Genomic DNA, 71078 nt, shown 5'->3' on the forward strand with positions numbered 1-71078 from the left:
GGATTTCAGGGGTGGAGTAGGAAGCAGGAATATGGAGGAATTTTCCTTCCATGCCTTTGATAACCAATGAACTGATGACCATTCAGCCTGCTTATCTTCCTAGCAAGAAACCAAGGCCCCAAGACAGGTGTGACCTGCCCACATCACACAGAGGTCAAAGCCCAGCTTCCGTTGGAACCTGCATGTCCCGACTCCAGCTCCCTATCTCACACTAGCTCCCGGGCAACAGAGGTCAAGGCCCTGCAGACAAGGATTCCGGAAGTCAAGTCCTGGGAACCAGCCCCCCCATCACAATTGCCCTCAACCTGCCAGTAAGTGGAGTAGGCCCACCCAGATGGAAAAGTTTCCAAGAAGGGATCTCTAAGCCCCTCTGCAATGCCCCCAAACCTTCCACCCCTTGGTTCATCCTGGTTTTTTTTCCCTCCCATTGAAAGTGCAGTCACCGTAGCCCAAGCCACTTGGTCCAGGGCTGCCCTGTCTAATTCACTAGCTGTTAGCCACACGTGGCTATTGGGCATTTGAAGTGTGGTCAGTGCAAACCAGCATGTGCTGTAAGTGTAAGATATCGACTGGCTTTCAGAAACTTAGTACAAAATAACGCCAAGGACTGCAATACTTTTTATATTGATTCATGTTGAAATGATAAAGTTTTGGGTGTCTTGGTTTCAATAAAATATACTATTAAAATGAACTTGATCTGTTTCTTTATCCTTCTTTATTATCACTTCTAGACTATATTAAATATGTAAACTCCATGCTCCCAATGCAGGGGGCCTGGGTTTGACCTCTGGTTATGGAACTATATCCCATATGCCGCAATTTAAAAAAAAAAAGATCCTGTATAATCAACTAAGGGCTTCTCTGGTGGCTCTGTGGTAAAGAACCCAACTGCCAATGCAAGAGATGTGGGTTCGATCCCTGGGTTGGGAAGATCCGTTGGAGAAGGAAATGGCAACCCACTCCAGTATTCTTGCCTAGAAAATTCCATGGATAGAGAAGACTGGCGGGCTACAGTCCATGGGATCACAAAAGAATCATTCACAACTTAGCGACTAAACAACAACACGATCAGCTAAAGATCTCAAATGCTGCAACAAAGATGGAAGATGCTGTGTGCCTCAGCTAAGACCTGGCACAGCCGAATAAATGAATAAATAAATATTTTAAAACCTAAATATGTAGCCCATATTTGCAACTTGTTCTGCGTTTCTACTGGACGGCGCTGATCCAGAGGGTGCCCTTTGGCTTCCCTAGGAGGCTGCAGGCTCCTGAAGGCAGAGCTGATTGGGTAGTTCTTCCTCTACACAACACACCCCCTCCCAGCCTGGCATCCCAGGCCTGGCATATGCTGATGCACAGATTGGGTCCCCAGTTCTCCAGAGCGAACACCCCTCCATATGGGCTCCTCTGAGTTCCCTTAGATCCAGAGAATCTCAGAGATGGGGTATGAGGGCAGTCAAGGCAGGCTTCCTGGTGGAGGTGAAGGGGGCTTCAGGGCAGGATGAGGCAAGCCAGGTACCCCAGGCACACAATGTAAGGGGGCACTCACTCTCAGGGTGGGGCAGGAGTGACCCCAGGAACCCTGCTTGCCACTCGCCCTGCTCCCAGCTCTGTCAGGCTCCAACACGGTCCCTCCAGGAGGACCTGAGTGGGATTGCCACAGAGGTCTGCAGCTGAACTTCCTGCAGCCCCTCGGTGGTCCTAATAGCCCCCGTCTCCCAGGGGCAAAACCTCACTCAACAGCCACTTCTCTGGCCTCAAAGAAGCTGGACCAAGCCCAGGCTCCTCAGTAGCCAGGGCCTCCTTGCCCTGCCTCCAGTGCCTTCAGGAGACAAGCTGCATTAATGGCAATAATTTTGCAGCTTTGAAAGGGAAGCACCCAAAACCTGGAGGCCTGGGGCTGGAGGAGCCCTCTGAGGAGAGGGCCAGACGGCAGACGTCCCTCAGAGGCCTCCGTCCTGCTGCAGGCCATGGGGCCAACGTGTCCCGACACCGACAGGCCTCCTCGCACAAGCCAGACCTCACAGAGTGAGGAGGGGAAGAGGGGGCTCGACAGGAGGGTCGGGGGCTCATCCATCAAGAACCGTCAAACAGCGGGGCCACAGGCCTGCCTGAGCATTTGGCTTTTTTAAAGGGGCCTTCTGCAGCTCCCCCCCTCAACTCCCCCCAAACCTTAGCCTCCTGGAATCAAGCACATTCCACTGGTGGGGGATTAAGTGGTCGGCAACCCAGGCTGGGCTGCCCCCACCCCCCTCCTGCCTGCTCACCCACAGAGCAGGGACCCATCTCCTGCCCCCCCCACCCCACCTCCCCAGCCAGAGCTGCGGTTAAGGGGCCCAGGGCAAGATCAAAATTGGTGGGGCCTTGTTGTCTGCCCCTGCTTTTAAGAAAATAGCACACAAATTGAGAGGCGATCTTGACTCTCTTTTCTTTTTTTAAATCAGGAGAGTTGACTGCCACTGGGTGGGGTGGGGGGAAGTGTCTCCAAAGCTTTGTTTAGGCCAAGGGAGTTGAGAACCGTCCCTCAGATGAGCGCAAAGGACCCCCAGCCTAACACCTGTACCTGGGTCTCTTTCCTGACGCTCCAGGGGTCAGCTGGCTTCAGATGTACTGAGTGCTCAAGGCCAGAGCCTGCCTGCCAGGTGAGACAAGAGCGTGGACTTCCCTTCTCTCCTTTCTTCCCAAGGTAGCCCCCGACTGGGGGTCTGTAGTCCTGACTACAGCAGGGCCAAGAAACACCACCCTCCTAGCCTTGGCAGTTGCTCATTGAAGCATCAGAAAGGCCTAGGTTCTAATCCTGACCCAGCCCCCCTCCTGCTGCTTGAATTCTCTGAGCCCCATTTCCTTAATTACTGTGCTCCTAGTGCACTACTGGTATAGTGGAAAGTCATCTGGCCTTGCTACCAGAGAGATGTGGATTGGGCCAGTGGCTAGCTGTACATCCTTGGATAAGTCACTTGACTACTCTGACCTTCATTTTCCTTAAGAGAGTTTTGCAAGAATTCATTGAATTCACACATTTGAAAGTAACTGGGGCACAGGGTGAGGGTGGAAGGGAGGTTCAAGAGGGAAGGGGTATACATATCAGTTCAGTTCAGTTCAGTCGCTCAGTCGTGTCCGACTCTTTGCGACCCCATGGACTGCAGCACACCAGGCCTCCCTGTCCATCACCAACTCCCGGAGTTTACTCAAACTCACATCCATTGAGTCGGTGATACCATCCAACCATCTCATCCTCTGTTGTCCCCTTCTCCTGCCCTCAATCTTTCCCAGCATCAGGGTCTTTTCAAATGAGTCAGCTCTTCACACCAAATGGGCAAAGCATTGGAGTTTCAGCTTCAACATCAGTCCTTCCAATGAACACCCAGGTCTGATCTCCTTTAGGATGGACTGGTTGGATCTCCTTGCAGTCCAAGGGACTCTCAAGAGTCTTCTCCAACACCACAGTTCAGAAGCATCAATTCTTCAGCACTCAGCTTTCTTTATAGTCCACCTCTCACATCCATACATGAATACTGGAAAAATCATAGCCTTGACTAGATGGACCTTTGTTGACAAAGTAATGTCTCTCTTTTTTAATATGCTGTCTAGGTTGGTCATAATTTTTCTTCCAAGGAGTAAGTGTCTTTTAATTTCATGGCTGCAGTCACCATCTGCAGTGATTTTGAAGCCCCCAAAAGTAAAGTTGGCCACAGTTTTCACTGCTTCCCCATCTATTTGCCATGAAGTGACGGGACCAGATGCCATGATCTTTGTTTTCTGAATGTTGAACTTTAAGCCAACTTTTTCACTCTCCTCTTTCACTTTCCTCAAAGAGGCTCTTTAGTTCTTCTTCACTTTCTGCCATAAGGGTGGTGTCATCTGCATATATTAAGTTATTGATATTTCTCCGGGCAATCTTGATTCCAGCTTGTACTTCTTCCAGCCCAGCATTTCTCATGATGTACTCTGCATATAAGTTAAATAAGCATGGTGACAATATACAGCCTTGATGTACTCCTTTTCCTATTTGGAACCAGTCTGTTGTTCCATGTCCAGTTCTAACTGTTGCTTCCTGACCTGCATACAGATTTCTCAAGTGGCAGGTCAGGTGGTCTGGTATTCCCATCTCTTTCAGAATTTTCCACAATTCATTGTGACCCACATAGTCAAAGGCTTTGGCATAGTCAATAAAACAGAAATAGATGTTTTTCTGGAACTCTCTTGCTTTTTCGATGATCCAACGGATGTTGGCAATTCGATCTCTGGTTCCTCTGCCTTTTCTAAAACCAGCTTGAATATCTGGAAGTTCATGGTTCACATATTGTTGAAGCCTGGCTTGGAGAATTTTTGAGCATTATTTTACTAGCGTGTGAGATGAGTGCAATTGTGCAGTAATTTGAGCATTCTTTGGCATTGCCTTTCTTTGGGATTGGAATGAAAACTGACCTTTTCCAGTCCTGTGGCCACTGCTGAGTTTTCCACATTTGCTGACGTATTGAGTGCAGCACTTTCACAGCATCATCTTTTAGGATTTGAAATAGCTCAACTGGAATTCCATCACCTCCACTAGCTTTGTTCATAGTGATGCTTCCTAAGGCCCACTTGACTTCACATTCCAGGGTGTCTGGCTCTAGGTGAGTGATCACACCATCGTGATTATCTGGGTCATGAAGATCTTTTTTGTATAGTTCTTCTGTGTATTCTTGCCACCTCTTCTTAATATCTTCTGCTTCTGTTAGGTCAGTATGTTTTTCAGTATGAAAAGGATATACATATACATGTATGTATGTATATGCTGATTCACTTTGTCGAATGGCAGAAACTGACACAACATTGTAAAAGAATTATACTCCAATAAAAAAGAATAACATATTATATATATATGTGTGTGTGTGTGTGTGTGTGTATGAAGCAATTACCTGGCACGATACATAGTGAGTTTTGCCATCAGGTGGAATTCATCCTTCTGCTTCCTACCCTCCAACTTCCCTTGGTACCTTTACAGCATAGCTCTGATCACCCCAACCACAGTGCAGCTGTGGCATAGTTCTACGCTGGGCTCCCAGGCGGTGGGCTCCAGGCAGGACCATGTGACAGTACCTAATACACAGGCAATGTTCAGGCAATGCTATTCTTTTTATCGCTTTGAGAGGTAGCATTGCATATTAGCTTAGAGCATAACTCCGCAGCTCAAGTTCAAATCTGGGCTCTGCCACTTACTAGCTGGGCAACCTCAGGCCAGTTGCTTAACTTCCCTGTGCCTCAGCCTCCTCATGTGTATAGTGGGCATAATGATACCACTTTCCTCATAGTGTTGTTGTGGAGGTTTTTTATTTTTCAAGATTTTTTTTTTTCTAATGTGGACCATTTTTTAAGTCTTTATTGAATTTGTTACAATATTGCTTCTGTTTTATGTTTTGCTTTTTTGGCTGTAAGTCATGTGGGATCTTGAGGTCCCCCAGCCAGGGACTGCCCCTCCTATATGAGAAGGCAAAGTCTTAACCACTGGACCACTGGGGAAGTCCCTGTTGTGGGGCTTAAATAGGTAATAATTATAAAAGGCATGTGATAGATGCTACAGGGGTATTCTGTCAAATGAAATTTATTGACCACCTTCCCTGCCCAGAGATGCTCACCAGGTATCTGCTGACCCCAGTTCAGGCCTTTTTGCAGAACCTGTCCTGTTCAGGGAAGTCCCTTCTGTCCCTGTGTCTATTTTCTTACAGGATGGAGAGGGAGTAGAGCTCCAGAAGGGGCCGGGTGAAGGCCTTGGCTTGGCCCCGGGTCCTGGCCTCTCACCCCACCCATCAGGGCTGGGCAGAAGCCAGGACCTGCGGCTCCTTCGCTGGGCTGGCGTTATCCCGAGCAGGGGCTGGGCGGGGCTGGAAAAGCTGCTTCTTGCAGTTCAGGAAGAGACCGACAGGCAGGGAAGGCGTTCGTACCCGCCCAGTGGTCAGCACAAAGGTGGCTGCAGGAGGGGCTTCCTCTCCAGGAGGAAGGGAGAAGGTCAGCGGTCTGCATCCGGCCCTGCCCGTTCCTCCCAGCTGCTGTGGAAAGATGTCCTAGCCACCTCGTCATTGCTGGGCGGGGTCTTCCCTTCACACAGGGGCAGGCCCCTTGGAGGACCCTGGTCTGCAGGGTTGGGCGCACACCGGCTCACACACACACACACACACACACACGCATAGTCCTGGGGCTGTGGGATGAAGCAACCAGTTGTTGACTTGGCCGTCTGCTTGACGTTCCCAGGCTGCAAGGCCCCACAACCCGGATGCAAAGTGGGCTGTTGGGAGTATTGGCTCAGCTGTCTGTGCTCATTGCCCAAGAGGTCAAGGTCATGGGTCAATCCTTAGATAGGACCATGGGTTTCCTTCTCTTTGCCACAGATGTCACCTTGCACCAGAGTCTGCTCTCTCACACAAGTGCAACAGGTCCAAGAGGGACCCCCTCAAGACTCAGCAGAAGGAGAAAACTGTCTTCTTGCTACTCCCTACTCTGGCTGGGTGGGTGGTTGTGAGGGGTGGTTATTCCAAGAATCCTCTTCGCAGGAGATGCTGGGATGCAGGCTATCAAGGAAGATCATCTCACTAGGACCTCTGCGGCTTCGCCCTTTATCCAAGTGGTCATGGAGGCTTTGGGACACCTGGAGACACCTGGAGGCCAGCTCCCAGATCCCAGAGCTGATTCCTTCGTGGATGGGATGGGCGGCTCCTGCCCTGCATGTTGAGAGGGGACTCCAAGGAAACACAAGTGCCTCACCTCCATGGGAGAAGCAAAGTTCTGGGCAAAGGGCTCTTTCTGAGATCTTTGCTATGAAGATCACCATTTTCCCGGCTGCCCCAGGCACAGCTCAGGGCTACATTTATGTGGAGGCTTTGTGCCAGTCTCCTGAGTTTGAGACACCATGCTTCTTCAGTGCCCTCTGAACTTGATTGAGGATAAAATGTGAACTAGAAGAGCAGATGCTAGAATCAAAATATGGTGAGAGATGGTGAGTTCTATCCATCCGTCTGTCCATCCATCCTTCTATCTGCTGAGCACCTACAATAAGCCAGACTTGGCCTTGGGTGCTGGCGATCCAGAAGTGAAGAAGCCACGATCCTTACTTTCAAATTGTTTTCCAGTGAGGAAGACAACATTGATTAGGGTAGAAGTACCTAGAAGTCCTGCCCAAAATGGCTCAAATAACAAGGAAAACTTATCTCACATGGGAAGAAGGCCAGAGGGAGGAGGCTCTGGGATTGGTCACGTTAGGGACTCGATGATGTCATTGAGAACTTGAATTTAAAAAATTTTTTCCACCTGACTACCCTCCAAGAGCCTGTCAGTTCATCTTGCAGTGTCAAAGTGGCTGCCACACACCCAGGAACTGCAGGCCAATACTGTAAACAACTGAAGCGTAAGAGGAACAGCTTCCTGAGTCCCTTTTTACAAGAGAGGAGACATTTCCCACAAGCCCCAGCAGAAATTGCCTTCAACTCTCATTGGCTGCCATTTCATCACCTGCCCAAGCACAAGTTAATCTCAAAAAAGAGATGACCACACCTGGCTTAGGCGAACCAAGATTTACTCCTGAGTTAGAGACCCCCTTCCTTAGGGAGGATGGCTATCTCACCAGAACTCAGGTTCTCTTTATCAAGAAGAAGGGGGAGCTGGCTACCCATAGTACCTGTTGGCAACCAGACAAAAAAATCCTAGCACTCTGTGATTCTTCCTCTAGCCCAGCAGCAGCTTGAGAAACCCATCTCTGCCTTTCTCAGCCCCCTGGTCTGTTTGTTTTTTCCTCTAGACCGACTGCTTGGCCACAAACTGCTCTTTGTTTGTTGTTAAAACTTGGCCATGTGAAAACTTCCTGTCACAGCGTTCTCTCTATCTCAGCCTTACAACACACACACACACACACACACACACACACACACACACACTATCTAGGTGTCCACTGGGTTACTCTAAATCCTACATCTATATGAGGAACATGCCTATTCTGGTGCATTGCCCCCTGCCCAGTGTAGACAGCACCATCCATTTCTGACAAGGTTTGCACAAGCAGGCATCTCTGAGCCACACTTCTTCATAAACAATTCACAGCCAAAGACTGGGCTTGATCCAAAGCAAAGGAAAAATGACATCTAACCTCATGTGTTCCATGTGATCCCTTCAGTGGGGAAGCTGCTTAGCCAGGTGGGTCCATAGCAGGCACCGGAAGGAATCTCAGTGGTAAAAGCCCTGTTCCATCTAGCCCAGAGATGGTTCATGGCAGCAGGACGTTGCAAAGAAAACCCAAAGCTATGTTGCAAATGACTTGTTGCAAAAACCCTTTTACCTCACTGCCATAAGCATAAAGAGATCCCATCCTAGTGTAGTCCATGGGATGCTACTGTTGCCTTCTGGTTCCTCCTTATAAGAAATCTAAGAGAACCTTCCCATGGTAGTCAAGCACACTAAATACAAAATCAAGCTCTTGATGCAAACCTACTGGCTGTGTGACAGGGGCCATGCCTACCTCGAGACAGGCCCCCTCCTCACTGCCCTTCCCTGCCTTAGCTCCAGCCACTCTGGCCTTCATGCTCTTCTTGAAATGTGCCAGGCTTGTTCCCTCTACCTCAAATGCCCTCTTCCTATCAGCTCAGAGCCAGCTTTTCAGAGAAACCTTCCTTGAGCACCTAGATAATAAGGAAGTCCTTCTACCTTTCTTTGTCTTACTTTAATTGCATTATAGCTAATCAGAAAATACGTTCTTTCTAGGCTTTCTTCTTTCTTATCTGCTTCTCCCCACTAGAATAAAAACCTCATGAGGGCCAGACCCTTGACTCTCTCGGTCCCTGGAATACAGAGCTTGACCTGCGGATAGTGGTCAACAGTGAATGAATTAATGATATCTCCTGCTGGGATCACTTTTCTGAGATGAAATAAACCAAAACAAACCAAACCAAAAACAACAACAAAAATGAATAAATTTAAATCTCTTTCCAAAGTGCTGGAGAGAGATTAGCTACAACTGTAGTTTCCCCCACCCTGCAACACTGATCATGCAGAAGTGAGCTGACAGAGAGAAGGTGGAAGACTGACTCATCCTTGCTTCTCCTTCTCCTCTAAGGGTGATGGCACTTCAGGGGGCTTGAGAAATGGAAAATGAGGGGAAGACAGTGTGATGGAAGCATCTCTAATGGTAATGATGCCTACACACTCAGGCACTGTGCTCTGTGTGTAACATATAGATCGGTGTGCCCATTTTACAGATGAGAACTCTGAGTCTCATGAAGGTCAAAAGACTTATTCAAGGTCCCTGAACACGAAGAAGGTGGAGTTGAGGCTGTGTGCATACTCAGTTGCTCAGTCATGTCCAGCTCTTTGCAATCTCATGGATTGTAGCCTGGCCAGGCTCCTCTGTCCCCTGGATTTTCCAGGCAAGAATACTGGAGTGGGTTGGTATTTTCTCCTCCAGGGGATCTTCCCAACCCAGGGATTGAAAGGAGTTGAAGTTATACATTAGCAATCACTCCCATTTCCTCCTCCCCCTGATCCTAGGCAACCACTGCTCTATTTTCTGCCTCTATAGATTTTTTTCTATCCTAGCCATTTCATATAAATGGAATCATACAATAGGTGGTATTTTGTGACATGACCTGTATTCTTGTACTCAGCAGGATGTTTTCAAGGCTCACCATGTTCCAGCACACATTGGTACTTCTTTTTCTGATGGCTTAATAATATCCATCATATGGATGGACCATGTTCGTGTATCCATTCACCAGTTGGTGGACTCTGAGTTGCTTCCAGGTCCCCACTATTATGAATAATGCTGCTAAGAATATTCTTGTACACGTTTCTGCATAGACATATGTTTCAGTTCTCTTGGGTAAATACCCAGGAGTGTAATTGCTGAGTCATATGGTAACTCTGGGTTTAACGTTTTGAGGAATCATCAAAGTATTTTCTAAAGCAGCTGCACCATTTTATGTTCCCACCAGCGGTGGAGGAGGGTTACAATGCTTAAGGGATGCAGGATGCTGTTATTATTACTGTTAAACTGTACAGTTGGTTACAGCATTCTGAATTTTAAGTTTCCACAAGGCAAAAAACCCCAGCATGACTTTTGTTTGGTTTTTTAGTTTTTGTTATTTTTTTAACTTTTTATTTTATATTAGAGTATAGCTGGTTAACAATGTGGTGATAGTTTAAGGTGGGCAGCAAAGGGACTCAGCCATGCATATACATGCATCCATACTCCCCTCCCATCCCGGCTGCCACATTACATGCAGCAGAGTTTCCTGTGCTGTACGGTAGGTCCTTGTTGGTTACCCAGTTTAAATACAGCAGTGTGTACATGAACGTGACTTTTTAAATTTTTGTTTCAGTTGTCTCTTCCCTTCACGGCCTCCTTACCTTCCTCTTTGCCCTAATCTCTAACTCTCCTCCAGTCCTGTTATCCCCAGGGTTCTCACCTTTGCCCTGCTCACACATCATGAGATGGCTGAAGGCCCTGGTGGGCTGGAGATGAGACCAGCCTTCATGAAAACAGCCATGGGCGCGGACCACGGCCAGAGTGGGAGGACCTGAGCAACCCACTCCCCGCAGAACCCTTGAACTCAGCAGTGGAAACCCTTGGCATAGCAGGCCAAGGCACCCCATGGGAATTTTTAAAGTGTACAACTTTTAAATCAGTATCACTAAGATTCCAGTTAAGAGCTTGAAACTTTTCTTTTCTTTTTTTTTTTTTTTAGTGAAGTCGCTCAGTCGTGTCCGACTCTTAGCGACCCCATGGACTGCAGCCTATTGGGCTCCTCTGTCCTTGGGATTTTCCAGGCAAGAGTACTGGAGTGGGGTGCCATTGCCTTCTCCAGAGCTTGAAACTTTTAGTGTGTACATTTCTAACATTTTGAAGGTGGCATTAGTGGTAAAGAACCCATCTGCCAATGCAGGAGATGTGGGTTCGCTCTCTGGGTCAGGAAGATCCCCTGCAGAAGGAAATCGCAACCCACTCCAGTATTCTTGCCTGAGAAATCCCATGGACAGAGGAGCCTGGCAGGCTACAGTCCATGGGGTCACAGAGTCAAACACAACTGAAGCGACTTAGCATGCACACATTTGTTGGCTGGGGGAGGGTGGGGAGGTGGTAAAAGTCCTTTCCCACATTTTGTCTGGGGTTATCTCAGGGAGGTCACCGTACTGTCCAAGGCTGAACAGTGTGGAGAAGTGTTGATCTTTGGGTGGGTGGGATGAAGAAGGTGTGGCTTAGGAAGGTCCTGGCCCCAGTGACCAGTTCTCTGATGATGTTCTGCTCCGTCTCTGGCGCATTAATGCAGCCTCTTCCAGGAAGTCCTTAGATCCTACTCTCCAAGCTACCTTCTGTAAAAAGAGGAGAACACGTTAGTGGAGACCATGCTCACCCTCCTGCTGAGCAGGCCCCCACTCAAGGGTGAACACTGGGTATGTAGGATCCACCTGTCTTTTCCCCTCTGGAAAGTTCACAGTGAGAATCCAGCACCCGGTGGGCGAGGAGCCCTTTGGTTCAGGCAGTGGAAGAAGTGACCCGAGAGGTTCCAGGCTATTACATTGCTGAGCAGTCAGTAAAGGGAAATACTCCTCTGAGCCTAGCTGAGGAAAGGGCTTCCCTGGTGGCCCAGATGGTAAAGAATCTGCTTGCCATGCAGGAGACCCGGGTTCAATCCCTGGGTCGGGAAGATTCCCTGAAGAAGGGAATGGCAACCCACCCCAGTATTCTTGCCTGGAGAACTGAATCTCATGGACAGAGGGGCCTGGTGGGCTTGCAAAGTCAGTGCTGAGTGGCTAAGCACACATCTGAGAAAAGCCATTTCACTAAATGCCAGCTCGAGCTTACTACAAATTTCCTCAATCCTACATGTGTCCAAGGATGGGTGACACGTAACTCAACATGCTGGCTCATGGTGACTCTAGTTTATGGCAGCCCTGGGTGGGCCCTTCTGGGGTTCCAGATGCCCTGTGGGGCTAGGTGGCTCCAGGTGTCAACAGCACCAGGCAAAGGGAGCCCTGGGTTTCTAGGTGAAGTTGGCCTTGGCTAATGGTAACCTCCGATTCTAGGCATCACTGGCCTGTTTATGACCCTGGGAAGCAATGGCTCTAGCCACTGGGAGTCCTAGGCAATCTGGGTGCTGGTGACCCTGTGGCGTTAGTGACAGAGGCCTCCTGGCTCTAGATGCTGGCCCTCTCTGGCCCTAAGTGACTGACAAGTCTGTGGACCTCAGCCCGTGCAGGTCAGAGAGAAGGGGTAGGGAACTTAGCCAGAATCACCCCCTGCTCCTGGAGGGCAGCTCCTGAGCCTGCATGGTTAAGTCCTGGGCTGCAGGGCTGAGTGGAGCGTCTTAGTGGAGTGATTTGGAAGCATTTCATCAGGGACCGACCCTGCGCACAAGTTAGTTATTACAAGTCACGGCCGGGGCGGGGCCAGGGGTGGGGTGGGGGGCATCCCGGCCAGCAGCCTCTGCACTGACCGGTGGCTGAACCCAGGCTGGGCTCCCTGCCCTGGAAGCAGGGCCATGCCTGGGGACGAATGGCCCCGCGTCCTCCTGGCCTGGCCCCGTGGGAGCCTGAGGCGACCTCCCAGTGGGCTCTGCCGAGGTCCCGGAAGGGGCTGCGGCTGAGGAAGAAGGGACCCAGCAGGTCGGGGCAGGTCTGCTCCGCCGAGGCCGGGCCCTCTCCCGGGTGGCTGGGGCGCCCCCCTGAGCGAGCACGTCCAGCGTGCGGGCCCCTGCCCGGGAGGCCCGGCTAATGACCCCGCGCATTCCGGCCTGCATGGACCCGAGAATTGGCTGAGGGCAGGCCCATTAGCTGGAATTCTCCCAACTGCTCACACATCAGAGTGGAAAAGGGGGGGTAGAAGTGAAAAGTTGAAAAAGAGCTAATTATCGCTTTTATCAGAGCGGGTGGGTTGATGGGTCCTGCCCGAGGGCAGCTGGGGCTGCATTAAAGATTAAACGACAGGTAGGGGGGGAGCGGGGCTCCTCATTCCACAGGAGGGAGGCCGGCGGGCCGCCCCGTGGAGACCTGGTGGCAGGCGGCGGCCTTAGATCTGTCAGCCGAGCCCCCGGTCCCAGCGCCCACCGTGGCCGCATTCCACCAGGGGACCCCCGCGGCGCCCAGCGCTTCCGCCCCGGCCTCTGTGGGGAGGGCAGCTGCGGTCCCTCCAGGGACGCGGGGTCGGGGCAAGTCTAATTATCCAATTGGTAGGTTTCCTGGCACCTGTCTTAAGGGGACTTAAATGATTCCTGCACATCACCCAGTGACCTTAAGTGTGGAACCTCCAAGGACTCAGGGTCAGGGAGTCTGATCCTCCTTGTTATTACAGAGAGGGAGCCCAGGGCCCAGAGAAGAAAAGGGACTAGCAGTCAGGTTACCTTGTGGTTAGTTCCATGTGGTTCTAAGTCCCTCAAGGATGAGGGCTGCATGTTTTTTTAAAGAAAATATTTATTCGTTTGGCTGCACTGGGTCTTACTTGTGGCAGGCAGGATCTTTCCTTGCAGCACATGGATTCTCTAGATGTGTCCTGAAGGCTTAGTTGCTCCACCGTATGTGGGATATTAGTTCCTGGACCAGGAATTGAACCTGCGTACCTTGCATTGCAAGGCAGATTCTTAACCACTGGACCATCAGGGAAGTTTCAGGGCTGCATCTCTAATTCTCTTAATACCTAAAGTATGGGGGTTAAGGGAACTGGGGTGATTAGCTCAGAGTAATTAAGGCCAGCGTGACTTCATTACGCCATTGAACCCCACAGTGTCTGGGACATGCTGGGTGTTCAGTGAGCATTTGTTGCTTGTGTGGATGATAAAAAGTTTGTACCTGGGGCTGCCCTGGTGGCTCATTGGTAAAGAATCCAGCTGCCAATGTAGGAGACATGGGTTTGATTCCTGTTGTGGGAAAATCCCATATGCCGTGGAGCGACTAAGCCCATGCACCACAACTATTAAGCCTGTGCTCTAGAGCCCAGGAGCTGCAACTACTGAAGCCCATGCAACCTAGAGCCCATGCTCTGCAACAAGAGAAGCCACCGTAGTGAGAAGCCCACACACGACAGCTAGAGAGTAGTTCCAGCTTGCTGCAACTAGCGAAAAGCCTGAGCAGCAACGAAGACCCAGCACAGCCAATAAATAATTTTTTAAAAAAAACGTTTGTACTTAAGAAGTGGATGATCATTTGGAACGTTCTCCAAATCTTTGGGGCTAACTCACTGGCCATGAAGAGTGGATGTAGGTGAGAACCATGGTCTGGAGTCACCAGAACAAACCAAGGTACCAGTGGGGAGTGAGTAGGGGGATGCCACAGGCAGACTGACTGTAGGCGGTTGGTGTCAAGGCAGTCAGCCGTGCCAATCCTGCTGTGCTAGTCTTCACTGTGTGTGTTGGCAAAGATGCCCACTAAGCCACCTCCACCCCCACAGAGACCCTGGAAGCATGATATCCCCTATCTGGCCCCACTGGGGATCCACAGCTCCATTTGGCCAACTGGGCTCTGAGAATCTACCCTTGCCTCTTGCTTCTTTCTCTGCTCCTAGCCTCTAGAAGCCAGAGCCTCTCCAGTTTGGTTTCTTCAGCCTTCTAACCTCAACTTCAAATTTGATATGGTTCTTACCTCTCCCCATGGGGAGTGAATCCTACCAATGACATGTAGGTAAAAACTTGTCCAAGTCAAAGAGACCCTGGCCTTCCCAGCATTTCCCATACACTGTTCCACTGATGTGATTTAGACCAGGCTAGGAGATTCCCTATTAATGCCACATGGGAGGAATGAAAGACTATGAGCAAGAATAGATAGAAAGGATCTGGGGTTCATAAAGGACCACAAGCTGAAACTACACTGGTCACATGGGTCTTCTGAGAGTCAAGCCAACAGGATGCTGGATTGCTAGGAAAGGTTTGAAGGTAGCAACCTGCTCTTCACTCTCAGGTGCTTCTTCAAAAAGCTCAGCTAGTCCTCCTAGCCCATATAACATCTTCAACAGGCCACTTACCACAGTGCTAAGTAATCTTTTGATTAATTGTGTGAATATTTGATTATCTACCTCCTCCACTAAATTGCAAACTCCATGACTCCCAGGATTGTGTCTTTTTATTTGCCCCTGAACCCCACCTAGCACCTGGCTTGGCACATTGCAAGACGGAATATATATGTGCTGAAGGAGAGGGGAGGAGAGAGGGAGGGATGGGGAAGAACTTTTTCAGAACTTTCTCCTTCCAAGAAAAGAAGCTTGCAGTCCAGTGTGGGGGAGCGAGAGAGAGGTGGACGCACATTTGCCCACAATGCAGTGTGGTTGGTGCAAATGGAAAAGAAAATACAGCCTGATGGTGGGAGCTCAGAGGAGAGAGTGATTCACTCTGGGAGCGGTGGAAGTTTTCTATAACTGAGTCTTTAAGGTGGAGCAGGATGAGTCAGGTGGACAAAGGGAGGAGGGTCATTCTCTGCAGGACTGGATGGGAAAGGCACAGAGGTGGGGAAATGAACCACATTCAGGAAGAGGTGAGGTGACTCAGCTGAATGGGGCATGGGACACTTCAAGCGGGGCCTGAAGACCTGGACTGGGAGGGCGGGAGAGGTTGAGGAACTCACCTCGAGAGAAACAGCCAAGGATTTCAAGCAGGGGTGTGACATGACCAGCTACCAAGAAGTGTAAATGTAGGGACTCTGAGACTCTGAGGACCGAAATTAACTTTCACTAAACACAGAGACCACTTTGGGACTTCCCTGGTGGTCCAGTGGTTAAGACTCTACTCTTCCAATATAGGGGCCGTGGGTTTGATCACTGGTCAGGGAACTAAGATCCCTCAGGCTAAGTGGTGGAGCCGAATTTAATAAGTAAAGAAAAACAGAGATCATTTTTTTTAGAGCCAAGAAAGCTCTGGGGTCCCTGAGGCCCCTGCAGAGGGTGATCCTTTGGCTTATGTGAATAGAGCTCAAAGAAGGGCTGGAACCTGGCAGCAGGGTGAGATGGGGCCATGTGAGGATGTTTCAGAGGGAAAGCTGTTGGGCCAGGTGGAAAGGGAGACATTTCCTGGCAATGTCCCCCTGGCGTCCTCTACGGGCAAACTGACATTGTTTTGACTGAACTGACGGACTGGGACAGGAGAAGATTTGAGGCGCCCAGACAAAATCCTGCCCCTGCTTGGGTACTCGTGGAAAACATCTCAGCTCTTGGGCAGTACAGCTGGGAACTCTGCAGAGGGTGGGGAGATCAGGGTGCAGTGTCCCTACCCTCCATACCTGGACACCGAAGACCTTGGATTGAGTTCTGGGTCAGTCACCTTCCACCTGTGATCTCAGCAAGGTGGTCTTCACCTCTCTGAGCCTTGGGCTCCTCATCTGCAAATGGGGATGACAAGTCCCTGCTCACTCTGTGAGCTATTGGAGGGTCTCCTGTCTCTCTTATCTTCATACTCTGTGGTGGAGACCAAGTGACTTGAACTCCCATCCTTCTTTCCCCTTCTAGCTGTGTGACGCTGAACAGGTCACTTTCCATCTCTATGCCTCGGTTTCCTTACCTATACAGCAGTGACAGGGATGTCTACACCAGGGGGCAGTTGCGGGAATTAAGACGCTGCCTGCAGAGGCCCAGCACACCGCTAATACTGAAAGTGCTCATCAAGGGGTCATTTGTCTTCTTTCCCGCCTCAAGATCAGCCCTCTCCTCAGGCTCAGCCCCCTCCCATTCCTCTACTCCCACTTTTATCTCTTTCTGAGAGCTTCTCCCAGATTCCCCAGGGCTCCCCAAGGCAGGGAGGTTCCCAGAGGTTGGGCCTGAGGAAGGCAGGCTTGTGGGTGAGGTCTGAGGAGTTCTGAGCAGAGAAGCCTTTTCATACTGTTCATGGGGCTCTCAAGGCAAGAATACTGAAGTGGTTTGCCATTCCCTTCTCCAAATCACTGCAGATGGTGACTACAGCCATGAAATTAATAGACGCTTGCTCCTTGGAAGAAAAGCTATGACCAACCTAGACAGCATATTAAAAAACAGAGACATTACTTCGCCAACAAAGGTCTGTCTAGTCAAAGCTATGGTTTTTCCAGTAGTCATGTCTGGATGTGAGATTTGGACTATAAAGAAAGCTGAGCACCGAAGAATCATTGCTTTTGAACTGTGGTGTTGGAGAAGACTCTTGAGAGTTCCTTGGACTGCAAGGAGATCAAAGTCAATCCTAAAGGAAATCAGTCCTGAATACTCATTGGAAGGACTGATGCTGAAGCTGAAGCTCCAATACTTTGGCCACCTGATGAGAAGAACTGACTCCTTGGAAAAGACTCTGATGCTGGGAAAGAAAGAAGGCGGGAGGAGAAGGGGATGACAGAGGATGAGATAGTTGGATGGTATCACTGACTCAATGGACATGAGTTTGAGCAAGCTCCAGGAGATGGTGAAGGACGGGGAGGCCTGGTGTGCGGCAGTCCATGGGGTCACAAAGAGTCGGACACGACTGAGTGACTGAACTGAACTGAGCAGAGAAGCCACACCTGTGGCTGAAGGAGCTGGACCCCAACACAAGTCCTAGGACTGGTGGCTCTGCCAGGAGCCCTCCAGGCACAGAATTCCACGACTCTGAGACTCTTCTCACACTGAGAGACAAAGACACAGTCCTCAATGTGGTTCCATCTGTCATGGGACACTGGGTTGGGAGTCTACACCAGGCCAAGGAGGCTGAGATCCTAAGACCTTCAGTTCCCTGGAGTCTGGAGCACAGCCCAAGAGGGACCACTCCTCCCTGTGCCCCGCCCCCTCCCAAATCCAGCCGCAACCTCCGACGGGCAGGAATCCTGGAAAGCCGGCCTGGGGAACTCACAGACTCGCATTCTTCCTCCCAAAGCTTCCTCCAGCTGGGCAGCCCTTGCCCCTCGTGGAGCATTTTGGGCAGAGCTGGGAAACCACAAAAATGTTAAGCTGAGATGAAGGAACGTAATGGGCTCTAATCTGAATTGACAGTAGCGTGATTAGCCAGCCCAGGGCTGCAGGAGCCAGGACAGCAAGGAGGGAAGGGGAAGAGAGGAGGAGGAGGAATGGAAGACGGAGACAGAGAGCAGACACAAGCAGGGCCTCAGGGAGGGAGACTCTGGCGGGGCTGGCTGACGCGGTGCGAGAGGGGCTGCCCAGGAATCTGGAGATCAGAGTCTTACAACAGCAGCAATGATAATAATAATAGTAGTAGCAGCTAATGCTTCTTTGGAGCTGCAACAACCCAGACTCTGTTCTAAGCTCTCGTATTAATGAATGTCATCCTCATGATGTAGGTAAGGAGTTACTATTACTACCCCGTTGTACAGATGCTGGAGAAATTATGCCCCAGTAAGGTCCATCAATAAAGAACACCCATCCTAACTACAAGGCTGGGGTCTGGCTGCTCACAGAGGCCATCTTCTTCTGTCTAAGGGTCAGAAGTCAAAGACCTACCTCAGGGGTCAGTGAGATGCAGCTACCATGTACTAGGCTATGTGGGGGCCCCCTGTGCAGGGTCTGGAATGGAAGAAAGGATATGTGCTCATAACCACCACCCAGGCATGAATAATGGGGGCCGAGGGAGTACAGGGAGCGGGGGGAGCAGGAACACAGAGGTCAGAGGTCTTCGTGAGCCCTTAGGGGTTGAAGGTCAGAGGTTCATGTAGTCAACCAGGAGCTGGAGGCCATGGCCAGTGACATCTGCTGAAGCCATGATAAAATGGTAGGTTGAGATGTGACTCCCACTTGGGACATCCCTGGGAGTCCAGTGGTTAAGACTCTGTGCTTCCACTACAGAGGACACGGGTTCGATCCCTGGTCAGGGAACTCAGATCCCGCATGCCCTGGTGGTGCAACCAAATAAATAAATAAAAGATCTAACTCCCACCTTTTACTGAGGAGAGAGGGGACATGGTAACCAGCATGGCTTCCCTAGGGTCAAGGCGCTTCCTCTCTGGCCCCCAGCCAGTGGAGACATGCTGACCCCCCTCCTGAGGGAAGCACTTCCTGTTGGGCTAATGCTATCTCACCCTTCGGGGCCTGATTCTGAAGGGAGCACCCCTGAGTGAGCAGGGCACCCCTACCTCATCCTGCATCTTGATGGGGTCACCTCCTGACCACCCAACCTCCCTGGAAATCACATGTTCACAATTTTATTGATGTCGTCATGGGTTCTACATCCGGGACACAGAGAAGGTTTCGGTTATGCTTACTGAGCTCTCCTGAGATGGAGGAAATGGTGTCCTTCCTGTTGCAGGGGAGACCTAAGCAGGCAAGCAGAGAACATTTGAGGTAGTGGGGGCTCTGCTTTGGGGCCAGCAAGTGGCTAAGAGGCCACCTGGGGGGGTGGGTGTCAACGTCTGATCATGTGACCTCATGAAGGTTCCTTAACCCTTGTACACCTCAGTGTCCTCATCTGTAAAATGGGGACAGTGATTGTAGTACCTCGCTCCTGGGAGGGTGTTTGTGAGGATGAGGAGTTCATTCATGTGTCGTTCATGCTCACAATACTGGTTTGAATTGCTATGCTTTGTACTGCCTTGGGCCTGTGGCTAGGAGGGGACAGAGTCCTTTCTCTTCCCAGCTTGGGGAGGTCTCCTGGTCTGTGACATGAGGTGAAACAACCTGGGCAACCGTCCCCTCATCAGACAGCTCGGATTGGTTTTGGTGCTGTGTCTGAGGAGGAGCAGATTCTAGAAGAGCCATGGCCTCCCCACAAACACGGCACCCTGAACTCAGGCCTTCTCTGTGCTTTCCTGCCCCTGGGACTGATCCTCGTAAACCAAACCAGGCTCAAGCAGTGCCTAATTCCCGTTGCCAGGAGACCCTCAGACAGCCGGGAGTGTATCAGAGTCAATGGCAGCATGAGGGCCCCTTCTCCCTAGCCCCTGCCAATGGCAGCAATCATAATTGGGGAATAATAACAGCAGTGGTGGGTTTCCCTTGTGGTCCAGTGATTAGGAATCTGCCTGCCAACACAAGGGACACCAGTTCGATCCCTGGTCTGGGAAGATCCCAAATGCTTCAGGGTGACTGTGCTCTAGAGCCTGAGAGCCACAACTACTAAAGCCCAAGCGCCTGTGCTCTGCAACAAGCTGCAATGAGAAGCCCTCCTGCAGCAACTAGAGGGTTGCCTCCGCTTGCCACAACTAGAGAAAAGCCCGTGTAGCAACGAAGACCCAGCACAGCAATAAATAAGTAAATAAAATCAAATAAAAGCAGTGGCTACAACACATTAAACACAACCTGTGTGCCAAGCACTTTCTAGAGACACCCTGTAACGCTCCCGATGACCCTGCAAGGTTGGTTTTATCACCCTATGCCGTAACGTTTCTGCTGACACCTGCATCCCCCATCCCCCAAACCCTCATTTGGCCAAGACCCCACGAAGCTTCAGGCTGAAGCTGGGTCATCACTCTTCTCCAGAGTCTCGTCTCAATTCCCCTCAGCAGGTCTGCTCACATCACCGACACGGTTCCCATCAGCAGCCTGTACTTACCCCTTGTTAACCTTCATCACACTTAATTTTTATTCCATTTTAAATTTTACTCATTTAGGGGGTAAGCAATGCATTCACATGACTCAGAATCCAAAAGCCACAGCAAGGGATGCAGAGGAAAAGTCCTCCTGCTCTCCTACCCCTGTTTCCCCACCACTGGGTTCAGCCGCCTGGGGCCCCGGGCTGTCAGCTTCATCACACCGAATAGTGATGACTTGTTTATCTCTCTTCCGTGCTTTAGGAACTGGGCTTGCCTTGTTAACTGCTTCATCCCCAGGGCCTGGCACAGTGCCTGGCATATAGTAGAAGTTCTATGTGTGTAATCTCTCTGTCTCTCTTCAAGAGATACCAACAGAGAGATTTTTGTTTCTGTTTTGTCTTCATGAATGAGACTTCGAGAAGAAAGTTAACTTGGCTGTTTGGCTCTAACTCCTAGGCAGTGCTTACCCAGACTCTGTTTATCTGGCTTTTTTTTTCCCCCTGGCCATGCCAGGATTTTAGTTCTCTGACCGGGGATTGAACCCAGGCCCTCAGCAGTGAGAATGTGGAGTCCTAACCAGTGGACCTTGAGGGAATCCCCTGCTTATCTGATTTATAAAGACGACCTATCCCTTCTTGGATATTTGACCATCCTCTGTGAAAAGATTTCATATTTTTAAGTTTAATTTTTAAATTGGAACAGAACTAGAACCGCTCAATAAATTTCACAAAACAAAGAACCATGTTTCAGGAAACAGCAGGTTATCACACTTCAGAATTCCCCCTGATCCTGCCCAATGCTGGCCCCAGAGTCAACCCCAGGATGTTATTGCTGCAGCTGCTGCTGCTCACTGTGGGCCTCAGCCTCCTCATCTGTAAAATGGGAAAGGGCCCGTTAGGTCTGACGTTCTATGGATTGTTGATATCGTCTCTATTTTTACCCCTTATGGCTGATGCTGCTTTGTGCCAGCATTAAATGAAATGGTAGCTGTTAAAGCCTTTTTGAAATATTTATTTGGTTATTTATTCTGGGAGGCTGCGCTGGGTCTTCGTTGTTATGTGAGTCCTTTCTCTAATTGTGGCGAGCAGGGGCTACTCTTTGTTGCAGTGCGGGGGCTTCTCCGTACTGTGGCTTCTCTCGTTGCAGAGCATAGGCTCTAGGGCGCGCAGGTTCAGTAGTTGCAGCTCATGGGCTCTAGACTGAGGTCTCAGCAGTTGTGGTGCACAGGCTTAGCTGCCCCAAGCCATATGGGATCCTCCCCGGATGAGGGATCGAACCCACGTTCCCTGCATTAGCAGGTGGACTCGTGTCCACTGTACCACCAGGGAAGTCCTGTGAAAGCCTTTTGATTAAAACAAATATTTGATACCAAGACAACAAAGGCATGACACGGGTCAGGACCAGCCGATCTGCCCATGTCCCTAGCTCTGGCCCAGGTCAAGGGTCAAGCACACACAGCCACCAGTCCTCCAAAGAGCTGGAAGGAGAAACAGGAAGGAGAAATTGATCCTGGGGAAGCAGGTAGAACGGAGCCTGAGGACCACCTGGGGGAGGATGGGTTGGCCCCAGCACCATGCTTACCACGGGACCGGCAGGTGGCTTTCCATCTGGATCAGCTCATGCCCTGCCTGGGGACTCGGCGAGCAGCCCTCGTCTTGTTCAGGCTTCTCTGAATGGCCTTGTTCCTGGTGGTTGAGGCAGCCAGGAAGCCCAGGGGTTGGGGAGGGGAGGCAAGAGGGAACGAGGGGAAGGAAAAGGAGGAGAGAAAAAGGCAGGGAGCTTGGCTAGTGAAGAGCCAATGTATCAAGGAGGCACATGGTGCCGGGAAGCCGGCTACTGCAGAGGGAAAGGGAAATGGGGGAGCAGCACAGAGTGCAAGATTCAAACCTTCATTTGTTCATCTTTTCATTCACTCATCCAATAAAATGAAGGACGCCCATGCTGTGATAATTGCTATTCAAGATACAAGTGTAGGCAAAATGCTAAGAAAATGTAAAAAAAAAGGAGCAAATTACTGTTGGGTGGGTGGCAGGAGTGGGGAAGTTAGGAAGCAGCCACATTTCACTGAAGATATTTAGGTCAAGCCATGAAGCAAGCAAAGGAAAAAACCAGCTCCCAAGTCCTCCCCAGCTCTGTGGCCCATTTCTTCCCAGACCTCTAAATCCCAGGCGGGTAGTGGCCCTCACTGGGTTTGAGCCTAAGCACTTGCCGTGTGACCTAACCTCTAAGGGATCTAACCTCTCTGAGCCTCCGTTTTCTCAGCTGTAATGTAGGGATGACACCTACTTGGAGGGTTGTCATGAGACTTAAATATGACGGTGCATGAGAGTCACTCTGAAGGTGCCTGGCCTCTCTATAGAACACACTCAAAATGACCTGCTGCTGATGTATAGTGAGTATCCTCAGCCACATCAGCTTCATTCTCCCATATCTGGGCCTCTGTCTTCGGGCAGAGAGGAAAGCAGAAGCTGTTCCCATCATCCCCCATCCCGGGCCCCCCCACCCCTCCACCAGCCCTTGGGGAAATATGAGAAGCAGAGCTTGAGGATCTAATGTGTGCCCCCCCACGCCCCTTAATCCTTCCTGAACTTGGGGGGTTGGGTGCAGGGTGGGGGCGGCACTGCCGTAACACCTGCGCGGCTCTGACATCTCCTGCCTCTGGGCAGAGAAAGCAATTTCAGAAATGACATGTTGCCAACAAGCAGAAATCAGCTTCTGAATTAAAAAGTGTCGGCGTCAGGTGACCCTGGGCTTGGAGGGCTGGCTGCGCGAAGACAGCTGAGATTAGGGCCTGTCAGCCAGGGGAGGGGCTGTGCGGGAAGGGGTGCGGGGACCCCAGGGGCTACTGGTGCCGCCCTGGGCTTGTTCGGACAGGGGGGCAGGAATTCGGACCCTGGGTCGGTTCTCCTGCGGCTGTGACCAGCTACAGCCTCGCAAGTGTCCACTCTCCTCTGTGGTGGGGGCAGGGTGGGAGCGTCCAGGCTCAGCTCCCCTGGGACCCGCTCCAGCGTAAACATACTAATGGGCCCGAGAGAGCCAGAGAGGAATGTGGGCCCCACAGCCCCTGGGGACTCGAGCACGGCGGATGGGAGTAGAGGGGATAAGACACCCAAGAGGCAGAGAGCCTCTGCTCTGCAGGTATGCAGGGAGGAGAGAGAGGGAGAGGGACGGAGAGGAACATGAAAGACGGGAGGCCCGAGGGAGAGGGAGGAAGATGCCCCCGGGCACGCTGGATCCTGGCAATTCCCTGATGCCACCTTCTCCCTGGTGCCCAGGCCTTTGCACAAGTCATGCCCTACACTGTGGGAGAATATACATGATAAAGCTATTTCATTTCCAGCCTTGCTATTTACTGTAAGGCTTTGAGCATGACGGGGAGCATCTCTGAGCTTTGGTTTCCTCCTCTATAAAATGAGCTCATGGGGACTTCCCTGGTGGTCCAATGGTTAAGAATATGCCTTCCAATACAGGGGACTCAGGTTCGATCGCTGGTCAGAGAACTAAGATCACATCTGCCTTGCAGCAACCAAGCCTGCATGGCAGAACTAGTGAGCACATGCAATGCAACTAGAGAGACTGTGGGCTGCAATAGAAGGTCACAACTAAGACCCACGTGCCGCAACTAAGACCCAACACAATCCAATACATAAAAATAAAATGAGATCACTGTTGTATGCAGCCCTAGGGTTGCCATATCAGTTAAATGAGATAATCTGCGGAGATGACACTAGAGTTTCGGTGCAGTCAGGCACCTCTCACAGTGCTTAATCCCCAGGGATCTTTTTCCTTGTCTGTCTCCTTATCTGCAGCTCCCTGACGGCTGGGAGTGAGTCTTGGCACCACAGCGCCTCAGTACATGCCTGATACACTGTAGGCAGCCAGTGTTCGCTGAGCAAGCGATTCCATGAAGGGACCAGGTGTGAGGTGTGTAAGTAAAGAGAAGGGTCCAGGTAGGCAGGGGGCCCCGCTGCCACTCTCCCTCCAGAATGTCCCCACTCTGATCATAGGTCATCCCTCTGACCTTTCTAGAGCAAGGCGTAGGCGTGATATGCTTGCTGGCCAGATGGTGACCCTATTTCCCCAATGGAAATCGGACCTAGGGGATCATTCCTGTCTTTAAGAGTCAGGGGGCAGAGTCATCGACCTTGGGCCCATCTGAGGGGGTCACCTCCTCGACGTGGGGTCACCACAGTCATGTTGCACAGCTCTGGGGACCAAGCAAGGATGGAATGGGGTTGGCAGGGGTGAGAGGCTCTCAGGGGCAGCAAAGAGGGAGGCTGAGGCACTCCAGAGCCTCTAAGGTGGGAAGCAGGTTGGGGAAGTTGGAGCAAGGCTATCTTGTGATTTCAGGAGAGAAAATCTCCCTCCCTGACTCCCCACCAGCACTGCTGTAAACATCTTCCCCGCTTGCTACAGGAATTCCACCAGGAGAAGGCATGGCTTCTCACCGTGTGCTCAAAGATAAGTCATCAGAGAAGAAACCCAGGCCTGGAGAAGATTACAGAAGGCAATGGGTATGTGCTCAGGCATGTCAAAGGCCTGAATTTGAACCCCAGCGCTGCCACTCACACAGCGACTGTTTTGAGCTCCCCAACCTCAGTTTCCTCATCTGTAAAATGCAGGTAGCACTTCCCACCATGCAGAGTGGAGAAGCCCTACTTTATGAAGAATGCCAACTGAAAAATACATAAGGGATGATGGAATTTTAAAAAAAATCTCCACTTGCAATTGATTTGGGCAAGGATCATCACCAATGAATGCTGAACTATTGGGTAAAATGTTGCTGGGAAACAAGATGTTCTCAGAATCTTCAAGTATCAGCTCCCACAGATGAGTCATGAACCACAAAGGGAAAAGGTAACTTTATATGGGAGCGAGCTGGAGGAAACCAACTTAACCAAGTGATGAAATTGAGCATCTCAGGTAGTGCTGACAGCACTCACAGAGAAGGGTGCACACCACTAAGCTGACCTCTTGCCAAAACGTTTAACCAGAATCTAGTTGTAAGGAAACAATCAGACAGATCTCAGTTGAGAGGCATTCTTCAAGACACCCAGCCTGAACTCTTCAAAATATCAATATTGTGAGAGCAAAGAAGGCAAGGAGACTATCCTAGAAGAGAGGGAGCTAGAGAGACATGACAACAAAATTCAATGCCCAATTCTTGAGAGGATCTTGGATCAGGGAAAGAAAGCTATGAAGGATATTTTGAGGGCCAACTGGAGAAATTTGAATGGGGAGTGTGTATTAGACAATATTGTGTCAATGTTAAAATTCTCTCTGATGTGATTATGGCCTTGTGGTTCTTTTGGAGAATGTGTGATAAAGTATTTAAATGCCTTGGTGTCTACAGTGTCCTCACATATGGATCAACAAAATAAATATACATATATTTATATATTTACTTATACATGTATTTAACTAGAGAGAGAGAAAATATGGCTAAATGCTTTTAAAAGGGGATCTGGCACAGATGAAGTACCCACCTGGTGATTGACTCTGCAAGTCCTGATCCCCAGGGAAAGTAGTGGCCCTGAGCAGCTAAGGGTGGAGGGGCCCAAGGGCCTGTTTGGGAGCTGGTTTGGGGACTAGAGAAGTGAAAGGCTCGGATATGAGTGGGAAGAGGCTGAAGGCAGTATAGGGTAGAAAGAAGATAGGGTTTATAGGCTAAGACCTGGGTCTGCAGTGAGTCACTTAACCATTTTGTGCCTCAGGTTCCCTCTCTGTAAAAAGGGAAGAAAGGCTCCTGCCTCATGAGGCTCAAGTGAGGAAACAGGTGAGAAATCCTTCGGTGGGCTGGAGCCTGCTGCTGTGGGTGTGAACACGTCTGTCACTACTCTGGGCCCAAGAACACAAGGAAGCAGGAACACATTAAGACAGGCAGAGGGGTGGACCTCACCCTGCCTCCCTCCCTGGGGACCCCGTGTGGATCCCAGAAGGCTGAAGAGCCAAGGCAGGCAGGGTCAAGCCTTCTCTGCCACCCTTTGTTCTGAAAGGGGTCTCCTCTCCCATCAGACCTCCAGGAGCAGCTGGTGGAAGACATGCATTTGCACATCCCAAAGCATGCTGGGAAGGCAGTGGCCAGGAGGGACTCGAGGCTGATGTGTAAGTGACTGAAACCATTGCACGGCTGTGTGTCTCATGCCTCCTAGGGGACCACAAGTCCCTGAAGGCTCCTGCTCTGCTTTAACTTGCACCCCCCTGGGGTGCCCCAGGGGGTCACCCTGCATGGCTGGCCACAGGCTGTGGGCACTAGAAATACTTGTCATCTCCAGGAGGGCACCTGGGCTCTGGCCTGGTCCTACTTGGTGTAGAATCTTTGGTGGGTCACCTCCTTCCTCTGGGCCTCAGCTGACCCAGGATCTATAATGGGATGATCCATCTCTGTGCTCCCTCCTTCCAAGAGGAGGCAACAATGCAGAGGCAAGAAGTCATACCTTGCACACATAGGTGTGTCTGAGTCCTTCTGCTGTTTACCTGAATCTATCACAACATTGTTAATCGGCTATGCCTCAATACAAAGTCAAAGTTTTTTAAAAAAGAACTCATCCTTTGGCGTTCATGCACTCTGTGTTCTAATCCTGACACCATTGCTTGTCATTCGGAGCCTTCACCCCTCACAGCCTCTGTTACCTTGACCATGAGATGGGGGCGGTCATCGCTATAAAGTGAGACAAAATAGGTACCAAGAGCTGACATGAGGTTTATTGATTTATTGTCTCTCTCTCCCATTAGAGGGGCAGCCCCATAAGGCAGGGACTTCGTCTCCTTCCCTGCTACACCCCAGCACCCCGGCTGGTGCCTGGCGCTCAATGGGAGCTCCCTAAACCACCATTGACTGCCTGGATGAACAGAGCGGGTGGTTGACACGTGACGGCTCCCGCTGTGGTTCTCAAATGTGCTGAGACATAAAGCATTCGAAGTTCATGATTGTTGAGAAAGGAAATTCGGGGAAGCAAGAAGTAATCTTCAGGGCTGGTCTGTCTGTCTGTCTGTTGGCCAGCAGAGGACACCAGAGAAGCTGGGTTTATCCGAACCAGGGACAGACATTATGTGCCCACAAGAGCCAGCAACATGCATGAGTGAGGTGTGTGTGCTGAGGTGTACTTGGCAAACTAGGGAGCCCCCATGTATCCTGTCTAATAGGGCTCCCTCTCTCCAGTTGACCATGGCCAGGGTGGGAACGAAGGACCAGCAGGCCAGTGTAGCTGGTTTTACAAAGAAGCCAGAAATCCAAAGGAAAACAAATCATTTTTAAAGGAAAAAACACAGGGGCTTCCCTGGCGGTCCAGTGGTTAAGACTCTGTGCTTCCAATGCAGGGGGCAAGAGTTCGATCCCTGATGGGGGAAACTAAGATCCCACAGGTGGTGCAGTGTGGCCAAAAAAAAGAAAAGAAAAACACAAACGAGAGCAAATAAAACCCATCTTTGGGCCGGGAGGGGCCCCCAAATACAGCCAAACCCTCTCAGGTGGTATGGGCAAAGGGAGGAACTGGAGTAGCCTCCACGGGGTCCTCAATTCTCTAGGCCCCTCAGGCAGTCCCAAACCCTGAGACACAGAAAATGCTGACATGCTGTCCAGATCAAGAGGCAGGGTCAGACACAGCCTGGGGGAGCAGTCACTTCCTTGGGTTCTTGGGCTCCGGGTGTATCCAGACTTTGGGGCTCCCAGGTCCAGGATAGATCAGCTGCCATCACTTGGCCCATGTCGATGCTCAGAAAATATTCAGTGAAAGGACCTCTTCAATGTGACTTCAAGCACAGCCCTCCATCTCTCGGCGGCATCTATAAAATGGGTCATGATGTTGCCGCACCTATCTCACACAGATAAAGGGGAATCGAGGGAAACTAGAGGGACCAAAGTGATTCCGAAGATCAAAAGTGCTTTACAAATGCCAAGTGTGATCATCCTTGTTATCATTATTATCATGAGCAGGACACTTTTTCCAGAGCAGAAGAAGGGGCCTGGGACCCGGAAGAGCTGAGAATTTACAACGACTTCACAAGGAGGATCCGGATGAAGCCCGTCGGAGTTCATGCTCAGAGAAGATGCTGCTCACCAGCTCCAGGACAGAGCCAGCCAAGGGACATGGAGTCTGCCAGACCTCTTCTCTGGCCACTGGTGTCCAGTTCAGTGGGGACCCCAATCAGGCCAGCTGTATTTCCCCAGATATACACAGGCTTCCAGCAGAATACACAACCCCCACAGATGCTGCCCATAAAATATAGAAACTATATAAATAACATAAATATTCTCTTATATATATCTTAGCTATATAAATTATTTTCTTTTGCCCTAAAAACTATATATATATATGCGAGGTAGACAAAAAATACCCTGTGACTGTTTCCCTTAATGCTATAGAATGAGGGGTCAGTGGTCACTGGTCCCAGGGGCCCCAGTCGGGCTGAGATGGACCTTTGGGGGCAATTAGAAGACATGGGGTGGGAGCAGGGAAGGAGGAGAGGGGAAATGGCTGGACAGTGAGGACCTGAGAGGCTGAGGGGCCCTGAACCGCATCCTAGGCCTGGTCAGTGTTACTGGCCGGTCGTGGCCTCAGTCCCTCAGAGTCTACCTTTTATCTTCCTGCCACCCCTGCACTGCTGGCCGTGGACCTGGGATGCGAATGGCATGTCAGAGGATCAGGTCCCCTCTTCCTGCTGCCTCATGCCTCGGGCTGAGCCATGGTAGTGGCAGAGCTGGGGTCTCAGAGGAGAAGGATGGATCGGGCAGGCAGAGAGAAAGTCTTCATGCGATGGGGGCGTGGAGGGAACTGGGGAGACAGCACTTTTTCCTTCTTCTCTTCCTGCTAAGATGTGGGCCCACTGCTCGGGTCAGCAAAGTCACTCTCGGGAGAGGTCTAAGGTCAGTAGGGCTTCTCATCAGAGCCTCTGCAGCCAAAGATCCTTCCAGCATCCCTCAGGAGGCTGCGTGATCCACCGAAGACAGGGCAGGGTCTCCTTGCCCTCGGAGATCACAGGGAGCCCCCGGGGGCTGCTTCCTGGGGCTTGCACAGACGGTTTCTCAGCACTTGGCTGATTCTGAAGTTTCCTGTCCCGGCAAAGGGTCAGCAACTCTGGGTTCAGGGAGAGAGGAAGCTGACAGAGGGCGTGGCAGGGCCAGCAGAGCAGCCAAGGGCGTCCCGAAGGAGGTCACTTCCTCCCGGCTGGCATCGGGCCCTGCTATGGGAAAGCACACGGCTTCCAGCGAAGTGACCCCTGCAAAGTCTGCATCCTGATCCAGAGAGGCGTGTGCCGCTGAATGAGAGTCCTCAGCCTGGCAGGTCCCAGGGGTGTGCCTGCGTGTTGGAGTGGGGAGGCCTGTGTGTACCCGTGGGTAGTACCAGCTCCTTTCGTGTCCCTCCCAGGGCCTTAGTAGGTAGCCCTGGAAATGTCCACAGTATCAGAAGGAATTAGCAGCCACTTCTCTTCCTCAGCAAAGAGCCAAGGTGGGGGGCCCTTAGTAAATGAAAGGGGCCCCCAAAGAGCCCAGCTTAGCAAACACTTCCCATGTTTATAACTCCTGCCCAAGCAAAAACCTTAATTAGATGAGTAGCTGTAGAAGTAGAAATGTAACTGAATCAAAACTCATACACCAACTCTCGTATATCATGAATGCCAGCTATGCAGGGCCTCACCGCACACGGTGACCCCGGCCACAGGGAGCTGACCCAAGTGGGCTCCTGGTGGGTGCTAGGAGACTGAGGGGTCTCTGTCCCCCTGGGCGACCTCGGTGTACTATCTGAGCCTCACCCTGGGGACTGGCTCTTCTACTGGGCTCGCGTCCACTGGTGTTTTTACTGAGCAGCGCTGGTTGGGCGTGGATCACTCAGCTCTCAAGGTGAGAATGAGGGCTGGTGGAGGCATATTTTAAAAACAAAATCACAAGGATCCAGGGCACATATCTGACTCCTGCTTTCCTTTCTCCAGACCAACGGCTCCGACCACCTGGCCTTTCCTCCCATCTCTAGCACAGCAAAGCTCCAGGGTGGGGAAATGAAGGTGCATGACTCCTGGGGTGGAGTATCACCTGGGTGGGGCCTGAGGACTGGCCTGACCCATCCCAGCCAGACTCCAGCCTTAGCTTCCAGCTGACCCTGCCTCCCTGGGCCTTCTTGGCCCAGAAGTTCACCTCCCAACCTCTGGCTGTCTTTAGGCCACTAATCCCAGGATTCGTGACGGGGAGATGTACTCTCTCCCCTCTCTAAAACCTCAGTCCTGCCCTCCTCTGGGTCTCCCTTCGTTCCCTCCATATCCTTTCCACTCTGCCCTCCTGGCTCCAAGTCCTCAACCAGGCGGGGGACCCTCAGGTTCAGGGGTGGGGCTCTCCTTGCTGAGAGCTGAGAGAGGGGAAGACTGATGGGAGCCAACGGGGAGAGGCGTGTGAGTGTGCCGGCACGCACGTGGGTGATCACACGCATGCCACGTGCTCCGGCCCGGGCTGGCGGGAGCGGGGTTGCAGCGGGGAGCGGCTGGACGGCTGGGTGGCCTGGAGGCGGCCCGGTGCCCCGGCAGGTCCTGGCAGCGCCTGGCTGGCGCCCTGGGCGGCGGGCCTAGTGCTTACAGGTGTACACAAGCTCCTCCCGCACACACTGCTGGCATTCCACGTAGCAGCACCACTGCACCCGGCAATGGCAGGAGAAGGCCGCCAGGCGGCTCTGGGTGTCGTAGCCCCGCCCGCAGCACAGGCTGCTGCAGCTGGCCTCGCGGGAGCACAGCCTGCCCCCGGTGCCAGGCGAGTACTTGCTGGGCCGGCAGAAACTGGGGGAGTCCTCCATGTAGACCAGGTCCCCAGGCCGCGGCGCCGGGCCCCTGGTGGGGCTGCCTGGGCTGGCCGGTGCCCACAGCTCCAGGCGGCCCAAGGCCTCGTTGGTGGCACTGGACACCTTGACGGCCGAGTCGTAGCGCAGCTTTAGCACCTGGCCCGTCTCGCGGAACGGGGACAGCTGCTTCCAGCAGGTGCGCACAGCGCAGGAGCCTGACACGCCGTGGCACTTACACGTGGTCCGGAGGCCACTCTTCACGGCCTGTGAGGAGAGGCAGGAGGGAGGTGTGGTCAGGGGCCCCCCGGGCCGCAGCCCCCAGAGCACCGACTGTGGCCGGGGAGCCGCAGGAGGATGGGAGAGAGACAGGGGAGGTCCACATGAGGCGGGCAGCTAAAACTCAAGCTGGTCCATGTGGCACATTAGCGCAAACTAGCTCTGGGCGCCCCTTCTTCTGGGCAGAGACGGTCCTCACACCTTGGTGAGAGCAGCGCGGGCTGGATCTCACCCCCAGCACCTCCCCTGGCCTGAAGTTCCTGCGGAGCAGACAGCACAACTGAACACAGCAGCCCTGGTTTACACCAACTCAGTGATGAGAACACAGGACACTGAACTCAGTCTCTTAAAGAAATGGAGCCCGAGCTTCTCCCAGCTTCCTGGTCCCAACAGACCTGGATAGTTTTTGCCCTCCAGTCTTTCCACTGCTGTGTGACCTCAGCTAAGTCCCTTCCCCTTTCTGGGCCTTTTCTGTCTTCCCATCTGTAAAATGGAGGAGGGCCAGGGGTTGTACCAGATCACTTTTCAAATAGCATTGGCTCCTAGGCCTCCAGGAAGGCCAGTGCTTGGAATGGAGACCCTTCTCCAAACACGTTCCTGCCTCACCAAGCCAGGCTCCCACCTGCTGCCCATCAACCTATGACGCCCAGGACTCTTCCCCACTGCCTGGTACCTGACAATGGTCCAGAGTAGATGCCCAAGGAACACCGGCTGAAAGGATGAGGTTCATCCTGGACCACCTCTGTGTGTGTCCTGGGGGGGCAGGGTGGGTACTGGCCTCCTAGAGACCCGGCTCCCCGGCTCTGCACCCAGCAATGCGCTCACCTTGATGCCCACGTGGGTGTTGTGGGCGTCTACCCGCGCCCGCAGGTCTTTGCTTCCTCTCTTGGGCCCTAGGAAGTTGTTTAGGAACTTGGTGCTGTACTTGAGGTTGTCGCCACACACGCCCCACTGCCAGGCCTGCCGGCTCTCGAGACCCGGGGAGTCATCACAGGTGCACCGCTCCATGCGGCCAGCGCTGCAGGCCCGGGCCAGAGTGTGCGTGAGGGCGGCCGCGGACACCGCATAGAGGAAGGCCGTCTCCTTGAAACCTGGGCCGGGGGGTGGGATCAGAAGGGAGGAGGAGAGTGGGCTCAGGGGCTGTGAGCTGCTCTCTGAGGATAGACGGGCTGGAGGGAGGGGCTGCTGTGGCGAACAGGACAAGGGGCGTGTGACCCCGAGGACACAGTTCAGGGCAGTCGCCCTGTCTCCCGCCCCTTAAACTCAGGCTGCAAGTTGCTGTCTAAATGGAGCGTCCTGTTCCCTGTAGGGTGTGTACCCAGGTTCTCAGGGTGGCAGGATGGGGGCTGCATCTCTTACTGAACAGATGAGAACACAGATGCAGAGAAAAGTGGCTTAGGCACCTGGTGAGTGCCAAAGTTGGGCTAAACCACTGATCTTGACTCCAAGGTGATGCGCGAGCAAGTTTGACTAACCTGTTTCTGAGCCGGGTTCATAAGAGCAACGTGGACTGGGGACAGGGGCCTGGGGAGTGGGAAAGGCAGCCCTCCTCCTCTTAGTCCTCCCCCCACCCTCCTCCTCCCAGTTCTCCTCCCCGGTCTCCTTCTCCTCACCCTCCTCCCCAGCCCTCCTCCCTACCTCTCTTGAGCAGCCCTGTCCTCCCCTCCAGGCTGCAGTTCCAGCGCTCATGCCGGAACTGAAATTGGCACTCGAGCAGGCTGAGGTGTGCGGCGTCCTGCAGGGTCTCGGCCAGGCCTGGCTCCCGCCGGCAGAGCTGCTTCTGCCGGCGGGACAACTTCAGGAGGTCGCACTGCTTCAGGTGGGCCCCACCCTGTGCCGGAGCAGCGGTGCCCAGCCCGGGGAAGGGCGTCAGGACCTCCCGCCCAGTCAGGCTAAAGGAGGCAAGAGAAGGGAGACCAGTGACCCTTGGGGGCTGTGATGGGGGGTGAAAGATGACAATCCCTAAGGACGGGGGGCAGGTGAGGGGAAGGGGGCCTTCTTGGGGGCTGCATTATTTGGCCTTCTGGGAGGGAGACTGACCCCATTTTACAGAGTAGGAAACCAAGGTGCTTATAACAAGGGTGAGTGCAAGATCTCAAACTCAAGTTTCCTGGAAGCCAAAGTCTCTGCTGTTCTTATCCACCTTATTTACCAAACTTGCTGAGTCAGAAAAATCATATGGCATGCTTATTTAAAATACAGATACCCAGGACTTCTCTGGTGATTGAGTGGGTAAGCCTCCATGCTTCCAACACAGGGGGTATGGGTTCAATCCCTGGTTAGGTAACTATGATCCCATATGCCACATAATGTGGCCAAAAAATAAAAAATTTTTAATTAAAAAAATTTTTTTCTTTTAAACTCAAAAAAAAAAAAACAAAAAACCCACAGATGCTTAGGATCTATACTTAACAGTTCTGCTTCTCTTGGTCTGGAATAGGACCTGGGAATCTGTACATTTACCACTTTCCCTGGGCAGCATTGAGAATCAGGGCAGTTTGGGAAATAGTGCGTGTAGTTATTAGCTGCTTCCAGGAAGGGAGAGCCATGTTGCTAAGAGGGGGTGGCAGAGGGATGTAGACACTGAGAAGGTGTCCGGCCAATGGCCCTGGCATCCCTCTCCCCCTTACATTAGGTAGCTGCCCAAGTAACACCATGCCAACCTAGCTTGTCTCCATAATCCCCATAAATCTTTAACCATCTGGCCACTCCATGTCTGCTACCAAGAGATAGATACTTGGGGAATACCCGAATGAATGGAAGATTGGGAAGATGGAGAGATGAAGGAAGAAGGATGGGTGGATGGATTGACAGGTGGATGCAGATGAAGAAGCTGCATTTCCATCAGGCTATCAGCCCCTGACTTATTCCGCTGTATCTGAAGTCCAGGGGTGCTTGAGTCAGGCTGCCACGTTCTAGTGGCTTGCCTGTCATTTCCTAGCTGTCTCATCCAGAAGCACTGATTTTTCTCCTCTGGGAAGTGGAAAGAGTGATCCTCTCCACCTCCTGTGCTGCTGGGAGGGTTGTATGAAAAGTTACTAACCACAGAGTCTGGGACTTGCTGTTTCACTTCCCCCCTAGCTGGAGTTTCTCAACTCTTTCCTCTTGCAAGATGCTTTACTCTCTAACCTGGCCAGATTCTTCCCATTGTCCAGATAAGGAAACAAAAGTTTTAGGTTTTACAAAGAGGTGATGACTAGCCCTCGTTTTACAGCAGATCAGCAGCAAGGTGAGGACTACTAATAGAGATCACCTTCCCTCCCCCCAGAAGCGATCCGTGAGATGTTTCTCCCAGTTCAAGTTATCTGCTGTTTCCTGGACCCTGGTGGCCCTCGATGTGGGTGGAACATATACATCAATCTGGCAACCAGAATGCAGCCCCTTTAAAAAGATCAAAGGTGGAAGCAGGTGCCGGCTCTTAAGCTCCTGCTTGGATGTGACACTTGGCACTTGTGCTCAAGCACCACCAGCCAAGGCAAGCCCTGTGGCCAAGCCTTGAGTGGTCAGAGAAGCCCACATCCCACAGAGCCAAGGGCATGGCTCTCCTGTTTGGAGCCACCTGCCCCTGCCAGGACATCTGGCTGGATGCCACACCCTGCCTGTCTGCCCCAGGGAGGGTGTGGGTCCTGGACAGGCCCCAAGTGCCCCCAGAGAGTACCCGTAGATTCCAAATCCATCAGGTGCAGTCAACCCAGTGTGGAGCATATCTCTGAAACCCCTGAGCAGAGACAGATGCTATCAGGCTCCTCCCGGCCCAGCCTGGCCCTGGGCTCCCCTCCTAGACAGGGTGAGAGCAGGGACCCGTTAATCATTAATCTGGGGGCAAATGGGTAAATTTCCAGTCCACCAGGTCTACACCCAAACCCCTCCCTGCAATCTGGCAGGAAACCCTCCTTAGAGCTCGATCCTTGGCAGGTCCAGAGCAGAACTTGATGTCAACTCCAGCCCAGGAGGCCCCACCCTGACCGGCCTCCGGTGTGGAGGGCAGCTCGGGGGCTGCAGGAGCAAACGGCGCAGCAGCCATCTAGCCCCCAAATGTCTTCCTCCCCACACCAGCGGTGGGTGTGAAGGACAATTTCTGCTCAGGCAGTTCTTGTGTTTCAGAAATTGGGACCTCCCTTGTAGTAGTGATTGACAGGTGAGAGGACAAGCAAGGAATGCTGGGAACTTTTGGCCAACAGGGCTGCACATCCTTCAAGACTTGTCTCAAATGACATTTGCAGAACAATGGCTATTATTTTTATATCATTAGACCTATAGTATATAATATATAACTTATATTGTACTACACAATATTATCTACCATGGTTTTGGTTTTTTTTGGCTGTGCTGCATGGCTTGTGGGATTTTAATTCCCAGTCAGGGATTGAAGCTGGTCCTGGCAGTGAAAATGCTGAGTCCTTATCCCTGGACCACCAGGGAATTCCCGTATCTACCATATTTTGAGTGCTTATTACTAAGTCCCTTAAATTACTCTTGCAGACACCTGTTGGGTTGGCTGCCTACCTGGTCTTTCTACCTCCATGGTTACCCTGTCAGCCATTTTATACCATGTGACCTTGCTGCTCTGGCCTGTTGATTGGACCACTGAGGATCACATGACCCAAGCTGGGCCAATCCATTCTTTCTCTGGAAATTTGGAATTTGACTTAGAGCACACAGTTGCTTTTTCTCTCTTTCTTTGGGTGACTGGGCTTGTAACTCAGAAGATAAAAAGAGAAAGCTGATCCAAAGAGAGAGAAAAAGTGAATCAAACACAGAGAGAGAAGCAGAAGTGAGAATGGGAGGGAGAATTTCGGGACCTTTTCAGTCCCTGGCCCCAGAGTCTTCCTGTGGTCATTTCTGTTCTTGCTTGAGACACTCCTGTCTGGAGAACAACATCAAGGCTGGGAGTCAATTTGTCTAATTAAGCGTGTCGTCCCTGATCACCACCTCCTGACAACTGTGGAGTACCACACTCCCTGGGCTGTCCTTCTGAGCTCGGCTCAACAAACACCTTTTCCCCCATCAACAGTTCCTTGTTTTTTTTAATTTCATGTAATTGACCCTGTGATTGATGGCCCCAGGAGTCCAGTATAAAGTCGGTTAATTTTATTAGCAGTAATGACACTTAGTAGCGATTAATGGTCAGGAAAGGCAGTCAACCGTACAGGAGCCTCAGGCCACACTGGGCTCTGGTCTGCCCAGGGTTGCTCTCAAAAAGGCCCCCCTCACAGCCTCAGGGACCCCCTCAAGGGCCTAGAAAGACAGTTGAGAGACATACCACCCAGTTTCCCTTTTACTGGGTTAGCCAAAAAGTTAGTTCAAGTTTTACTGTAAGATGTTATGGAAAAACCCGAATGGCCTTTTTGGCCAACCCAACACTTGTTTTCTATGTTGTAGTCTGGGATCATTTTTCCTTTTTAGAAAAGTGCTGTGACATTAAACTTGGAAAATACCTCAACTGGTTTCCTTAAACAGTGCTAGTAAATGCTGTAACACATGCCCTATAGATGCCAAGGCATCTGCTAGAGATGGTTTCTTCTTGGACCTCAGGAGAATTATAGGTGTTGCAGGTTCCAGTCTGTTCCAGGGTCCATGGGCATGATCAGTTCTCCTTTAAGAAACCATCCTTTCTGGCACCCCAGGCCTGAGAACCCCACCCACCAGGCCTTTATGCAAAAATCTCCATCCCCCACGTGTTAGTTGAGCTCCTTGAGGTTCAGATGAACAATCAGAGATGAAGTAAGCATCAAGACAAAACCTGTGGTTGTAATGAAGACACTGCCCCCTGGTCAGGTCAGATGCTATCAACCAAGCAAGTGACCAGTGCTCAGAACTGAAGCACAGAGGATGGATAATCTGTGAGACTTGCCAATTGCCCTTCCAGACTGAGGAACAAGAGTGCCTTCAGGCCCCTTCCTGACTCAAATGCTCCTGAGCCACACAGGACAACTCCGCCTTCATTGGTTGTACCTGCTTTGGCCCAGCTGGTCTGTCTCCCCCATTCCTTTTTCCTGTTGGGCTCTCTCAGCCTGACTTTCAGCCTCTCACATCCCATTAGGAAAGAAATGACCCCATGTGACCAGCTCCATTCTCCTCTCCTCTTTGTCCCCAGCCTGTGCCCCTCTGCCCTCTGCACCCTCAGCCAATGACCCTTGGTGCTCAGGATGATAAGACCAGAAGTCCCCACTCACACACAATGAGATGCCATTGGCTTTGGCCCCAGAGACTCTCCAGTCACTTCCCAGGCTACCTTGTCTCCCTCCAAAGTGGGAAAAAGTCAAGGGTGCCCCTCAGGACTTCATCTCACATCCCACCTCCCCAAGCCCCCCTTGCAATCACCTGGCCTTTCCTACCCCTGCCTCCTTTCGCTTTGTCCAAGGCTCACCCCATCCATAGTTTTGGCTAAAGCTGCTCCATCTAGGGCATTTCCCTGCAGGTCCAGTGGTTAAGAATCCACCTTCCAATGCAGGGGATGTGGGTTCAATCCCTGGTCAAGAACCTAGGATCCCACATGCCATGGAGCGACTAAGCCCATATGCCACAACTACTGAGCCCATGCTCTGGAGCCCACATGCAGCAACTAGAGAGAAGCCCACACACAGCAACTAAGACCCGACATAGCCAAAAAATAAATACAGAATTGTTTTTTGTTTTTTAAAGCTGCTTCATCTGGGATGACCTTGAAAGAAGCAAAAGCAGGTTCTCCCAGGCTTTGGGGAAGCATTGGTCTAGCATCAGCAGGACCCCAGGGACCACCAAACCCATGAGTAGAACTAGAAGTTCTCCCTGGAACGATCACCCACAATCTCTTAGAGTGTGGGGACCCAAGGACCCTCAAGGCTATGTAGCCCTGGGGAGTCTGGTCCCAGGTCTGCCCTCACTCATTGGCGACCCCAGGGATGTCCTCTCAGCCCCAAGCTCATTCTAGACAACAAATACACCTTGTCTAGAGGGAAAGCCAGACCAGAGCCAGACTGCCTCGGCTCAAATCCCACCTCCACCTCTTACCAGCTGTGCCACCTTGGGCAAGGCGCTCACCTCTCTGTGCCTCACCTGTGACATGCAGACATCACAGGACCTTTCACATGGTTGCTGTGAAGACTGGGCTTCCCTGGTGGCTCAGAGAGTAAAGAATCCACCCGCAACGCAGGAGATCCAGGTTCCATACCTGTGTCAGGAAGATCCACTGGAGGAGGGCGTGGCTACCCACTCCAGTACTCTTGCCTGGAGAATCCCATGGACAGAGGAGCCTGGCAGGCTACAGTCCACAGGGTCACAAAGTGTCAGACAGGACTGAGCAACTAAGCATATTGTGAAGATTAAATGAATTAATATCTGTGAAGCTCTTAGAACAGTGCCTGGCACACAGTAAGGCCCAGGTCATTGGAGCTTACAAGAAGTGTAAGCTTACAAGAAGTGTCATTCTTCTTCTTTAAAAAAAAAAAAATTATGTATTTGACTGTTCTGGGTCTTAGTTGCAGCACACAGGATCTTCAACCTTTGTTGTGGCATGCAGGATCTAGTTCCCTGACCAGGGATTAAACCCACCCCCCCCTGCATTGGGAGCTCTGAATCTCAGCCACTGACCACCAGGGAAGTCCCGTAAGTGTTACTCTTAAGCATCTGCTATGTGCTAGGTGCTGTGCTGGGACATGCTGTCACAGCCTCAGGGTGCTCACAGTCTGGAGGGAGCCTGGCTGGACTCAGAAGCAATGCAGACTCTCCCCAGGGCCCAAGGGGCAGGGGAAGGAGAAGGCTTTGAACCAGCCCAGCTCCTGAGGGAACCATCAATAGCTGCTCAGGGGCTGGATCAGATCTCCTAACACCATTAGGGTAAAAACTTGACCCCAGCCAGGCTCCTCCTGCCTGCAGTGGGAGGCCTGGGGCGGCGAGGGGGCAGGAGGAAGCTCTCAGGAGCTCGCTGGAGAAGGCCGAGCAGGGAGAGCATTTCCCATCCCTGGGGGTGCCTGGCTCTGTTCTTCCAACCCCCACCCCCATCCTTGTTTCTGCTTGAGAGGGTCCGATGGTTCCAGAGGAGGCCACCCCCAGGATGTGGGTGGGTGAGCAGGTAGGGGGCACAGGACAAGACTGGCGGTTCCCAGGGCGCTGGGTAAGGCCAACCTGTCTGGACCCTTAGCTGGAGGGACCAGGAGGTGTGCCTGGCACCCGGGCCCGTGCCAACTGCAGGCAGTTACCTGGGAACCAGGAAAGCTTTGCCCTGCCTGGAGCATTGGCCTTGGCCCTGCAAAACCCTATTAGATCCTCCTGATAACAGGTTTCCGCTGCAGGGCCATTTGCATGGTTAAGTGGGCCTTTTGTGCTTTCATCTCGAATATCTCAGCCCACCTCTCCTGCCCTCACTAAGCCCCCCTAAACACACACACACACACACACTCCCCGCCCCAACCTGCGCTCTCCACTCCCCACCTTTTCCCAGAAGGGGAGAGTTAGTGAGGGCAGTGTCTGGCCCAGGAAGAGGGCACATGGATCCAGGCAGTCCTTTTTCAGAGCAGTGTCGGGGTGGGGGGGAGACCCTCAACACCCCTGGCTCCTCTCCCCTCCCGTCATCTGAGGGGCCCTGAGGTTTACGCTCCTGAGAAGCACCTCCCTCCCTCCATCCTTCACATTCCTCTCTCCTTGACAAGACTCACTGTCACCTCATACTTCCTCCAAGAAGATGTCCTTAGTGAGCAGCCTTAATGGCAAATTTGGCAGGTACCGTTTCCCACCTTTATTCCAAGTCCTTCTCCCCACTCCTTTCACTCACTCATTTATTTAAATTTCAATACTGAGTATCAGCCTCAGGCCAAAGAAAACCAAAAGCCACCAGACTGCTCACTACATCCCTGTCTGGGTCCCAGCCTCCCTTTCCTCCCCAGCTCTCTGCCTCAGAACCTCGAGGACTGAATCAGTACACCTCCCCCTGCCCCACCCTGGAGCCCACCCCAGAGCCTCGTCCCCCAGCCCACCCCTGGCTCAGAGAGAAAAGAGCCTAGCCCAGCTGTGGGCTTTGTCTCTCCAAGAACCGCTCTACTTCCTGTTTTCCAGGGGCTGCCTGCGGAGGATGGCATCATGGAGGATGTGCTCAGGAGCTAAGTGGGCAGCGAGCAGCCCGCCCAACCAGCTTGCTTTGCATCTCAACAATCTCGGGTATTTAGAGCGTGGCTGGTGCAACATCTGTGGAGGAAATGCTTCCCGCTTCCTCCTCTTTTCTCCCTCCCACTCCACTCAGGCTCGGGCTGGAGATGGGGAGGGGGTCTTTGTCCCTAGCATGTACTGTACAAATCAGGTGGCATGATGACTATGGAGGGATGGCCTCCCAGCCCCACACAAGTCTGGGGTGGTAAACATCTCCCCTAGTTCCCTGGCCGTGTCCAAATGTACATCATTTGAATCAGTACGTTCTAGGACTGGGGAAACCCTTCAGGATCACCCAGTCCAGAAGTTTTGCCCTAATGCCTCCTGGGAGCTACCCCAGAACCTCCTGAGGACAGGTAGGAGGGCCAGAGGTTTGCCAAGTAGGTAGGTCTCTGTTTTGACTTCTCTGGTGCCCTGGATGTTCATCTAAGGGTTTTTTTTTTTTTTTTTTTTTTTTGTCTCAGATGACCCTGAGTTAATGGCAAGCCTGGGTCTGCACCCTGGGTCTCCCGATTGCTTCTATCAAGACTGACAGCTTCTGCTTTCCATTTTAATGTAATATTTCAGGGAAACAGAATCAGCCATCATCATAGTAAATGTCCAGGGTGATAGGAACATAAGATGGGTAGGATAGAAGGAATGGAAGCCTGGTCAGGTCTCCTCCTCGGGCCCCCTGGGCAGTTAAAGGGAGAGAAGGACCCTGGTCTAAAACTGAGTTTCTCTTTAGCCAAAAGTAAAAAATAAAACTTAGAGAAGTGGACTGCCAATTCATACTAAAGTGTGAGAGTCTGATATAATAAGGCCTGAGAACACACTTTGCTAGACAGGGGAAGTTGAAAGGCGTCTGGGATCATGAAGAGAAGAGAGAAAGGGGAAGCCTGGGGTGAGGAAGGGAAGGGGAAGGGAAAAGGGGGGCTGGAAGGCTTAAGATAAACTCTCACAACTTCTGGGGTTTCCAGGCCCAGTCCTGAGCCAGCAGAGGAGTACTAATAGTTCGGAGGACACAGCGTGGCAACTGCAGAGAAAAGCAAGTAGTCACTGAGGCTGTATCACCATGGAGCAAGCAACACCCACCCCCCCGCCCCCAGCTCTGCTCAAACCATGGGATCTGGCTCGTGGGCTGGGTGACTTCTGCCAAGTTTTTCTAACCATGGTAAGCTGACCAACTAACCAGCTTGGCAGGCTCTTGGGTGGTCACCCTCCTCAATGCAGACAGGCAGGATCAGGTGGGGCTGTGGGCCCTGAGGGCTTGGCCCCTGGTGAATGCCCCATGTGCGACCACCTGTGATGAGGACAATTCCATTGTTTGCAGATGCTCCAGGAGGAGATGTCCCAGGCTGCAGGTTCCATGCAGCTTCCATTTGTCTGCTGCCGGCGGGACCCAGGGATGGCCCATGCCCCTTTACACCCCTCCTCTCTAAAGATGGCAGGAACTTCCACCTCGCCAAGAAACCCCTCTCTGAATAGGCCTGGTGAGAGCCAGAGTGGTCAGGACAGCCCTGGGGGATGGATGGAGTTGTAAGGGGCTTCTTTGGGAAGAGAGTAGGGTCTTCCAGGGCAAGTTCCCACGCTGGACTGTCCTGGATGCAGAGCCAACCAGGGCTATAGCAAAGGGCCCCTCCTCTCAGGCCAGGCTCTTCCCCCTCCCCCTGCCTCGGCTAAAGTAATCCAATCTCCATGCCTTTCTTCATGATATAGCTGCTACCTAGGTTGCCTTTCCCAGTCCAAAAAGCCCTCGTGGATCCCCGGGACTCATAACTACAGCCTTTTTCAACACTTGACTCAAAAATGCAGGGAATGGGAAAGGTGATCCTGAGGCTCCATCCAGCTTTAATAGGCTAAGATGCTTGTCTGCCTCTTCCAGAAGTCCTCCTTACTTGCCAGCCCCATCCCACTCTAACCATCCAACTTCTCTGACTTCTCTCGGTTTTTTGGGATTATGGCACCATTAGTTCTGCATGGTTCACACTTTTTTTCCTTCTTCCTCAGGGCTGTAGAGAGAGTCTCTCCAAGTAGCCTGTAACCCCCTTGGGAGAGGTCCTTGTTTCTCATCCTTGGAGGTCCCCCAGCCCCAGCCCAACACCTACTGACTGCATACATCCCTCAGATGGACCAAGCAGAGAGTATACGTCCAGACTCTTCCTCAGCTTCTTCCCAGCCCTCCAAGGCCCAAATCACTGGCCTCCCTGATGTCCCAGTCCCAGGCTGCAGGGGTCACCCAGTGACCCCCAATCCCACCACAAAATCTTTCCAAACTCAAGCCCTGCTCTGGAAGGAAGGGCGTGGCTCCGGAAGGGCGTGGCTTTGACGGAGCTGCCCTGTGGCCACACCCTCCCCAGCCCTCAGACTGGGATCTGGAGTGCGCTCTCGCTGGTACCAGATCTCCAGGCAGCCTGGCTTCAGTCAGTCAGACCCTGACTCCCCCGACTAGCTCAGCCCCTCTGAACCTGTTTCTGGGGACAAGCTATGCTTGGTCAGCCATAGCCTCCCTTGATACGCAGTGAGAACTTGGCCCAGGTATTTCTTTAAAACTCAACCTGCACCTCCTCTCATGATGATGTTCTGGAAGTTTACTGCAGGTTCACAAAATTTCTACCATGATTCAGGACTCCAGGAAACTCGGACAACTACAGTTTTTTTTGGTATGGTTCTAGTGAACTCATGTGGCAGCAAGACTTGATCTAAACCAAAGTGAGAATACTTACTGTTTTTATCTCAACGCATAGATGTTTTTCTGCAAAAATAATCATGTCTGATTGCTGGGTGCTGCCCTTCACATTGCTAAGGATGTTATGTGATACATGGTATACATATTATCTTTAATGCAAAAATAATATAATATGCATCTGGCCTCAAAGGGATGGTCACTATGGGGAAAGCGGAACTTCTCTGCTCTTACCCTTAAACTAGACTCTGGAATTTCCAGGACTGACTGAACATGGTGGTTTGATTTTCTCTTGGCTCTTTGAAAGTCTCCCAGTGAGAGAGTCTGGGCTTGAAGTGTCTGGCCCCCACCCCAGTTCATCTCTGTTGCCCCCAGGATTCCCACGGAAGGTCAGGTGTGGCTGACTTCCAGATTCTGATGGGGGCTCGCTGCTTTGCTTCCCGTTCCTGTCCAGATAGAGGCCAGGTCATGGCCAGGCAGCATGGGCTGAGAGGGTCATGCAGAAATAGCCAACGACAGGGCAGAGAGGGAGGTTCAGGGGGCAAGGAAGGGTCAGCAGAAAGGAAAGGGGACTGCCCACCCCGACGCTCACTATGGACCGGGAGGCAATGCTAGGGGTTGTGGGGGGAGCTGACCAACCATGGAGTCCCAAGACTTCTTCTTAAAGGATGCTATGCATGAATCCGAGACATGAGCACATAAAAAATTAGGTAACATACCTAGAGTTGAAGACATGTAGTGCCAGAGATACCTATGACATATGCCAAGTGAAAGAGGCTACAGGGTGGAGGACTCAGAAGGTCAGAGCTGCCCAGGTCTCAGCTGGGCATCAGCAGGAGAGAGGGATGAAGAAGTTGGCTCCGGATTCTAACAGACTAGAATTCAAGTCTAGGTGCTGCCAGTCAGTAGCTCTGTGACTTTGGGCAAGGCACTTGGCCTGTCTGAGCTTTTCCTCCCTATTCACACCTCTAAAGGAAGAGAATTCCACCATCACCTACCTCCTGGGATGTCATTTGGTTAAATAAGATTATACACATAAAGGGCATAGGAAGGATTCAAATTATACAATGACTGGGATAAAAGAGGAAGAGAGGAAGCAACAAATGTCAAAATGATGCTCCTCTACTTGGGATTCTCTAAGACAGACCACTAGATTTCTTGGACTCCATATATGTGGATAGCATCTCAGCACTTTTATATACACAAAACCCTCATAACAACCCTATGAGGTAAGGACTAGCCATTTTATAAATGGGAAAACTGAGGTCAGAGCAGCTAACTGACTTGCCCTGGGTCACCATTAGTAAGTGGTTGGCGGGAGGATTTGCACTCTACCCGTGTGATTCCAAGTCCAGTGCTCCTTACACTATAGCAGGGCCTTAGGCTGTGCCCCATCCTGCTTAGGCTGATACCAAAGTGAGGGTGACCCTCACAGCACCTGGCCCACCTCCTCCTGAGCACACAAGTCTAAAGGCACCAGAACCTCTCTTCCTTAGGAGCTTCCAGCCCAGGAGTCCCTCCCCACCCCTTGCTTCTCTTTCCTGTTTCCCTCCATCAGCCTCAGAAACTTCACCACCATCCATGGAGGAGGCTGGTTTGACCTCAACGCTAGAGCTCAGCTTCTCAAGAGTTAGAGTTGAGCTAGAGACGAGCTAGTCTAAATTCCTTTCCCAAATTCAGTGATTCTTATCAGTGATGTTTAGCTTGCAATCTACCACCCCAAAGCAGTAAAATTTCTTCCTTTCTTCTCTCTAACCCTGTTTTTCTCAGGACCCAGTCAATTCCTAGCACTGTTCCAAAAAAAAAATCCAAATACATAAAACACTTAGGAATAATTCTTAAAATGTTTGTAAGATCCATACACTGAAAATTACAAAACACTACTGAAAGAAATTTTAAAAGCTCCCCTAAGAGAGATATGGCCAGTTTATAAACCAGTAGACTCAATATTGTCAGAAGGCAAATTGACTTACAGATTCAGTGCAATCCCAAGCAAAATCCTAGCAGGCCTTCCTACAGATATCAATAAGTTGATACTAAAATTTATGTGGAAACATAAATTTTATAAAGGATCTAGAATGGCCAAAACAACTTTGAAAAAGGACGGGATGTATAGTACTTGGTTTCAAGGTTTACCACATAGCTACAGTAATCAAGACTGTGGTACTGGCCCAAAGATAAGCTTTGTTGTTGTTGTTTAGTTGCAAAGTCATGTCCGACTCTTTGCAACCCCATGGACTGCAGCAGGCCAGGCTTCCCTGTCCCCCACTATCTCCTGGAGTTTGCTCAAGTTCATGCCCATAAGCTTACCAAATAGATTAGAGAGTCCCGAAATAAGCCCTCATATTTTGGGTCAATTGATTTGCAATAAAGATGACAATAAAGAAAGAATCACCTTTTTGACAAATGGTGCTGTAACAAGTTGATATCTACATGGAAAACAGTAAACTTCAACTCTTACCTCACACCATCCATATAAGTTAACCCCCCAAAAATCATAGACCTAAGTGTAAGTGCTAAAACTGTGAAGTTTCTAGAAGAAAACATAGGACAAAATCTTTGCAACCTCTAATGGACAGAAATTTCTTGAATGAGAGAAACAAAAAGCACAAACCATACAAAAAAAGTTCAAAAATTGTACTTCATCACAATTAAAAACTTCTGTTCTGGAATTTCCCTGGTGGTCCAGTGGTTAAAACTCTGTGTTCCCAATGTAGGGGGCACAGGTTCAGTCACTAGTCAGGGAAGATCCCACATGCTGCATGGTGTGGCCAAAAAATAAATAAATAAAATTCCTCTGTCTAGAAAGAGTTTTTAAAAAATTTTGTTCTTTGCAAGGTAACAATAAGAAAAACGAAGAGGCAAGCTACAGACAGGGATAAAATATTGCCAGTAATTTCTGATAAAGGACTTATATCCAAAATATGTAAAGAACTCTTACAACTCAATAATAAGAAGACAAATAACTCAATGCAAAAGATATTCAAATGATGAATGTGCACATAAAAAATGTTCAGCACAGTATTCATCAGTGGAAAAATGCAAATTAAAATCACAATGAGACACCAATACATACCCACTAAAATGGCCAAAATTAAGACTGACAGCAGAAAAGAATATGGAGCAACTAGAACTCTCATACGTTACTGTGTAAAGTGGTACAACCACTTTGGAATACTTTATTCAACTATTTCTTATAAAATTAAATATATATACCATATGATCCAGAAATCTAGTCCTAGATACATATCCAAGAGAAATAAAAACATCTGTCCACTAAAAGGGATGTACATGCATGTTCATAGCAGCTTTATTTGGAAGAGCCCCAAACTGGAAACAAACCAAATGTCCATCAACTGGTGAATGAATAAACAAATTGTGGTACATCCAAACAATAGAATACTACTCAGCAAGAAAAAAAGGAAAGTGCTACTGATAAATGCCACCATATGGATAATTTCAAAAACATTATTTTGCACAAAAGAATTCAGATTCAAAAGGCTGTATACCCTATGATTCCATTTATATGAAATTCTACAATGGGCAAAACTATCTAAAGTGACAGAAAGCAGGGAAGTGGTGACCTGGGGCTGGTGGGGGAGTGTTGACTGCAAACAAACACGAGGAGTCCTTTGAGATGATGGTGCAGTTCTGTATAGTAATTGAGGTGGTGCTTACATGGAGGCATATATTCGTTAAAACCCAAATCTTGCACTTAGAATGCATGCATTTCATTATATGTGATGTTGGTTTTGAAAAAAGATTAAGGTTGTATCTTGCTTCTTCACAATGATGACACCTCTACAACCCAAGAAGATAATGAGAATCCCAGCAGCCACCAAGAGTGAGCCCATACTGAGCACTTGGTATGTGCCAGGCACCCTGTCAGGCCCTTTCATTTGTTGTCTCAAGCCTCACACCAGCCTTTAGGATGGGTATTATCATCACTCAAAGCTCAGAAAGATGAAGACATGTGCCTGAGGTCACACAGCTGGCAAGAGGCAAAGATCAGTGATCAGTGTTAGTTGCTCAGTCGTGTCCGACTCTTTCCCACCCCATGGACTATAGACCCCCAGGCTCCTCTGTCCATGGGATTCTCCAGGTAAGGATACTGGAGTGGGTTGCCATTTCCTTCTCCAAGGGATCTTCCTGAGCCAGGAATCAAACCCAGGTCTCCTGCATTGTAGGCGGATTCTTTACCATCTGAGCTACTACTTAAGATTGTGCTTTCCTAAACCTATCTATACCACCCTTAGACAGGAAAGAAACACAAACATTGCAAAGGCCACACATGTACAAAGCACCACCAGAGTCAACTACAATTTTAACAATCGCATCCACATTAACTATTTCTGGACACAAAATTCTTGACTTAAAGACTGAACTGGATGACAAGGCTTATCATAGTCTCAGCTCATCACATAATACAGTGAGTATTCATTTATAAAACACCGCAGAAGTTAATATTTTCAGAATTCCCAAGCCAACTGAGCCAAAACATGAACTCTTGAGCAATCTTAGACTTCCAAGCCAGAGCCGTCTGGTTAGGGAACCTTAGGCCCTCCAGATGCTAGAGACCTTGGAGGCAAGTGACTTGACCACGGACAGCCCAGAGAGTAGTCTGGAGTTAGGACAAACCTTTCTACCTCCCATCCCACTGTCATCATGCCATCTATGGGAGCCTACCTGATACCTGAGCAGAGTTCATAGCATCCTATCTCACTATTCAGGACAGAGGAGAATGTTGGGGCCCCACCCAACCCACAATAGCCAAGAATGTCTAACAGAGTTAACCAAGTAGGAGATGGGGGCAACCCTCTACCCACTTCATCCTCTGCAGCTCCCTTGCAGCTGTGGCTCTCCTGGATGACCACATGGTATTAGCTCTGGTAGCTAATGCTCTCTGTCAAATGAAGAGCCCAGACTGGCCGCAGGACCTGATGTCTATGCTGCCTCTCCCACTAGCTCACTGTGTAACACAGAGTGAGTCACTGAAACTTTCTCACCCTCAGTTTCCTTTTGAAAACTATTTACATCCATCCTGTATACCTCAAGAATGGGTCTGAGGATCAGATGACAGAGGGGCTGAATAAGAAAATTATTTGTAAACTGTAATACTAATGATACTAATACTATCAGCAACACCAGGATTAGGTGCTAGACTCATGCAAAAGCACCAGAAGCAGCTGCTGGCTCACTGACTTGGGGATGATGGTCCCTTCATCTGAAATATAGGAATAATACATGACCTGCTTGGAGCAGGGAGTTAGACCAGAGAAGCTTTGAGGGTCACTTCCAACTCTTAAGTCTGATTCTATGATTTAAAAAACCCCAAGACGATTGGCCTTACCTGTTCTCCTGATGTTTGAATTTTATTTTATCAGGATGACAAAACATTTGATCTTATAGTCAGAAATGAGATTTTAAATGCAAATAATCTGGAGAAGGGAGAAGCACATTACCTCTTATTCTTACTACCGTGTGAATGACTGATACAGATTCCTTCCACAGAGCAAATTCAAATAGTAGGATGGAAAACCTGGCCTGACTGAGTCACAGCAGGGCTTCCTCAGGGAGAATTTAGGCTCATTCCTGTCTGTTCTCTGAGACCAAACACATAATAGCACAAAGCCCCAGTTTTATCTTAATCTCTGAGAATGTATCTTCCTCCCCAGACTAGGGTGATGGTGGCTTGAGTGCATTTTGCCAGCTATGTCCAGTGGAGCTCACAACTTGGAAGAGGGACTCACACATATGATCCATCTCAGCCCCAATTCATGCTGGATCTATGATTTCCCTTTTCATTTCCAAGACTGCCCCGTTGCTTATAGCCCTCAAATTCTCACCCTGGGCACTGCCACAAACTCCTTTCCCTTCCTACCACACCAGCCTGGATGGTCTCAGCTTCCTGGAGCCCTCTCCTCCCATCTCACCTGGCCCTTGCCCCATCCTCAACTTGAGCCCAAGCAGACAAAGGGATTGTGAAAATGAGCTGATATCCAAGAGGCTGCAGGCACCATTTGCCCACCACCCCACTCCATTCCAGCTCAGAAACCCCTGTCAGGGCTGAAATATCAAGACACTCTACCTCATCGCCTTAATAATTAGTAGCATTAGTTGTGCATTTACTACATGCTATACCCTGTTCAGGCTTCCCCAGTGGCAAAAGAATCTGCCTGCAACGCAGGAGACCCTGGGTCAGGGTCTAAACGACAACAACAAAGACCTTGTTCTAAGTGCTTTACATGTACTAACTCACATGATTTGCTGTTGTTTAGTCGCTAAGTTGTGTCCAACTGCTTTGCGACTTTATCGACTATGACCCACCAGGCTCCTCTTTCCATGGAATTTCCCAAACAAGAATACTGGAGTGGGTTGCCACTATCTTCTCCAGGGGATCAGATGGATTCTTTACTACTGAGCCCCCAGGGAAGCCCGACTCACATGATACTCATATGAAATAAGCACTATTATCCCCATTTTACAGATAAGAAACTGAGGTACAGAGAGGTTAAGTGACTTGGCCAAACTCACACAGTTAGCAAGTAGATGGATCGGGGATTGAACCCAGAGACTGTGCCCGACCATTTTATCCTGTCTGCTGAGGCAGCAACAGTGCCTTTCCAAGCCTGGAATCATTGGGAAACAACATGAATGCACAGTGCTCTTGACAGAAAGCAGATAGAGGGGCTCAGTCGCACCAAGTTCGGCCCCTTCTTTGTACAAAAGGGGACACTGAGGCCAGAGGCTAAGTGGTCTTCCCAGCAAGCTGAGCCCAGAGCCCTAGGGTCTGGGCTGACATTACTCCCACCCCACCCCCTATATGTTTCAAGAGAGGCCATTGCCCACAGCCAAGGCATGTTTTAACCAGGGGTCATGACCTGGAAATTAGCCCACAGCCCTATTCCTGTGCAGGACCTCTCAGACCTTCTCTGACCCTTATTTGCCCCTCCCTGCCAGGTCCGTAAGAGCAGTCTCTGGCAGGTCACTTGCTTGGTGGTTTACGTTTTTTTTGGTTTTGTTGGCTTGCTTGCTTTTGCCTTTGCGTGAGGTCAGGCTGTAAGCCTCACCTTGATTTGGGTGAGGATCACAAAAAGTGCCCTGATTTAAAGAAACAGACTATATATTTAGAGCAGGCTTTGGGTGGAGGTCAGGAAAGTCCCTTCACACCCACGACCCCAACTCATACCAAGTCCCTGCAACTCAGGTTCAGAGAAGGAGGGTCAGTTACCCTGTAACTTGCTCTCCAAACACTGCCCGGTCCCACCCATTCTCTCCCCAGATGTCACCCTCAACTCAGAGCTTCCTTTTCCAATCATGTACACCACCTCCCCCTTACTCTCTTCGTCATTCTCCTAAGAATTCACCTGACGCCAGGTCTGAGATTTGGTTGGGTTTCCCCCACAGACGGTTCCCTCCTACTCTCCCCACGGTCCGAAGGTTTCTCCATCCCTTTTGGATCAGCGCGATCCCCTCCCCCGACCTCGGGAACAACCCACCCCGCCCGTCCAGCCAGCCCTCCGGGTCTCAGCTCCGCAGGGCTAAGGCAGAAGGTATGAAGGGAGCCCTAGGCAAGGATTGGTGGCTGGACAGAGCCTAGGATGGGGACGGACAGGGCACAAGTGAGGATCGGAGAGGACGTCCGAGCGTGGGAGGGACTCCTTGGACCGGCAGGGACAGGGCGCGCCGGGGCGCACGGGCACAAGGTCCGAGACACCTGCAGAATCCTGGAGCTTGAGCCAGGATCCGAGACCCGGCTTAGTGGGCGGGATGAGGTCTAGGACAGGACTGGGTGAGAAAAGCGGAGGTGAAGGGGACCAGAGTTCGGACTCTGGAAGGTGCGATCCGGACCCAGTCCGGGAAGCCTGAGGAGTTCTGGGCACTAACTCCCACCCCGAGATGGGGTTGGGTACTAAGGTCTGAGTTCGAGATCCCGCCGGGGCCGGGGCCAGCGGAAGGGAAAAGTTGGCATTGCTGCAGCGGGAGGAGGGGGAGGCAGGCGGGCCGGGGCGCGGCGGGCACTGACCCGAAGTAGGCGGCGGCGGCGGCGGCGGGCAGCGCCAGCAGGCAGAGCGCGGCCAGGGCCAGCGCGGGCGGGGGGCGCATGATGCCGGCGGCGCGGAGCCCAGTCGCATCTCCTCGCGCCGCGCAGCGCTCGCAGCGCCGCCACCAGCCGCCCGCGGGGCTTTAAACCCAAGAGGGGCGGAGCGGGAGGCGGGGAGGGAACGGCGCTGGCGGCACCCAGCCCCGAGCGGCGAGCCCCCCGCCTCATTGGCCCCACCGACTTGCCCCGCCCCTCTGAGGGTGGGGCCACCTCTCCAGGTCCGCCCCTGCCCCGCCTCCCGGCCCCCGCCCACCCTCCCCAGGTGAGGGCTCACCTGATGTAGTGCGGGTCGGGGGACTGGGCGGCTGAAGGACCCGGGGATTGGAGAGGCAAGGATAGGGGTACGAAGCGGGGACCAGGGAGCTTTTGCCTTTCCGGGCGGGTGGAAGTACCCGCAGGATACCCTCCCCCAAAGAACAAGAGGTCGGGGCATAAAAGGAGAGAGGCGCCTGGAGTCTGAGAAGTCGTGTCTCATCCACTCTCCAGCCGGGTCGCTGCGGGTCCCTCTGCCCCAGCTCCGCGACACTGAAGGAGGGCCGGCTGTGGACACAGGAAAAATGCTAAGGGTGTCCTGGAACGGGGGTTCCCATGGTCAGAGCGGAAGCGGGATAAGGGAACCCAGTTTCTAAACTAGAGACGATCGGGGAGGAGGCCTCACTAGCATTAGTTGATGTTCATGAAAAAAAACCCAGGTTCTCTGGTCGGTGGGGCAGGCAGAGCCTGGGACGGGGTAGGGAAGGAACTTACTTTCCAAAGTGCATAGACCCCAGAACTTCTGTCAGACAGGATGGATATGTTCAGTGTTGGGCCATAAAGCTCTGCCTTGCTTTTTTTTTTTTTTTTTAAGTCTAACCCCAATTCCTGCAGCGAAAAGTCCAGTGACCAAGGCAGTAGGTGGCTCCCATCTGGGAGGGAGACACACAACAAATCACCCCGTCAAGGTTTAATGTGTTTTTGAGAGTGTTGAATACTGGGTCAAATCGAGCAAAACAAAACATAAGTCACACTGAATGTCAAGATCTGAATGTAAAGTTTCCAAAAAATCAACCATGTATGCAGAACATCAGGTGACAGCGACCTTGGCTTTGTGGACACACAAAGGTGCTGGGAGACTGGGGGAAGATGGGAGCTGCCATATTAACATATTAACAACTGCCATATTAGCAGCTATAGTGAGGCTCTCTGAGCTGTTTCCCTGTCCAACAAGGGCAGCGGTTAAGCAACGATCTTTAACAATCACATCTCATGGTTCTGTGTGTTGAGGCATACAGTCCAGTGTGGTGAGCAGAGACCTGAATTCAAATCATGGAAATTATAAACCTCAGATATGAAATGGGGACGACAATAAATAGCTCACAGGATTTTTGTGCAAATAAGAGTGATGCCATGGGAATTCCCTGAAGGCCCAGTGGTTAGGATTTCCCACTTTGACTGCCAAGAGCGCAGCTTCAATCCCTGGTGGGGGAACTAAGATCCTACAAGCAGCGTGGCATGGCCAAAAAAGCAAAACCAAAAAAGTGATGCCAAATGCCTAACAGGTGCTGGCACTCAATATCAGGGGTTGTTAAAACTGCAGACAAGGGTGTGCTGCTTTGCCGGGTGGGTGGGAGTCTGGCTAATAGCATTTGCCGATTCCCTGCTGGAAATATTGCCACTGTGGGTGATTTCAAGTTATGATGTGGCATCATCCTTGATCTAAGGAGTTAGGAAGAGATTTGCTCGGGTGGCTCTGCAAACCAGTTGGAACTGGCTCCAGCATACCACTGGTAAGACCTTGAGCCAGGCTCAACAAAGCTCAAGCTGGACCAGTGTGAGTCAGAGTGGAAGAAGGACCCCCACCAGGCCGCAACCACCCCAGTGGGCACCTGAATTCAGGCAGATGAGGAGGGAGCTGCCCCAGCAGCCCCTCCTGTCCTTATGCCCATGGGCCCCCGCCATATACACACAAGCACACACACGCATGCATGTGCCTGGAGCAAGGGCAGGGTGAGGCATACTCTCCCAAAGTGACACATTTTCAATGTTTCAGAAAAGTTACCTGTTGACAGTTAAAGCTGTAAGGCAGGGAAATTGGAGAAAACACTTAAGATTCACCAAGGACATCAGTGACTGGATGCTGAGATACACATGGAAATAGCCAGAAAGAAGTTCTCCCTTTTTAAAAAATGTTTTATTGAAGTATAGTTGATTTACAACGTTGTATTAATTTCTACTGCACAGCAAAGTAATTCAGTTCTAGATACATGTACATTCTTTTTCATATTCTTTCCATGATGGTTTATCACAGGATACTGAATATAGTTCCCTGTACTATACGTGCATGCTAAGTCACTTCAGTCGTGTCTGATTCTTTGCAACCCTATGGACTGTAGACTGCCAGGCTCCTCTGTCCATGAGATTCTCCAGGCAAGAATATTGGAGTGGGTTGCCATTTCCTTCTCCAAGGGATCTTCCCAACTCAGGGGTCAAAACCGAGTCTCCTGTCTCCTGCATTGGCAGGTGAGTCCTTTACTCCTAGTGCCACCTGGGAAGCCCATCTGTACTGGTCAGTAGGGCCTTGTTTATCCATTCTGTATGTAACAGTTTGCATCTGCTAATCCCAGACTCAGAAGAAAGTTCTTGAGCCTCCACCACTCAGTGCTTAGGATGCCATCCTTGGGTCTAGCAACATGTCTCACTGAAGTCTCAGGCCTCCTGTGAGGTTAGTGAGCCATCATTATACCCATTGCACAGATGAGTTAACTGAGGCCCAGGAAACTTAAGTAGCTGGTGCATGTGCCCAGCTGTAAGTATTGGAAGCAAGAGTTAAACCCAGGCTAGTGGGACTGTTGCACTGGTTGCGGCTCATGATTGGTCACGGCTGGCTGAGGGCCACCCAGACACCCCGACTCACAGGGGCCTTGGCATAATTCATCCTTACAGAGTATTGCAGGGCTTAGTCTGGAGGAGGAGATGGCAGTGAAAACAGATCATCTCCACAGTTGGGATATTGTGGGACCTCTGAGGAAGGACACAAGGGGCAGCCCTCGGGACTTAGACCCTTGACCATAATGATCTGTTCCTCCCACCTCACCCTCTTCCCTGGGAGCTCCTCAAGGCAGGGGGCAGGTGGAGGCCCTGAGTTTTATTGCTTTCTATATCTCCAGGGCCTGGCACAGGGCCCAGCACATAGTAGGTGCTCAGGTAATACATGTTGTTGCCAGCTTGGAACTCCGGTCTGTTGGCCTTTTTATGGGACTGCAGAGATAGAAATAAGAGATTGTGTTATTCTGACACAATGCATGTTCACAGACACACTCCTTCCCATAGCCAGACACATGCCCCATCTCTCACACACACACACACACACACACACACACATACCCCCTGACACTCTACAACTCAAGTCCAGGCATTCAGTGACACACAGACTCCCCCCACACCTCCCCCATGGCTGTCTAAATTCCTAGGCAGACCCACAGCTGCTCCCGGACCTGCACGTTCACACAGGTATGCAAGAGGAGCATTCTTAGACATCCACGTGCAGCTACCTGTCTCCATGAGCCAGCCCAAGGCAGCCACAGCTTAGGGATGCAGTTCTCCTGTCCCCCCTCCCCCGCCCCACCCTGCACACGCACGCACACATGCACACACACCGTGGCGATCACAAATGAGTGATCCAAACGACTTGCGGAGGCTGTATCCAATCCAGCTCCACACCTCTTCATCCTCCCCCCAAACCTGCCCCCAGACCAGGCCACCCTGCCTGAAGCAAATCCCCAGGACTCATTCACCTTTGTCTGGCCCCAGGTCCCTAGGGCTCCCAAGTCAAGCCCAGGGCCCCAGGCAGAGGCCAGCACTCACACAATCCTCTGAGTTCACCACCTGGCTGTGAGCAAGTGGAAATGAGGAATTCCAGGCTGGCTATCTCCCTCTGATCACCCTCAGGGCTGCACTGGAAATGGACTCGACCCAACAGGAAGTGGGGCAGGTGATGCCCGGGGGCTCCAAGGGAAGGCACCTGTGCCCAGGTGGAGCCCGAGGCATGAGGCATGGCTGCTCAGGAGAGCTGGTCCCAGGGAGGACCCAACAGGACTGGTGTGGGAGTGCTCCCTTGTCCCTCTGCCTGGGCTCCCCCACTCCCTGTAACCCAGCCTTCTTGGCTATGGTCTCACTGTAAATAGTTCTGTTCTGACCACTCCCATCCGTCCTATCCGTGCTCTTCTGAACTGGCCTTAACTCTCATTTTCTCTCTGATTTGGCTCCAGGGTGTCGTGAGTTATCACATTGGGCATCATTGTCCCCACTCCACAGGAAGGACACTGAAGTTTAGACAGGTAGGTAATTTCCTCAACATCATGGAATTCACTGGCACTTGGTGGCATATACTTGACCTTTTCAGAGCATCAGACCGAACTAGGACTGAAACTAACTGGGGACAGTGGGTCACAGAATCTCACACAGGGGGGACTTACAGCTATGCGTGAAAACAAGAGAAAAGATGGGAGAGAAACATATCAAAATATGTATTAAAAAGTGAGTGCTTTGCAGGCTTCTCTGGTGGCTCAGTGGTAAAGAATTCTCCTGCCAATGCAGGAAATGTGGGTTCAGTACTTGGTCCAAGAAGATCCCACGTACTGTGGAGCAACTAAGTCTGTGCATCACAACTGCTGAGCCCATGTACCACAACTACTGAGGCCTGTGTGCCCTAAAACCCAGCTCCACAACAAGAGAAGCCACCACGTTGAGAAGCCTGCTGCAACTAGACAGTAGCCCCCACTGGTGGCAACGAGAGAAAAGCCCGTGCAGCAGTGAAGACCCAGCACAGTCAAAAAGAAGAAGTGGGTGCCTTGGACCATTCCGTCCAAAATAAAGGTCATGATTATTATTTTTAAAAGTGAGTGCTTTGGAGGTTGTGAGGGTGTGTTAAAAATGAGTTTATCTTCTTTGCATCTTCTAATTTAACATTTATAATGAAAAGATTTTTTTCTTCAAAGGGAGAGGCAACAAGGACACAAGAAAAATCTCTAATAGTAAAACTTTAAGCCTTGGCAGGAAAGATATTTGGGAGAGAACAAGGGATGTATTCCTGGACATCTCATGTGTCATCCATCCACCTATTTTTTATAGGAAGGACTCTGGTCCTCTATGGGGAGCTCCCCCTATAGCTGGCAGGGCACACCCATCCATGGCAATTCCAGTTCGAAACCGTCTTGTCTCTGTTCCTCCCTCCCTTTCTTGCCTTCTCTGCTCCAGAACAATGCTCTGGGTGGAGGCTGTGTTCTGCGGAAGGTGATGTGATGCATCCTTAGCCCTTGCCCACGTCAGGCCCTTCTCCAGCCCAAAGGTGTTTGACCTTTGAACAGAAAGGTATTCTGGACAAGCCACAATTACTAGTACAGTTCAAAAGAAAGAAAACAAAGAAGGAAGAGTAGGAGAAAGGCAAGAAGAATAACTTTCTTAGGAAATAGAAAAATCATCCAGAATTGACTATCAATAACATTCTAAAGATTGGATTCTGAACAGAGGCACATGTTGCGTATTCTTGTTAACATGTTTCCATCTGAGTAACTTCTTGCTTCTGAAAGTGAAGGGTAAGAGGAAAGGGTCCCCATTTTGAAATGCAGAATATTCAGCCGGTGCCTGGAGGAATGCAGTCTCTTGCATAGTTCTGGATGGTGCCCACTTCCTCCTGGTCACATTTGCACAATCATAGGCACAGGTAGGAAGTGCTCATTAACAAAGTCTTGACTAGGAGATAACTGGACCATAGCATGTTTTCCTAAAGTTGGTATGTAGTTCAGTGGCCCAGAAAGATGTCTTTCCTTAAACTAGGGAGAGACTCAAATCTTAGTTTACGTATGGGAAATAGTAAGTTCAGGCTTATCGACACACACACACACACACAATGACTAATTCAATTTTACTACAAAATTTTCTTTTCATAGAAAGCATGATTATATACTATTCAATTTAACAAACTTTGAGCATCTGGGAGTAAGAGATGATGAACTAGGTCCTGTCCCTGAAGAGCACAGTTTGTTGGGAAAGACATGTACATAAATACATATAACATTTTGACATTTCTATATAAGTATAAACTTGATATTGAGTACTTACTACACGCCAAGCATTGTTCTAAGTTCTAGAGGCATATTAGCTCATTTCATCTTCACATCATTTTATAGATGAAGACATGGAGGCACAGAGAGGGTAAGTAACTGCTCAGCTAGTAAACTTGGTATTAGAACCCAAGGAGTGGGTATGTGTTTCATCACTGAGCTGCAGTAAAGAGAAGAAAGTGCTGGGAATTCTCTAATTGTCCAGGGGTTAAGACTCTGTAATTTCACTGTTGAGGGCCTGGATTCAATAATTTCTCAGGGAACTAAGATCCACATGACAGGACAATCTGTTCACCATTCCAGGGAAGGTGTGTCTGGGGCAATACTGAGATGCAGTGATATTTGAGCTGGATTTTGCAGAGTGACTCTTTTCAAGCCATCTTTCTTCACATTACCAAATGGCACAATTCATCCTAATTTACCACAGAAATGTTTGAGAAGGAATCAAGTTTTACCATTGTTTGTTGGTATAATTCTAACAGATGAGCCCATGGAGCATCCCTTTGCTATACTGAGGTCACCTTTGGAGTGAGAAGTAGAATGACAGGGTGTTGGGTACTTTAGAATAAGAAATGCTTTGAGACTTGCTGATCCTTGCTGCTTTATGTTATTGACTCTGGAATCTCATTTTTAGCCTCCAGCTCTGATGTAATGGTCTATCTCCACCTCTCCCTCTTGGATGTCGCACCCGGGTTGTGCCTGCATTTCTCCTCTTGATCAGACTTTGTGGCTACTTGGACCTTCATGTAATACCATGTGTCTCCAACAGGGGGTGGCTGACAGCAAAGGGATGGGTCAACTGTAATTGAATGGAGAGATCCTTGGGTCCTAAATTAACCTTGCCCTTGGTTTCCTCTGTGACCTTGGTTTCCTCATCCGTAAAATAAATATACTACTTCCTGTCCATCTTCCTCACACTACAGTGGTTAGAAATGTGAGGATGAAGATGAATATGGCAGAAGAGGCAGCTCCTGTCACTTTCTCACAGCTCTTGTCTGTTGTTTAGTCACTAAGTCATGTCTGACTCTTTACAACCCCATGGACTGCAGCACGCCAGGCTTCCCTGTTCTTCACCATCTCCCAGAGTTTGCTCAAACTCATGTCCATTAAGTCAATGATGCCATCCAACCATCTCATCTTCTTCTTCTGCCCCCTTCTCCTCCTGCCATCAATCTTTCCCAGCATTAGGGTCTTTTCCAATATGTTGGCTCTTTGCATCAGGCGGCCAAAGTATTGGAGCTTCAGCTTCAGCATCAGTCTTTCCAATGAATATTCAGGATTGATTTCCTTTATATTGACTGGTTTGATCTCCTTGCTGTCCAAGGGATTCTCAAGAATCTTCTCCAGCATCACAGTTCAAAAGCATCAGTTCTTCAGCACTCAGCCTTCTTTATGGTCCCACTCTTACACCCGTACATGACTACCAGAAAGACCCATAGCTCCTGTCTAGATGATTTCAAAACCCCAATCATTCCACAGCTACCTGTCAAGCGTCACTCATTGTGCCAGGCACCATACAGCACCCAGAAGTCATTTCTACCTTTGTACAAAAGGACTTTGAGTAAAAGTTTGAAGCAAAGTGTAACCCCGAAGGTGAGCAAGGAGGCTCTGGCTCTCCCTGGTGGGCAGTAAAAGCCGCATCCCCTGTCCTGGGAAAGATTCAGGGTGTGACATGGCAGGACTCATCCTGGACACCTAACTATGGCTGGAAACCTCTCCCACCCAGTAATTCATCCCTTCCTCACATAACCCGGAAAACGGAGGCACAGAGAAGGGAAGTGGCCTGTTCCCAAATCTGGATTCCAGGAACCTCCTCCACCAGCTCATCCCAGAAAGTGGGGTGGGAAAGGGCAGTGCAGGAAAAGGAGTGACCGGAGCTGACTGGGAAGGACAGAAAAGGAAGGCCAGGCGGACGGACCAGAGGACGGACGGCCGCGGCGGCCAGCCTTCTGCAGGAGCGCCCCCTGCTGGTCACCGGTGCCGCCGGCCGCGGAGGCTGCGGGTGCAAGAGGCTGCTGAGCTCTGGAGGGGCTGTTTTCTCTCCCCGGAGTAGAGCAGGGAGGGCCCGGGGAGTCGCCCACACCTCCTCACTTAACACATGGCAAATGCAAAGCTCAGAGGAGAAGTGACTTGCTTGAGGCTCTCAGCGAGCCAGCAGGACGCGGGTCTCTTAGACGCCCCGCCTGACACCGCAGACACGTCCACCTCCCCTCCCCTCCTGCTCCGCCTTCCTGAGCCCAGAGGGCCCCTTCCTCGATGCACTGCGCCTGGCCAGCCCCTATTCCTCTTCTCTAGTCCCTACTCGTTCCACAAGTCCATCTCCACCAGGAACCCTCCCGGACTGCAACCCCAGAGATCTCTCTTCGCCAAAGCCGTGTTATCTCCAGGATCGCGAGTTTAAATGACTTTCAATTCCGAGACGTGGCTTTGTCAGCCCATGGGAACCACAGATGAGGCTCCCTTCCTTCGGAATTCTCCACTCACCCACCCAGCCGCTCCCCACCCAGAGGGGCCTGGTGTAGGGCTCACCTCGCTGAGTGATGAATATTGGGTTTTTTTTTTCTTCTTTCTGCTGCAAAGCAGCCCAGCAGTGTCTGTGGCCCTAGACAGCCAGGATGTCTGTGCCCGCACTGGAGCTCTTCTTCTGAGCTGGTGACCTTGTTAGGTCACTTAAAATCTCTCGGAGCTCTCATTTTCCCAACTGTAAAATCAGTGATAAAGTTATTCTTCTGGCTGGATGCGAGGATTAAATAAGATAACATGTAAACTGTGCCTGGAACATTCTAGGTGCTCAATAATTGGCGAGGTCGATTAGTCAGACTTCCAGGGAGCCTTTGGCTCATCTCTCTGACCTCATCTTTCTATCGAGCACCCTCTTTCCCAGATGAGAACCTTCCAAGACCAAACCTCCCCACCACACTCACTATGGAAGGAACACAGGAAAGGAGGATGCTGTTGGAAGACAGAAAAGGCTCAGTAATGAAGGCTAATCAAATCACACCGCCAGGCTGATGCTCTCAGGTACTGGGGTCCGCCTCTCTCACTCCCCTCTTTGTGCTGGCTTCCTCCCCCTGCACACTTTCTAGACAGGTCTTTCTGCTTCTATTAACTCCTGGTTCCTGCTTCGCTCAGAAGGTATAGCCTGCATGAGGCCCATCATGGCTACCGTGACACCCTCATGGTGCCACAGCCATTCAGTTCTGGGGCCCAGTGGCATCTGCTATGTATCCTAACATGAGTCTGAGGGGGAGAAGGGGACCCCACACTGGCACTTCTGGGACCTGTCAAAGGCTGTGGCCAGTTGTGAACTGACTGCCCAAGGGTCAGGTAGCCATACCTGGTCTAACTGGCTGTGGTCAGAGGGACAGGGTATCTGCTACAAGCATGGCCACAAACATAGTTCCGTGTCTAATAAATATTCAATAAACACTGGTATTATTAATAATAACTACAATAGAAACTGATGAAAATTCATTTGAAATTCATTGTAAAGGAAACAACCGCTTGTGAGCTGTTCTGTGTGGTGGATAATCCCCTGTACTGCACAGACCTCCTGACAAATGATCTGTCTTGCGTGCCCAGATTTTTATGGACTGCATCAGCCTGAAGCTTGATATACTCATTTGCTTGTTACAGCAAATACTGCTCTAGGAAACTGTTCCAGGTTCCCCAAACTTGATTGAGGCTATTGGGAGAAGGACTTTCCCCTTTCCTGAATGACCTTTGATGTTATTTTTAAAATGAATTTGTGATGTGGAGAAAAAAAAAAATACAGCTCCTGCTCTGTATCTTTCCTTCAGCTCACCCATGGAACTCTCTCTCTCCTCTTCCTCCTGAGATCTCCTGCTCCTCCTCCCAGTTAGAGGTCCTGCCCCAGCAAAGAGAGCAAAAGCCTGAACCTTTAGCCAGGGACCTCTGAGAGGAAACAGGAGGACAGGGGGACTGTGAAGGCTTTGCTCCCTGTTGCCCCTCTGATGGCTGCTGGGAGAAATGAGATGGGGCAGGAAATGCTCCTCCACTCCCAATACCTGCTCACTCCCTTGGGTGGAGGTCTCAAGGAAGATGACGCAAATACACGTGGAAAAGGCTGGCAGGGCACTGCCTACCCACCATGAAGCCCCTCTGAATGATTTAAAAACAATTATCTCCTCCTCTAGGCATTTCACTTCTAACTGTCAGAAAACATGCAGGTATGCCTGTGATGCAGATGGGGCCCTCCTAGGTCGGGGGCGGGAGGAGAGAGTAACCCTTTGCAGTGCATAACCTGAGCAGCTGTACGTGGCAGTCCTAATGGTATATACCCAGGCATCCTCCACTCTGTGAGTGCTAAACTGAGTCTTGCTGACCACTAGCTATCTATCCCCCCACCAAAATCTTCCTCTGTGTCCATTCCCAGTGGAGACACCACCACCTTTCCATGTACCCAACTCCAGCACTTTGGGGTTACCCCCCACTCCCTGGCTTCAGAGTGAGGTGGGCCTGGATGCACATCCCAGTTCCCACACTTACTACGACTGTGTCCCTGTGAAGTGAGAGCGGTGCCAGCTCTCATGGGGGGCTTTATTGAGGATTAGATGGGAAAGTAAATGAAACCCACCAAGACCAGGATCTGGCCTGCTGAACCCCCAACATCAGTCCCATCCCCCAATTTTCCCATTGGGAAATCCCAATTTGTACTCCAAACTCTGCCCAAGGAAGGAACATCAGCAGCTAGCTACATGGATAGGTTTTCTCTGTAGCCCCATCATCGCCAGTGGAGTCTGATTATCCAAGTTAAGGGGTGTAAGGATAAAACAAACAATATGTGAAATACTTGCAAGAGCCACCAGGGAAGTCCACCCTTGGATTTCTTTATTTGCATATCTGGCTTTTCATTTATTTGGAGGAAGTTACTGAGCCCTGTGCATTAGGAGGCAGGTCAGTGGAGGGCTTCCAACCAAGACATCACCCTGTGCCCTGGGCACCTCTGCACCCTTCCAGCCTGGCTCACCAGGGAGGCTGATGACCCTCCACTGTGGGTTTCCTTTTATCATGGAATAACATATTGACTGTTTATCAGGTGTCAGGCACTGTGCTAATTCATTTCACTATATTGTTTATTCCTCCCAGTTTCTTCAGAAATTGACATTACAGTGATCACCTGGACTGTTTTTACTCATTGACATTGGCAGTATTACATACTTTTCTTCCTCTTATGGAGGCCATACAATATAGAAATGTTACAAGGCATGTCCTTGTTCTTTGCCCTTAAAACTCCATTCCACAGAGAAATGCAAAGAACAATCTCAGACTTCCTCCGGTTTCTTCCCTAGAAACCAGACTCTGAATGAAGTTCAAAAAATACCACCCGTTTGAGAAATACAGCTCATGTCCCCAGGAGCCCTAGGTGGAATTCCAATGGCCCTGTTGCTTGTGCATCTTCTTGTGCCTCATTCCTGCGAAGGAGATGAGGGTTTAACAATCAGGCTAATTTCAAGGCCTGCAGTGAGATGTTACTAATTGCCCTAAACCACCCCACCCTCCACCAATATTCATTGTCTGCGATTCCCCAGGTGCTGTTCCTAGAAGCCCCAGCAGGTGTCACTGTGACCCTGACCATCCTCACAGGCCCCTGTCCTGGGTCCGTGCACAAAACACGTTTGTGGCCTGAAGGCTCTCAGAAGTGGGACCTCACCTCTAAGGAGTCCCACGAGGAGGGTCTTGTCCCAGACAGAAAGACCTTGTCTCTGCCTTGGTCTCTCCCAGGACCATTTTAGGGAAGGACCGTAGTTCAGTGAAGGTTCAACCTCATGGTCAAGGGGCTGGGGGTGCAGACCGTGGAGAGTGAAGGGAACCAAGAATCTAGACCCTCCTCCCTTCCTTCCAACCCAGCTGGACTTCTTCTTCCATTGCATTAGTAGAGTGTCCCCGACCCCAACCCCCACTCTCTCTCAACCCATCTGACCTGAGCTTTGGGGACAAATCTTTATGGCTGCTGAGGGTCACTCAGGGTCAGGAATCACTACATTGATGAGGAGCCACAAGGCACAAAGAGGGCTGTAAGTCAGGGAGGCTTCCTGGAGGAGGTGAGTGTGCACCCACTCATTCATGGTTCTGCCCCACACTGAGAACAAGAAGGCCGAGGGGCCAATCTAGGGGCTTCAGTACTGTCTCAGTGCTGATGTGAGTTCATCAGTGACCATTTAGGGAGATGTTTCTGGGGTCAGGGTGGGCTTCCCTGGTGGCTCAGATGGTAAAGCGTCTGCCTACAATGCGGGATATCTGGGTTCGATCCCTGGGGCTGGAAGATCTCCTGGAGAAGGAAAAGGCAGCCCACTCCAGTACTCTTGCCTGGAAAATCCTATGGACAGAGGAGCCTGGTAGGCTACAGTCCATGGGGTCACAAAGAGTCGGACACGACTGAGTGACTTCACTTTCACTTTTACTTTCTTTCACTTTCTGAGGTCAGGGTGGGCTTCCAGGGATTCTCCCCCAACAAGTCAAAGAAGCAGGAGCCACGGAGTAAGAGAGTGTGAGGGGATGGGAGGAGCTGGCCAGGAGTTGTAAGGGGAAAACAGCATGCCTGGTTGTGAAAGGGGAGAGGGAGACTTTCCTTCCAGGCTAAAAGTTGGGTCCTCTGAATGAGGGAGGGGTGTGACAGCCTGGGTCGGTGGGAGGCAGGACTAAACCTGTGCCCAGCCTTGAGAACAATGCTGCTACCAGGCGTGTCTGCTTCCTTGAGCCATGGCCTTCCCTGGGATGGAAAGTCAGTGACAAGCCAGAGAGATGGGCTTTTTTATGAAAGACCCTCAATACTTCCTACTGTAAAACCAAAACCAGGGGACTTCCCTGGTCGTCCAGTGGCTAAGGCTCCAAGCTCCCAATGCAGGGGGCCCCTGGGTTCAATCCCTGGTCAGGGGACTAGAGCCCACATGCCACCGCTTAGAGTTAATGTGCTGCAGCTAAATATCCCAGATCCAGTGTGCCCCAACTAAAAAGACCTGGCACAGCCAAATAAATAGATGAGTATTTAAAACCAAAACAAAAAACCCCCCAAAACCTCTGGGGGCCTGGCAGAGCTTTCCAGTTCCCTAACAGCCCAGCTCTCCACCTCTAACAGCCGTGCTGCCTCCCTGCCCAGCCAGCCTGCCCTCCCCCAGAGGCCCTCAGGCAACCACCCACCCCTCCAGCCACTGTCCAGGACACCCCCACCCCCTACTCACACCCACACCTCATTCCCCTCCCTGAGCGTTGGCAAGTTTGCCCTTTTGGTCATCACTTCATGAGGATTTGGCCCTTCGGGAAGCAAGTCTTGACCTCTGGGGTGGTACCTGGCCTCAGATGGATGGGGCCAGGAAAGAATAGGACTAGCAGGACTTCCCTGGTGGTCCAGTGGTTAAGATTCCTCACTTCCAAGGCAGGAGTTTGATCCCTGATTGGGGATCTAAGATCTCACATGCCAAAAAAATTTTTTTAAAAAGGAAAAGAAAAGCAAGAACTAGTTAAAACATATACTGCAGCAGAAACAAGATGCAAAAGAAGTTGGAGGAAAAGCAAGCCTTCCAAACAGGAGCCCTGGACAGACAGCCTGCTTCCTCCAGGAGTCCTGTTTTCCTGGACACCACCTTGCATGGAAAACATCTCAGTGCACACATGTATGCAGAGTAAGAGATTTCTTAGAAGATGCGATGACTTCTCCCTTTTGTCCAGAAATGGCCTCTGCTGAGCTATTTCACTCCCTCTTTCACTCCCCAGGCCAGGTTTCCCTGGTAGCTCAGTCAGTAAAGAGTCTGCCTGCAATGCAGAAGACCCGGGTTCGACCCCTGGATCAGGAAGATCCCCTGGAGAAGGGAATGGCAACCCACTCCAGTATTCTTGCCTGGAGAATCCCATGCACAGAGGAGCCTGGCTGGCTGCAGTCCGTGGGATCACCAAGAGTCGGACACAACTGAGCAACTAAGGCCAGCCCGGGGTGGGGGCAGTAGGGATGCAGGTCACCCACTGCCCGGGACAAAAAACAGGTGTCTGAGCCCAGGGGAACCTCCAGCAGTGCCCCTGAGGTTCAAACAGAACTTCCCAGATGAAATTGGGTTGAGCTGGCTGGCTGCATCTTTCTAGCACTAACACTTTGAAGCTTTGAAGCAGGTTGGAAATGCTTGCAAAACTAGAACTCAGATCTTAAAGGCTGCCAGAGGAGTAAAAGAAACTGCTCTTTCTCTAACCTGACTGCTACATAAAACAACAGATGTGGCAGACTGTTTTCAGCGGGTCAGAAGAACACAATGTTGAAGGAGCCCTTCTACCACGGAGCTCACACTCAAGTCCAATAGGAGTGTTCAGGGCTACAGCCCAGCTGCCTGGCACACCTGGCAGAAGACGCCCTGGTCTCCTTTACTGACAGCCCCTCCGCCGAGTGCACCCTGCACAACCCGCACGGCTGACATCCGTCTATTGACAGCCAGGGCCAGGGACACAGGAGTCCTTGCGTAACCAAAATCCCTCACCCTCCGTCTATCCCCGTGGCTGTGTGGCGGACTCCTCATTGAGATAGAGACAGTCACCGACTGACCAGGCTGCAAGAACACTGTCCCCAAATACCAAGGCACAGCCCGCTGGTTTTGTTCAGCCGCTAAGTCATGTCCAACTCTTTGGGACCCCATGAACTGTAGCCTACCAGTCTCCTCTGCCTTCCACTATCTCCCAGAGTTTACTCAAGTTCATGTCCATTGAGTCAGTGATGCCATCCAACCATCTCATCCTTCTAGAACAGCTGTTCCCACCATGGGACAGGGACCAGGGGGGCAGAGTGAAGGATGGGGGAGTTGTCAGCCCCCTACCCCCCCTTCGAAGTCCTCTGTCGAGGTTTCCTAGACACCTGGACACCTCCAGACACTGCTTGGCCCACCCTGAGCCAACAGAACACTGTGACCTGCCTTGTTAGATTCCCCCAGCCTCCCCCGTCCCAACCCTGCCGGCTCTGATAACTTCCTGGGGCCCCAGCTGGTGAGTTTCACCCCAGAGGTGGCTGCGGCATTTTGGTGGCCAGGGCCACGGCCTTCCCGAAACCTTTTCCATTGCTCTGTAGCCCAGTCCCGTTCATCCATAACCCTCAGGAGCGGGGGGCAGGGCTGGGGGTGAGAGGGGCTCTCTCTAGGCAGCAGCGGGGGCGGGGCTGGGGGGCTCCCCTAACTGCAGAGGCTAGCCTTACACACCCAGCAACACATGTCCCCCTTTATGGACAGGGCTTTCTCTCCTTGCTTAAAGGCAACTGTGAAAAGAGCAGGGCTGATTCTGGCTGCCTAGCCGTCTCCTGGCAACAGGCCTAGCAGGAGGTCTTTCTTTCTCCACCCCCCCACCTCCCTTCTCTCCTCCACCACCCCCCTCTTTCTTTCCCCCCTGTGTCTTGTGTTGTGTATCATTAAAACTTCCCTCCCAGCCACTTCGCAGCCAACAACCGGGCCCTTCTGGGGCCAGTTCCCTTGGGGCGGCTCAGCCAGCCGGCCCTGGGGGTGGGGGCTCCGAGGGGTCAAGCCCCCAGAGATGAGGCTTTGTGTTCTGGAACCAAGGCTTAAACTCAATTTGGCAACCTTCGGCATGTTCATGAGGGCAGCCACTGGGACCGCCCCCACCCAGGCACCTTTTCCTCCTCTCATCCCCTCCCTCCCTCCCTCCTTCCCTCCTCCCTCCCAGGTCCCCATCTCTTCTATTAGCCCCTTAAGCCTGCCAACACGGCCACTGGGCACTGCCCAACACTACCAGAGCCTCACCGGGCTGGACAGCAGTGGCCCCTCACCTAGAAGAACAGCCCCAGCCATGAGCCTGCAGGCAGCTCTGGCTATTGTCCTGGTCTGCCCTGAAAGGGACAGGAACAGAGAGTGGTGGTCACAAGGGTCCTGGGAGGTGGACCAGCCAATCTATGTCGGGAATAGAAGGGCTCCTCGCTTGGCCACCGTAACCTAGAGGGACACTGAGGCCCAGAGAGGGTAAGCGCCTTGCCAGGGACACACAGCCAGTTGAGAGAAAGCTGAGGCTAAAGCCCCAGTTTCTGGTCTCCCTCTTCTGCGGCTCTTCACGCTCCTTACAGGAGGGAAACAGTTGGCTCTCCAAAGCCAACGCACCTTCTGGGCCTTGTCCTACCTCCTCCATGCCTCTGCCTCTCCTGTGTCAGGCCTAGACCGGAAACCCAGCCCCTCTGGGCAACTGGGACACCATTCAGCTTCCTCCTCCATCCCTTCCCCGGGGGCTTCCCTGGTGGCTCAGCGGTAGAGAATCCTGCCAACGCAGGAGACATGGGTTCCCTCCCTTGGAGAAGGAAATGGCAACTCACTCCAGCACTCTTGCCTGGGAAATCCCATGGACAGAGGAGCCTGGCGAGCTACAGTCCACGGGGTCACAGAGTCAGACACGACTTAGTGAGTAAACAGTAGCAACCACCACCCCACCCCCAGTAGGAGTATCTGGGTCACCGAGGCCTTGTGCTAGGCCACCTTGCCATCCAACATAGTCCTAAGGCTGGATGACTGGCCTCAAGGCTCCTGTCTGGTGCCTTAAGGCAGAAATGATGCTGGGGTGATTCTCAGCTCATGGCCAGGGTGACTGCCTGTTACAACCCCAGTGCCCTTCCATGCTGCCAGCTTCTGGAGCTAGGTCACCCTGGGGCCCTGACCAACCAGCAGGTGCCCATTACTAAGTTGCCCTGGCCACACAGTGGAACGTGAGGGCGCCCTGACTGCAAGGACTCAGCTCTGTTATCCGCACGATCCAGTGTTTTCCAGGCCTCAGGCTTTCATGTCACCTTCATGCCATAGGTGTTCTGCTATTTTCTTAACACTTTTCTTTACATTGATTTGCTTTCCTTTTAACAACTTCAATTACAAAGGAAACTTTATTTATTTTTGGCCACGCTGGGTCTTCATTGCTGTGCACGGGCTTTCTCTAGTTGCAGCAAGCTGCAGTCATAGTTGCAGCGAATTGGCTTCTCATTTCAGTGGCTCTTCTTGTTGCAGAGCATGGGCTCTAGGTGCTCTGGTAGTTGTGGCACCCAGGTAGCTGTTCTGAGCACGGCATGTGGAATTTTCTCCAAGCAGGAATTGAACCCATGTCCCTGCATTGGCAAGTGGAGTCCCGTCCACTGTGCCACCAGAGAAGTCCGATTACAATGGAAACTGTAGATTACTATCATTTTCAACAACATCTTTCTAACCAGATACTATGCCCCTCCAAAGGCTGGATGCGTGTGACCTTCTCTCTTTATCACAAAGGAATCTTAGGAAGTGTTGTATTAGCATCAACTAGACTTTCGACAATACTCAGGAAGAGTGAAGGAAAACAGGATAGAACATATGAATAAATGAGCTTTCTCACATGTGACTCCACGTGATTTAACACCACACTTCATATTGTGGGGCATCCATGGTCCTCTCCAGCCTCTGAGAAGTATTACCATTAGTCACAGAAAGGCTCTTGAAACTATAACTTTTAGCCAAACTATACATCAGACTTTCTTAAATTCTGGCGCAGGAAAGAAAAAAAAAAAAAGATAAAAGAAAGTTAAAGAAAAATACTTTGGCTATGCCACATTCTCTGATGTGGGTTTCAGAAAATGGTTTCTCGTCTTAACACTATCCTCTTAAATGTGTACAACAAAAGGCAGAGGGGACCTGGGAGGGTCAAGGTCAGGGTAGGTGAGGAGAAGGAGGGGAAGGTAAACTTTTGGGCCAGACAAAGCAGAAAAGCTGGGAACATCGTCATGGTCACCACTGATCTTCAATCATGAGACAGTCTGGTCAAGGTTTTGCCATTTGTTTGGTCACGAGTTAATAATATGTCTTGGGGAACCAGCATTTATTGTCAACCACTGGGCTTCCCTGGTGTCTCAGACAGTAAAGAATCCACCTGCAATGTAGAAGACCCGGATTTGATCCCTGGGTTGGGAAGATCCCCTGGAGAAGGGAATGGCTACCCATTCCAGTATTCTTGCCTGGAGAATTCCATGCCTGGCAGGCTATAGTCCATGGGGTTGCAAAGAGTTGGACACGACTGAGTGACTAACATTTTCACTATATGTCCCAGGTCTTGGGGGTAAGTTATGCCATTCGCCCTGTGAGCTGTGGCATTAGTACATGTACCCATTTGCTAGATAAAGAAACAATCACATGGAAGTCCAAATAAATTGCCCAAAGTCGCAGCTAAGCAGTGGAGCCAAGGTTGGAAATTGCCCTGTCGGATCATAGAGCCCGTGTGCCCTCACAGTATCATTCTGACACCCTTCCCCCAACCTGAGGCAATCTGGCCAGTAGGGACAGAAGATCCTGGCTACTCAGATAAAAGGGTGAGGTGGATGCACAGAGGCCTGAAAACGGTGGATGGAAAGCGGAACTCACGCTCTGTCCCTAGATGAGCCTTCCTCCAGCCCCTCTGAGCAACAGCCTCAGAAAGTGGTGCATGGATGTGTTAAGAGTGGGGAGCCTGAGGAGGCCAGTGACTGCAGGGCTAAGATCACAGGTGGAGGAGAGAGTGTGGAAGAAAGGCAGGTGAATTGCCACAGCTTGTTTTTCTGTTTCTAAAACCATGAAGGTATAATTCACATACCATGAAATTCACCATTTTATAGTGTACCACTGACTTTTGCTGCATTCAGTAAGTTGTGTAGGCAACACCATTATCTAACTCCAAAACATTTCATCATCTCTAGAAGATACTCTATACTCATTAGTAGTCAAGCTGTAGTTGTTTAAGGAAAAAGCAACACCAAATGGAACTCTATTCTGGATTAACTTTAAGCTCCACCTCAATCCTACACCTCCCTTTTGTTATTTCCTTCTTCCCCCAAACTGTGTCAGAGTGAGTCTCCCAGCTCCAGGCTCCAGTTGTAACCTCATTCTCAAACTAAAGCCCCCAAAACCAAGGAAAAGAAAAGTGACCAAACTTTAAAGCAACTCAATTTGTAAATCAATCAGTAACACTTTATCTAACTGCCCTATCCCAGGCAGGAGAATACAGAATTCAGTTAGGAGGGCTTTGGCTGAAAGTAACAGACTAAAGTAGCCTAAACAACAAGGAAACTGTATCATTTCATATAACAAGAATTTCTGAGGCAGGACTCCCCTGCGGTCAGCTAATATCTTAGCAGTGGTATCAGAGACCCAATTTCTTTCTCTATTTTAGTTCTATTCTTCCTCTATTAGTCAGCCTCATCCTCAGGCAGCTCCCCTCATGGCACAGAATGGCTGCTGCTGCTCCAGGCATCACATTCAGATATAATAATGTCCAAAAGCGGGGAAAAGCAATGTGTATAGTATCATTTTCAGTTCAGTTCAGTTCAGTCACTCAGTCATGTCTGACTCTTTGTGACCCCATGGACTGCAGCACGCCAGGCTTCCCTGTCTGTCACCAACTCCAGGAGCTTACTCAAACTCATGTCCATCGAGTCAGTGATGCCATCCAACCATCTCATCCTCTGTCGTCTCCTTCTCCTCCCACCTTCAATCTTCCCAGCATCAGGGTCTTTTCAAATGGTTCCAAGTTCTTCACATCAGGTGGCCAAAGTATTGGAGCTTCAGCTTCAGCATCAGTCCTACCAATGAATATTCAGGACTGATTTCCTTTAGGATGGACTGGCTGAATCTCCTTGTAGTCCGAGGGACTCTCAA

At 50.9% G+C, this 71078-nt stretch overlaps 1 protein-coding gene across 1 annotated transcript; it reads right to left on the minus strand.

Moving 5' to 3' along the window:
• Window positions 1–27121: 27121 nt before the first annotated feature.
• WNT9B (Wnt family member 9B) lies at window positions 27122–51400 on the minus strand. Its single transcript, XM_043904906.1, has 4 exons — window positions 51269–51400; window positions 33093–33346; window positions 32280–32545; window positions 27122–31442 (listed from the first exon to the last, which is right to left on the minus strand). Exons 1-4 carry the CDS (start codon window positions 51346–51348, stop codon window positions 30969–30971), a joined length of 1074 nt encoding a protein of 357 aa, XP_043760841.1. The 5' UTR covers window positions 51349–51400; the 3' UTR covers window positions 27122–30968.
• Window positions 51401–71078: the final 19678 nt, after the last annotated feature.

This window comes from Cervus elaphus, chromosome 5, assembly GCF_910594005.1.
Source record: "Cervus elaphus chromosome 5, mCerEla1.1, whole genome shotgun sequence".
NCBI lineage: Eukaryota > Metazoa > Chordata > Mammalia > Artiodactyla > Cervidae > Cervus > Cervus elaphus.

What these genes read in the sequence shown, in the direction of transcription:
- WNT9B (XM_043904906.1), bottom strand. Translation starts at nt 51,348, where the DNA reads ATGCGCCCCCCGCCCGCGCTGGCCCTGGCCGCGCTCTGCCTGCTGGCG. An exon ending in GCCGCCGCCGCCTACTTCGG is followed by an intron (nt 33,347 to 51,268) that starts GTCAGTGCCCGC and finishes TGCCTCCTTTAG; the next exon opens with CCTGACTGGGCGGGAGGTCC. An exon ending in ACACCCACGTGGGCATCAAG is followed by an intron (nt 31,443 to 32,279) that starts GTGAGCGCATTG and finishes CTCTCCTCACAG; the next exon opens with GCCGTGAAGAGTGGCCTCCG.